The sequence below is a fragment of the Chiloscyllium plagiosum genome, unplaced genomic scaffold, assembly GCF_037043375.1.
Source record: "Chiloscyllium plagiosum isolate Xiang-an unplaced genomic scaffold, Cpla_swu_hap1 HiC_scaffold_35, whole genome shotgun sequence".
Lineage (NCBI taxonomy): Eukaryota > Metazoa > Chordata > Chondrichthyes > Orectolobiformes > Hemiscylliidae > Chiloscyllium > Chiloscyllium plagiosum.
The window spans coordinates 56,063,901-56,135,989 of NW_028270173.1; the positions used below are offsets into that span (position 1 = coordinate 56,063,901).

General features: G+C 47.8%; 2 pseudogenes across 2 annotated transcripts; both read right to left on the reverse strand.

Annotated features, from left to right (window-relative positions):
* Positions 1-2,600: 2,600 nt before the first annotated feature.
* Positions 2,601-52,166, reverse strand: LOC122546593 (class I histocompatibility antigen, F10 alpha chain-like; annotated as a pseudogene). The gene is made up of 9 exons (XR_015752989.1): positions 51,789-52,166; positions 50,490-50,507; positions 46,762-46,973; positions 38,701-38,743; positions 6,494-6,769; positions 6,099-6,377; positions 3,833-3,952; positions 3,314-3,388; positions 2,601-2,632 (listed from the first exon to the last, which is right to left on the reverse strand). The product of XR_015752989.1 is annotated as a class I histocompatibility antigen, F10 alpha chain-like (transcript).
* A 6,099-nt stretch (positions 52,167-58,265) lies between these two features.
* Positions 58,266-66,741, reverse strand: LOC148140955 (class I histocompatibility antigen, F10 alpha chain-like; annotated as a pseudogene). The gene is made up of 6 exons (XR_015753109.1): positions 65,999-66,741; positions 64,842-65,102; positions 64,088-64,362; positions 63,694-63,972; positions 59,177-59,290; positions 58,266-58,780 (listed from the first exon to the last, which is right to left on the reverse strand). The product of XR_015753109.1 is annotated as a class I histocompatibility antigen, F10 alpha chain-like (transcript).
* Between the last annotated feature and the right edge of the window lie 5,348 nt (positions 66,742-72,089).

The following is a 72,089-nucleotide window of genomic DNA, read 5'->3' on the forward strand; positions in this document are numbered from 1 at the left end:
TATGTTTTTCCCTCTTGTTTTCCCTCTTGTTGTTCCCCTCACCACCTGCTGCAGACCCAGTCTAGCAGCTATGTCCTTTAATACAAGTCTGATGTTGGTCATCAAACCCACCACACACATCCTCAGGGAATATCGATGGAATGGAAGCGATGTCCAGAATCTCCATCAGGTTCTGACACAATCTCCATTCCCTCACACTTGTGTGTTCCCACTCTCTGGGAATGGACTTTCCCTGATTGTGTTGATGGGTGTGGAGTTATCATCTGGGATTTGGATTTTACAATAGAGGCAGATGGATATGGTCTTAACTCCCCCAGTTCACATTGAATTGAAGCTCAGCATCTGCTGGTTCCAAGAGCCACAGGCTGCTGCTGTGTAAATGAATAGAATCATTCTTGTGAAATATTAATAAAAATATCAAAATTAGTAAGTCAATAAATAACTTTTAATGATTACAAATGACACATATTGGTGATTGTAGTTAAACAATGGTGATAAGTAGTGATAGATTTTAGTATTCAACAATAACTCAGATTTATAATATTTATATATTTATTTAAGAATTAGAATATGTAAAACTAATATTTATGTACAGAAATTTACATAACATTTGAAACTTGTTTACGTCAGATGCAAAATCAATTCCTTCAATATAAAAACTGTCTCCGAGTTCCCTCAGGACGTTGCTTCATTTCAGGTCAATCAGTGACCCACTGAAGACAGTGAGGATGAGAAAGTGTGAGGGAGGAACCATCTGTGAAGATCCCTCTGACGGTGACACTGCTCACATTTCTGAGACGGGATGGAAACACGACTTGAGAAGGTCTCACTTGAAGAATCAGGATCCAAACCTGAGGATCTGGGATCCACTGCTCAATCTGTGGAAACACATTCCCAGAAACATTGACCTCAGTCCTGAAGGAATTGAGTGTGAACAATGAGCTGTAATTCTCTGTGTCTGCTGTGACATGGAAGGATGGACAATGATGTCCACGTTCATACTGGAACAAGAGAATCCCGTTATTCCGCAATGAGGCTCTGGGAATGTCCTGTAGTGGGGCCCAGGAATCCCACAAGGTCAGGAATGGAGAGACACAAGGCAATCACTTCAGGGAGGGGAGGGGAGTTAGTCTGACAGGGTTTAACAGTGACTGGGAGGGTGGGACAGGGTCAGGAGGGGAGGGGAATTAGTCTGACAGGGTTTAACAGTGTCTGGGAGGGTGGGACAGTGTCAGGAGGGGAGGGGAATTAGTCTGACAGGGTTTAACAGTGTCTGGGAGGGTGGGACAGGGTCAGGAGGGGAGGGGAATTAGTCTGACAGGGTTTAACAGTGTCTGGGAGGGTGGGACAGGGTCAGGAGGGGAGGGGAATTTGTCTGACAGGGTTTAACAGTGTCTGGGATGGTGGGAGAGGGTCAGGACGGGAGGGGAATTAGTCTGACAGGGTTTAACAGTGACTGGGAGGGTGGGACAGGGTCAGGAGGGGAGAGGAATTTGTCTGACAGGGTTTAACAGTGTCTGGGAGGGTGGGACAGGGTCAGGACGGGAGGGGAATTAGTCTGACAGGGTTTAACAGTGACTGGGAGGGTGGGACAGGGTCAGGAAGGGAGGGGAATTAGTCTGACAGGGTCTAACAGTGACTGGGAAAGTGGGACAGGGTCAGGACGGGAGGGTAATTAGTCTGACAGGGTGTAACAGTTACTGGGAGGGTGGGACAGGGTCAGGAGGGGAGGGGAATTAGTCTGACAGGGTTTAACAGTGTCTGGGAGGGTGGGACAGGGTCAGGAGGGGAGGGGAATTAGTCTGACAGGGTTTAACAGTGACTGGGAGGGTGGGACAGGGTCAGGAGGGGAGGGGAATTAGTCTGACAGGGTTTAACAGTGTCTGGGAGGGTGGGACAGGGTCAGGAGGGGAGGGGAATGAGTCTGACAGGGTTTAACAGTGACTGGGAGGGTGGGACAGGGTCAGGAGGGGAGGGGAATTAGTCTGACAGGGTTTAACAGTGTCTGGGAGGGTGGGACAGGGTCAGGAGGGGAGGGGAATTTGTCTGACAGGGTTTAACAGTGCGAGGATGGGACAGGGTCAGGAGGGGAGGGGAATTAGTCTGACAGGGTTTAACAGTGACTGGGAGGGTGGGACAGGGTCAGGAGGGGAGGGGAATTAGTCTGACAGGGTTTAACAGTGACTCGGAGGGTGGGACAGGGTCAGGAGGGGAGGGGAATTAGTCTGACAGGGTTTAACAGTGTCTGGGAGGGTGGGACAGGGTCAGGAGGGGAGGGGAATTAGTCTGACAGGGTTTAACAGTGTCTGGGAGGGAGTGACAGGGTCAGGAGGGGAGGGGAATTAGTCTGACAGGGTTTAACAGTGACTGGGAGGGTGGGACAGGGTCAGGAGGGGAGGGGAACTCGTCTGACAGGGTTTAACAGTGTCTGGGAGAGTGGGATAGGGTCGGAGGGGAGGGGAATTAGTCTGACAGGGTTTAACCGTGTCTGGGAGGGTGGGACAGGGTCAGGAGCGATGTGAAAATGTTGCAAATAAATCTGGAGAATATAAATCTAAATAAATCTAAGTCAGAGAAAAGTTGACATGTCACTTACTGAATCATGAAGAAGCTGCACCAGAGATATCAGAAGCTGAGAAAATAAAAACAGAATGTGAGAAGTTATATCAAATATAAAATGACACAGTGTGAGATATTCTCTATCACTCACTGGACCCAGGATTTAATCGCCCTCAGCACTAACTAACCAGACTCTCCGAGCCCACCCCCCAGTGGGAATTAAGGGTGAGTGAGTGGAGGGAGGGGCAGTGGGGGAAGAGAATGGAGGGTGACAGTTCGAAGGAGAGACACTGGGGACATGGAGTAGAGAAACAGGACGATAAGAGAGTGTTGGCTGAGAAACAGCATTGTGAGGAGACGGACCCATCACCCTGAGCAACACCCTGGCAAATATAACTCTACACTCTCATAGGGGCAGCACGGTGGCTCAGTGGTTAGCACCGTTGCCTCACAGCACCAGGGACCCGGGTACAATTCCCTCCTCGGGTATTTGTCTGTGTGGAGTTTGCACATTCTCCCCGTGTCTGTGTGGGTTTTCTCCGGGTGCTCCGGTTTCATCCCACGATCCAAAGATGTGCAGGTTAGGTGAATTGGCCATGTTACATTGCCATAGTGTCAGTTGTGTTAGTCAGGGGTAAATATAGGGTTGCAGAATAGGTCTGGGTGGGTTACTCTTTGGAGGGACTGTGTGGACTTGATGTGCTGAAGGGCCTGTTTCCACACTGTCAGGAATCTACTCTACACCTCCCATTACCTTCTCCACCATTCCCAACAGTCTGTCCCCTCAGCCACTTACTGGGAGCTGTTGTGTAGGTCCCACTTGGGGAATCTGCAGAAACAAAATAAATGTCCATTAGGATGGGGAATAATCCATTCTCAGAGACTGTAAACAGCTGTTCAAAATTTATCAAGGTGATGGCACACAAACAAGGCAGTAAGGAAGGTTTTACAGGGATTGTGTCAGAAATCCTCATTCCCATATTCCCCTCCCCTGCATCCCCTCGAGATGCAAAAAATCCCTTCCATTCCATTAATATTCAGTCAGTGAGGATCTGATTGGGTGCAGTGGCTTTAATGATCAATATTAGACCTGGTCTGGGCTGATCACGTAAAGGAAGATCAGACAGGGAACGAGACGTGTTTATACGTGTGTATCTGTGTGTGGGAATTCAATCAGTTCCATTCCCCACAGTGCCCTGTACTCCCAGTACTGGAGATTCCCCACACTCACTCTGTCCCCTCAGTTCCACATTCCCCTCTCTCTGATTCTTACCTCTCCGTGACCATTTCCAGATGATTATTCCGACTATCCCGACAATAACAGCCAAAAGAATGACCATTGATGCAATGAGACTTCCAAGATGGGAATGCAGCCAATTGCTTTTCAGATTTTCTGAAACACATTGGAAATATATCAGGATTCTCTCTGTTCCTGGATTTATTTCTAGCTCCGTGTTGATTGGGAACAATTATAACTGCTCCGAGCTGTTGGGAATTGTTGGGATTGGTTGAAATGTGGGTTTCACCCTCTCCCGATTTCACTCTCCAGTGAAGTCACCAAGGATCCCATTGATAGGGGTATAAACATCGTGTTGTACCTGTCCTGGGGGTTACCTCCCCAGACAGTTCAGTTCCCATTCTCCCCAATATCTCTGTGTCCTGTGTATGTTCAGTCCAACTTGCCCACGCTGACCAGATATCCTCGTCAGTGTGTGAATGGAGGGATCAGCAGTACCTTTGGAGATGGTCGGTTTTCCAGCTCTCTGGTGTTAGGGACCACACCAGGCCCCCTCAAAATATCTGAAGAAGTGCTGGTGGGGTAGATCGGCCTTGGGTGAGGTGAAGGAGTGAGTGAATGGTTGGAGGGGTGTAGTTCAGTCTCCCAGAAAGGCACTTCCTCAGTGGTTGGGCAAGGGGCAGTTTGGGAACTCACTGATGAGTGTTGGGGATGTTGAGTACCAATGGAATGGGGTTTGGGTGCCACAGTGGGCTGGTGAGGGGGCCTTGTTAGGGATCCAGTTGTAGAGATCTGTGTTGTGTCCCAGTTGTCTGTCCAGGGTGATGCACTGCGAGTCTGACAGACGTCTGGAGACGGTGAGCTGGTGTTGGTGCTGGGGAGAGGTCAAGGGTTGATTGCAGAATATCAGGTCATGTGTTTGAGGGGATGGAGTCAAAGAGTTAAAGAGTCACACAACAAGTGTGTATGTTCAGTCCAACTTGCCCACGCTGACCAGATATCCTCGTCAGTGTGTGAATGGAGGGATCAGCAGTACCTTTGGAGATGGTCGGTTTTCCAGCTCTCTGGTGTTAGGGACCACACCAGGCCCCCTCAAAATATCTGAAGAAGGTAGTCTAAGATCTGAACTGATTCTTATTTTAAAGCTCGATGGGAAATGATGTGTTCCAGATACAACGCAGGTGGTCAAACAACTCAACATTAAGCAAAACACAATTTACTTAAACGCTGTAATTAAAATACAAACAAAAGAACAAGAAATTTAGAATAACTTAACAATTGAAAAATGCAACCAAACTCAGTACCTATTACTAATTAACTGCTGCAATATTGTAACATCCTATAAACACCTTGCTAAAAAGGTAAATTCAGACACAGATTCTTACATGCAGTTCTCCAACCCAGGAGGAAATAATATCAAGAAAAAAATGTAGACAGTAGTAGCCAGGTGACATTCACTGAAGCTGCCAACTCTTTTGAGACCGCAAAGGCTTCTGATGTAACTGAAAAAACCAAACTGAGAAATCTGGATCTGTGAGAGCTGGCCACGCCCATTCAGACTGCTTCTATTGTTCCAACTTAAAAAAAACACCTAGAGGCCTCACAACTTGTTTACCTCAGTCATCAGCAGCAGCGAGTTTATTGCCTCTGCCTTACAACCTCTCTTCAAAACAAAAACTAGGACACCAACAACCTTTTAAAGTGGCAGCATCATCACACTAGGAGTTAAAGAAGCTTCCAATCCCTAACCTCAGAACCTGAGGTCTTCCCAAAGGGTTTCAGATGCGAGGTAATTGTCCATCGGAAGTTGAAACTTCCTGGACAAATCCCATTCAGTGAGTCAGGAATTCTGAGGGGTCCAGACCCTCCTCTCTCAGGGAGTGTCCAGTCTCTGACTGTCTGGCTGCTGGACAATCTGGGCCCATGTCTGGTGCTGAAGCCTGGAATACAAGGGCATCTTCTTGTAATTCTGGTGAGATTATTCCAGAGGGAAATCAACGAGTACTTCACCAATAACAGGGCTGTGGGAATCTGGAATCCCCAAAAGGCTCTAGAAGCTTGGGATTCGGAGATCCTTTCAAACTTAGAATTGAAATCTTTAACGCAATTGAGACCAACATGACATATCAACACAGAGATCAAGGTGGGTAGTTGCAAACAAGGAAGTGAAAAAGTGTCCTGTAAATGGTTTCATCTGTCACATGTATATACACACACACACACACACACACACACACACACACACACACACACACACACACACACACACACACACACACACACATTGTGCCCAGTCCCTTACCCCACTGATAGAGCTGGGCCTCTGCCAGGCTGCTGTGTTCAATGTGACAGGAGTATTGATCCTCATCCCCAGCATTGATCTCAATCTCTTTCTGGATCTGATGGGTCCCATCGTGGTTCGGTCGTACCCCCGAGGAATGTGTCTCAGACATGACCTCTCCATTCCTTAGCCAGGTCACCTCAATGTCTGCAGGATCAAACCCAGTGACCAGGCAGGAGAGAGTGAGCGGCTTGTCCTGACCATTGGGCTCCCTCCTGGAGATGAACACTTCAGGCTGAACTGTGATGGGAAAGGGTGAAACCACAAACAATAGACAGACACTGAATGGAATGGGAGAGCGGCTTCATAGATCAGTGAGGTTAGATCGGAACATGGAACAAAACTGAAATACATACCTTTCTTTCTGAAATATTCCTTTCCAGCTTCCAGATATCTCTTTAAATATTCAACATATACCTCTTCCATGTGTCTTTTCCAGTAGTTGTTCCAGGAATCATCAGAATTCCATTTCTCTTTAGTCATCACTGCAATGGGATTGGATGCGATCCATCTCATTCTGTCTGGTTCCAAACTGATAAAGTCTTCTCCATCAAATCCAAATCTCATCGATGTCTTAATGCTGCCGTCATCACTGACCTCAACAGTAGTTATCCGTTGAAAAATGTGAATTCCTGTTGGTGATCAAACAGTCATAGATAATTAATCATTAATAACCAGAGGAACAATCTGATCAAAGGGGAAGGGGGATCCTGTATCAGGGCCAGGGAGAGGGGGGTTACACACGGTGCTAATCTCCAGGGCCCCAGACTCGGGCAGCACTGACCCTTTCTCCAGTGGTTGCTTCACACCTCAACCTGGAGCAGATAGGGAATGTGCTCTCCGATCCGGGTCAGAATTCCAGCGCTCACATTCCCACTGTCCTGGAACGACAGGCCCAGTCCTTCTGGTCATTTGTTTCAATCACAGGCTGCATTCTGGGGGATGTAGTCCATGTCTGTCCGTGACCACTCTGTCAGCCTCCCACAGGCACTGGCCCACGATCGGACTCTGTGTGTTATTTACAAGGACCCTCTCCCTACGTGGGGCTGTGCAATCTCTTCCCCTGAGCCTGGCGGAATGGAGATGAGGATCAATCTCTTTAAGTTACTCACTACCTGTGTCCACTGCTTTCTGTCATTTTAATAAATGATTTGGATGTGCATATAGGAGGGAATGGTTAGTAATGGTTCGTTTGCAGATGACACCAAAACAGGAAATGTAGTGGGCAGTGAGGAAGGTTATATCAGAGTATGATGGGATCTTGATCAGATGGGCTGAGGAGTGGCAGATTGAGATTAATTTCGATAAAAGTGAGGTGTTGCATTTTGCGTAAATCATAGCAGCATTTACACAGTTAATGGTAGGGTGCTGGGGAGTGTTGCCAAACAAACAGACCTTGGGGTGTAGAGTCATAGTTCCTGAAGGTGGAGTTACAGATTGACAGGATAGTGAAGAAGGTGTTTGGTCTCCTTGCCTTTATGGGTCAGTGGATTGAGTACAGGAGTTGGGGTATCATGTTGCAGCTGTACAGGACATTGATTCAGCCACTTTCCGAATGCTGTGTTAAATTCTGTACTTCCTGCAATAGGAAATGTGAAAGGGTTCAGAAAAGATTTACAAGGTTTGGAGCTATAGTGAGAGACTGAATAGGCTGGAGCTATTTTCCCTGAAGTTTATAAAAACATGAGGGGCATAGATAAGGTGAATAGCCAAGTTTTTTTGCCCAGGGTAGGGGAGTCCGAAACTAAAGGGCATAGGTTGAAGGTGAGAGGGAAAAGATTTAAAAGGGACCTAACAGGGAACTTTTTCATGCAGAGGATGGTGCCAGTATGGAATGTGCTGCCAGAGGAAGTGACAGAGGCTGGTACAATTACAGCATTTAAAAGGCATCAGGATGGGCTTACAATGGGAAGGGTTAAGAAGGATGTGGGCTAAAAGCTGGCAAATGGGACTTAGATCAGTTTAGGATTTCTGGTCTGCGTGGACGAGTTGGACTAAAGGGTCTGTTTCTGAGCTGTGCAACTCTATGTATCTACTTTCTATACAATTTCCTCTATTTATTGCAGTGTTTTTACATTTGTTCTTGTTGTTTAATCCATTCCTCACAAATTAAACAGAATGAGTTGGCCTATTTTGGGGCAGTTTCCCAGAATGCCCTGTTTCAAGTCCCCGCTGGTCCAAAGGGGTCACAATATATCTGCACAACCTGATTCAAATATATCTCCAGATCATGAATGGACCGTGACAGTCAAATATTCTCTTTACTGTCCCTCCTGTTCTCAATTCATTCGTTATCCCACTGTTTACTGATTTGCTAAGAACTAAACATGATTAATGTTAGTGATCCTTCTATCTATTTCTTCATTTTTTAATATTTCTTCATTTCTAGCTTTGTTTACTTTACAATTTTTTTTTCTGTTTTCATGACAACAAGTAATAGATTCCAGTGCTACACTTGATATGCTGCTTTCAAACACATTCCCAGTTAATCCTAGTAACATGGAAGTTCAGAGGGAGAGTGGGCAAGTCAGCCCTTTGAGTCCACTCCACCATTTAACATGATCATGGCTGATCTTATCCTGGTCTCACCGCCACCTTCCTGCCTGCTCCCATCCCCCGTTATCCTGCTTTCCATCAGAAACGTAGCCATTTCTGTCCTGAATTTGTTGATTGGTTCTGCCCCACTCTGGGTCAGTGAGTTCCACAGATTCACAACCCCCTGAAAGGGGTAGGTAATTCTCATCTCAGTTTTGAACCGACCTCCTCTCTCTATATCTATGACCTCTTGTTCAAGACTGTCCCACAAGGGGAATGTCTGCTAGACATCGACCTTATCAATCCCCTTGAGCATTTTATATTCCTCAATCAGATCCTCCTTCATTCCTCTGATCTCCAGTGAGTCCAGGCCCAAGCTATACAATTGCTTCTCGTACAATAACCCTTTCATCCCTGGAACAGCCTGGTGAACCTCGTCTGAACTGCCTGCAATGTCACCACATCCTCCCTTAGGTAAGGAGACCACAACTGGACACAATTCTCCAGGTGTGGTCTCACCAATGCCTTATATAATTGTAACCACACTTCTTTGCAATAAATGCCAGTATTCCATTTGCTTTTCTTGTTTTATGCTGCACCTGCGTATCCACTTTCTTCAATTCATGCCCAAAAACACCCAGATCCCTCTGCACTGACACACTGCAAATCTGCTTCCCAGTGCAATAACAATTTGCCTTCTTATTTTCCGGCCAAAATGAACAACCCCATTCTTACCCACATTAAACTCCACCTCTCAGAGTCTGGCCCATTCTCCTAGCCAATATCCATCTGGAAACTTATTATCTCCTCATCATAGCCTGGTTCCCCACCAATCTTAGTATCATCCATGAGTTTAACTACAATATAGTAGATTAGATTTCTTACAGCATGGAAACAGGCCCTTCAGCCCAACAAGACCACACTGACCCTCCCATCAGCAATCCACCCAGACCCATTCCCCTACCCCATATTTGCCCTTGACTAATGCACCTAACACTACAGGCATTTTAGCATGGCCAATTCACCTGACCTGCACATCTTTGGATTGTGGGAGGAAACCGGAGCACCTGGAGGAAACCCACACAGACAAGGGGAGAATGTGCAAACTCTGCATAGTCAGTCACCCGAGGCAGGAATCGAACCTGGGTCCCTGGTGCTGTGAGGCAGCAGTGCTAACCATTGAGCCACCGTGCCGCCCAACACTCTGTTCCTCCTTGCAGATCATTTATACAGATTGTAAATAGTTGAACTCTGACAACTCAACCAAGCAGCACAAGATAGTTCCACTTCACCACCCAGAAAAGGACCCATTTTTCCTGTTCCTCTGTTTTCTGTCAGTTATCCAATCCTTTATCCAGGCCAATACTCTACCTTAAACCCCCTAGGATCTAATCATCAGGATCAGTCTTTTATGTGGCATCTTGTCAAATGCCTTCTGGAAGTCTAGATATGCCACATCCACTGGATACCGGTGAATTGAGCTCCATTTATCTAAATGTTCAGTTATTTCCTCCCTTATGATTGGCTTCAGCAACGTCCCCATTACCTTTGAGTGCAGGCCATCAGGCCCCGGGGAATATCTGCCTTTCATCCCATCAGTTTATGTAATACCTTCTCCCCAGTTACAGCAATTGCACCAAGTTCCTTGGTAGTAACTGTAGTTTTTGGGAAGACAGTGCTACCTTACACTGTGACAACAGAGACATTTCTGCTATCCCGGAATACCCCATTATTACCTCACCGTTTCTGTCCTTTCACTATTCTCTTCCTTTTTAGAAAGTTTGTAGAAGTTTTTGGTATCGGTGCTTACGTTGTGCAAGGTTCACTCAAAATTATTTTGTTCCTTTGATCTATCCGGGTCCACACAGTGTGTCTCACACAGACAGACATGCAGGCACACACTCTGTCTCCCTCCCCCTCTCTCTTGTCCCCCACCTCATCCCATGCAATAACCAGTGGACACACTTGTCCTGGTGAGGAGGGAAAACCAGTCTGTAAGGAAATTCCCTCCTGGCCCCTCTTTTCTATGAATTCCATCAAGACCAGCTCATCGTCTGCACCACCAGAGGAGAATGGAAGCTCTCGGTGGGAGTTCAACCCCAACTCCCAAAGCCAGTGCAAACCCATCCCTTTCATGATGACCCAGACTGTGACCTCCTCTGTCTCTTCTAGCTCTGTTTCTGAAAAAAGCAAAACAGATTTTACTAATTAGCTTTCCAACTCACAATGTTTATTCATTATTTTTGTTATGTGTTGTTTAAAAAGTTATATATTTATTGCTTTGACAGTTTGGATTGCTGAGCAAGTTGCTCATGTTTATTCCGTGCATTAATTTGGTGTGAAATTAGTTTTTAATGTTGTGCCAAATTTGATCTCAAACAGCTGCCTCTAGGTTTCTTACTGCTTTCTTGTTGCGGGTTAGGGGGTGGGCTGGAATGTGCAGATCTTGAACCTGAAGCCTTGACTCTCTTTCCCATGGTTATAGGCACGTTCACTGAACTGGGAAGTTGATGTGCAGATGTTCTGTCCCCTGTCTCCATGACATCTTCACCCTCCTGTGAAGTGCTGCTGTACTGGGTGTACTGGGATTTATTTGGTTCCATTCCTGCTGCTTCCAGTTGCTGGTTCCAGTTGATCATTGTAATGGCCGGTATATTGGATCCAGTCAGGCCAAAGGTACAAAATAATTCTGAGTAAACCTTGCACAACATAAGCACCGATACCAAAAGCTTCTACAAACTGTATAAAAAGGAAGAGAATAGTGAAAGTAAATGTTGGTCCTTTACAGGACAGAAACGGTGAGGTAATAATGGGGTATTCAGGGATAGCAGAAATGTCTCTGTTTTCACAATGTATGGTAGCACTGTCTTCCCAAAAACTGGAGTTACTACCAAGGAACTTGGTGCAATTGCTGTAACCCAATTGGCCTGCACCCAAAGGTAGTGGGGACATTGCTGAAGCCAATCATAAGGGAGGAAATAACTGAACATTTAGATAAGTGAAGCTCAGTGGATGTGGTATATCTAGACTTCCAGAAGGCATTTGACAAGATTCCACATAAAAGACTGATCCTGATGATTAGATCCTAGGGGATTAAAGAAAGTGGATATACAGGTGCAGCATATAATAGGAAAGGCAAATAGAATATGGCACTTTTTGCAAAGAAGTGTTGTTACAATAATATAAGGCGTTGGTGAGACCACACCTGGAGAATTATATCCAGTTGTAGCCTCCTTACTTAAGGGAGGATGTATTTGTTGATGGAGTCAGTGGATGAGTGTCTTGCCTCTAGAAATTCTCTGTTTAGTTTGTCCTATGATGGTTGTGTTGACTCAGTTGAATTTGTGGTCCCTGTCATCGGTGTGTGTGGCTATCAGGGACAGCTGGTCATGGTGTTTAGTGGTTAGTTGGTGTTCATGGATGTGGATTGTTAGTTGTTCACCTGTTTGTCCTATATTGCGTTTCATGCAGCCTTTGCATGGAATCCTGTAAATTATATTAGTCTTGAACATGGTGGGTATAGGGACTTTTGTCCTGGTGAGTTGTTGCCTGAGTGTGCCTGTTGGTTTATGGACAGTCATGGATCCCAGTGGGTGGAGAAATCTGGCTGTCAGTTCCAAGACGTTTTTATATAAGGGTAGAGCGGTTTGTGTTTTGGGTTGTGGCATGTCTTGGTTGTATTGTTTGCCTGTTAGGCATCTGCAGATGAAGTTGCGAGAGTATCCCTTCTTGGTGAAGACTCTGTAGAGATCTTCTTCTTCTTCCCTTCCTAGGCCGGGAGAGCTGCAGTGTGTTGTAGCCCTTTTGAACAGGGTCCTCATGCAGCTTCTCTTGTGTGTGTTTGGGTGGTTGTTGTTGTAGTTCAGGATCTGGTCCATGTGTGTGGCTTTTCTGTACACTGTTGTGGTACATTCACCGCTCTGTGGTCTTTCTACCGTCACATCCAGAAATGGGAGTTGGCTGTTGGTTTCCTCCCCTCTCGTAAATCTGATCCCTGTGAGCATGGTGTGGATAATCCAGTGTGTGTTTTCTCTCTGTGTTCTCTTAATAATTACAAAATGTCGTCCACATATCTGATTTAGAGTGTGGGTTGGATTTATGGGAGGGCTGTTTGTTCCAGTTTCTGCATCACTGCTTGTGCTCTGAGCCCGGAGATGGGTGAGCCCATCGGTGTCCCATTGATCTGTTCATGTATTTGGTTGTTGAATGGGAAGTGTGTCCTCAAGCACAGGTCTGGTAGTGTGACTCTGCAGTCCTTGTTGGGAGGTTCCCTGTCGTATCGCCTGTTCTGTTTGTCCTGGAGGTTGGCTACTGTCTCTCTGGCTGGCGTTTTGTCAATTGAAGTGAACAGTGTTGTTCCATCAAATGAGACCGTTGCTTCCTCCTTATCTCTGTTTATGTTCTTGATGTTGTCTAGGAATCCCTGTGATGATTGTATGGAGTGTTTGGACCCACTGAGAAGATGGTTCAGTTTTTGTTGGAGTTCTTTTATGACATAAAGAAAGAGAACCACACTCCAAAACAAAATGACTAACCAACAGCAGAGAAGACAACATGACAGACCCTTGGGTAAGATTCCATGCAAAGACTGCATGAAACACTGTACAGGACAAACAGGTGAACAACTAGCAATCCACATCCACGAACACCAACCAACCACTAAACACCACGACCAGCTGTCCCTGATAGCCATACACACCGATGACAGGGACCACAAATTCAACTGGGACACCACAACGATCATAGGGCAAGCTAAACAGAGGACAGCCAGAGAATTTCTAGAGGCATGGCACTCATCCACGGACTCGATTAAGAAACACAGTGACCTGGACCCAATATACCGACCACTCCAACGAACAACCGGAAGCAGGAATGGAACCAAATAAATTCCAGAGGACACAGTACAGCAGCGTTTCACAGGAGGCTCCGAAACACTGAAGATGTCACCTAAGCAGGAGACAAAATGTCTGCAAATCAACTTCCCAGCTTGGCAAACATCCAAATCACCATGGCAACTGGCACCTGAGCAACAAACTTTTACACAAACCTTGATTGACTCTCTTTCTCTCTCTATGAATGCTGCCTGGCCAGCTTTGAAATTCCAGCATTTTCTGTTTAAATTTCAGATTTCCAGCATCAGCAATCCTTTCCTACCCTGTGATATGCTGCAGTGACATTTCTACTTTCGGGGTGCCTGTAAGGTGTTACTGCATAGGGCCAGGTTTGAAGAAACAGAGATACTCACATAACAGGAAGAACCACGTTGTGTGACATTGTCTGGTGTCAGGGCTCCCATGACTGAGCGGCACAAAATGGCTGCTGGCTGCCCATGGCTAATTTATTTTTTATTTCAAAAATATACTTTATTCATAAAATAATTTGATGGTCTGTACAATTGGTCATGCAATACATATGTAAACATGTACATACAGAGATCAAAACTTATCATTTTTATACAGGTCTGTACATTTTTTGATCATATGCCCATATAATTAGCTGAGGCGTCAGCAGAGCCCAAATGACTGCGTGGGTCCCCTGTTCTTCATTAGGCAGGCAGACTTTACACAGTGGTCTTTCCCCACCGCGCCTTGGCGGCAGCTGCCCCAAGCTTCAGCGCGTCCCTCAACACGTAGTCCTGGACCTTGGAATGTGCCAGTCTGCAACACTCAGTCGGGGTCAACTCCTTCAGCTGGAAGATCAGCAGGTTTCGGACCACCCAGAGAGCGTCCTTCACCGAGTTGATGATCCTCCAGGCACAGTTGATGTTCGTCTCGGTGTGCGTCCCGGGGAACAGACCGTAGAGCACGGAGTCCTGCGTCACGGCGCTGCTCGGGACGAACCTCGACAATTACCACTGCATTCCTCTCCAGACTTCCTCTGCATAGGCACATTCCAGAAGGAGGTGTGTGACAGTCTGGTCCCCCCCGCAGCCGCTTCGAGGGCAGCGTGTGGTGCGGCTGAGAGTCCGGGCGTGCATAAAGGATCTCACAGGCAGAGCCCTTCTCACCACCAGCCAAGCCATGTCTTGGGGCTTGTTGGAAAGTTCTGGCGATGAGGCATTCTGCCAAATGGCATAGACAGTCTGCTCAGGGAACCGCTTGATAGGATCCGCCCTCTCCTTTTCCCGAAGGGTCTCAAGGACACTACGTGCTGACCACTTCCTGATAGACTTGTGGTCAAAGGTGTTTTTCTTCATGAACCCTCCGAACCAAACACCCAGCACCTTCAGGTGGTCGGTCCTGACGGTGAAGGGGATCGAGGATTGGTCGGCCCAGTTCCCGAAGAGCATGGCCTCGCTCTTGCCTCGGTTTACCTTGGCCCCCGAGGCCCGTTCGAACTGGTCACACATGCACATGAGTCTGCGCACGGACAGCGGATCCGAGCAGAGAAAATGGTGATGTCATCCATGTACAGGGAGGCCTTAACCTGCAGGTCCCCGCTGCCAGGAATAGTTACCCCTCTCAGGCTCGCATCCTTCCTGATGGACTCGGCAAATGGCTCTATGCAGCACACAAACAAGGCAGGAGAGAGAGGGCAGCCCTGCCTGACTCCAGATCTGACTGGGAAGCTATCTGATTCCCACCCATTGATTGACAATGTTGGTGTAGAGCAGTCTGATCCAATTGCAGATTCCCTCCCCAAAGCCCATTTTGGAGAGAACATCTCTCATGTACCTGTGTGATATCCTGTCAAAGGCTTTCTCCTGGTCCAGTCTGATCAGGCAGGTGTCCAACCCTCTGTCCTGCACGTAGGCGATCGTATCCCTGAGGAGTGCGAGACTCTCAGCGATCTTCTTGCCCGGCACAGCACAGGTTTGGTCAGGGTGAATCACTGACCCCAGAGCAGACCTGACCCAGTTGGCGATTACCTTTGACAGTATTTTGTAATCTGCATTCAACAGTGAGATTGGTCTCCAATTTTTGAGTTCCTTCCTCTCCCCCTTCCGCTTGTAGATGAGGGTGATGATGCCTTTCCTCATGGATTCACTCATGGTACCTGCCCGAAGCATACTGACATACACCTCCAGCAGGTCCTGGCCAATCAAGTCCCACAGAGCGGAATAGAGCTCGACCGGTCAGCCATCGCTTCCGGGAGTTTTATTCTTTTCGAAGGACTTGGGTGCTTTGGTCAGCTCGTCCAGAGATAGCGGCTGGTCCAGCCTCTCCCGTGTTCTGTCGTCTAAGACCTCCGTGATAGAGGACAGGAATGACTGGGAGGCTGCGCTGTTGATCAGCTTCGCGTCATACAGACTGGCGTAGAAGGATTTACTGATCCTCATGACGTCAGCCTGAGATGATGTTAGCGAGCCATCTTCTTCCTTCAGGCTGCTGAGCACAGAGCTCTCTTTGTGCACCTTCTGGAAGAAGAAACGTGAGTCCCATCAAGAACCTCTTGACGTTCCCTTTTACTGTTTCCCACCAGTCCGCTGTGGACTCAAAGAGGGGCTTCACGGTTCTCCAACCTGGGTAGTCCCTCTTGAGCTCCTCAATGTTTCCCGGGGTCAACAGCTTGGTGTTCAGCTTCCATGTTCCCTTACCAGCCCACTGCTCGTCGTGTAGGTGACAGTCGGCCAGCAGGAGGCAGTGGTCAGAGAAGAACACCGGCTTGACATCGGTGGATCTGACCGAGAGCGTTCGGGACACAAACAGGTAATCTATCCTTGAGCGGATAGACCCGTCTGCCCGTGACCAGGTGTATCTACGCTGCGCTCTGTCTGCAGGGGTGCTGAAGACATCGTGCAGCTTGGCATCTTTTACCGTGTCCATCAGGGCTCTGGACGTGGTGTCCAGTTTACTGTCCCCCCCGCCGGATCGTCCATCTGCATCAATGATACAGTTGAAGTCTCCGGCCAGAATGACCGGCCTGGACGTAGCCAGCAACAGTGGAAGCTGCTGCAGGACGGCCAACCGTTCCCTCTTACCCACTGGGGCGTACACATTAATCAGTCTCAGGGGAGCATTCCTGTACATGACGTCGGCGACGAGGAGGCGCCCGCCCACCACCTCCTTAACCTCGGAGATGGTGAAGTTGCCTCCTCTCAACAGGATACCCAGGCCGGAGGCGCGGCTATCGTTGGCCCCCCGACCAAACTGACGGCCCATGGGCCCACAAGCTCGACCATCTCCTGTAGCTGCTGAGGTGCGGTATCCCACACTCCTGCAGGAACAGGACGTCGGCTTTAACATTGGCCAGGAAGGCCATCGTAGAAACACATCGCATAGCCGATTTGATGCTACGCAATTGATGCTGGCAATTCTTATCCCCATTTTAACAGTTTACGAGGTTAACAGTGTCCATTTGCTGCTGGTCTTGCCCCTCTGGGGTAGCTGTGTGCATCCCCGTGGTGACGGCAAACTGCTGGACCCTCCCAGGGCTGAGGTGGCACAGAAAACTGCTCAGGATGAGCAGCCCATCAGAGGTATATAAGTAGATCCTACTCTCACCCTCCTTCATGTCACACAGCATAAAAGAGTGACTCCAATGTTTCCCGTTTACTCTTCGTATATCCATACAATCTGAATTCTGTATCCTTTTCCCTTCTGTCCTGATCTATCTTGTAATTGTAAAGTGTCCTTCAGTACTTATTACACTCCCCAACCTGAGGGCTACATGTGGCTGAGGGGTGAATTTCTCCTGATTTCACTCACATCTCACAGCCGGGTCAGTGTTAATCTTAGAATCCCTGCAGTGTGGAAACAGTCCCTTCGGCCCAACAAGTCCACACCAACCTCCAAAGAGTAACCCACCCAGTCCCATTCCCCTGCCCTATTATCCTGTATTTACCTCCAACTAATGCACCTCACCTACACATTCCTGGAAGTGAGGCAACTTACTGTGGCCAATTCACCTAACCTGCGTGTCTTTGGATTGTGGGAGGAAACCGGAGTACCCAGAAGAAGCCCATGCAGACACGGGGAGAATGTGTAAACTCCACACAGACTGTCGCCCGAGGCTGGAATCGAACCCAATTCCGTGGTGCTGTGAGGCATCACTGAGCTACCGTGCCATGTTCTTGAAGAGCTCTCGGTTAATGACATCTGGAATCCTCGGTGTGCCAGACTGGAAAATTGTGCTCACAATGTCTTAATCATTCCACAACAAAAGACTAACTGTGAAGATCTGTAGCTCTTCATTGTTGGTCTGTTCACGATCCGATATCGTAAAGCGTATAAACATGAGAATTAGGAGCTGGAGTAATCCATTTGATTCCTTGAGCCTGCTGCACAATTTAATCAGATCCTGGCTGATCCAGTCATGTTTTAAGTGACACATTGTCATCTCATCCCAATAACCTTTGATCCCTTTGATGAACAGGAATCTATCTAGCCCTGCCTTAAAAAAACAATTCTTGTAGACCTATGGATTTATCATTGTATCTCGATCTGCGTGCCTGTTGGTTTAGGTGAGCCTGTCAGTTTGTGTGTGTCCAAGTGTGTGCATGTATGTACTGTCGCTATCTAACATTGCATCAATGTCTATTTCCCTTTCACTGTAATTCCTCCTTCTCCCTATCCACCCACTGGATCCCTCTGTCTGTCTGAAATGTGGGTCAAATACTCAGGCCACATTATGAAGTGGAATCACTTTCCCCTGAGCTACCTCACACTGTCAATGGAGATCAGGTGGTTAAACAAGATCCTGACACTGAAGTCCATCTAAAAGCTGAGCTGCCAGCTATCGATGCTCTGACCATGAATCACGGTGACAATGTTCAGCTCATGTGGTTCCAGTGTCTGAGGATCCAATCCTGAAGATGGTCATTTCTGTACATTTTGAGATAAGCAGGAAGATTATAAGGTTTGTTTTAAAGAGTCACTGGAGAGATTTTCACAGAGACAGAGCCCCTTGTTATTTGTGCAGCAATGACTGAGGACACTAACTGGGAGAAAACTCACCAAGATGAATAATAAAGACAACACAGCTAAAGCTGCAAAGACCTATGGGACATTTAATTTAAATGCTGCCTGTTTTCGGATGAGATGTTGAACCAAGATCATGTCTGTTCTCAGGAATTTGTGTAAAATATCAAGAGAAACTGTTTTGAAGAAGAGCTGGTGATTTCTCCCGAAATCATCGATAACACTTGTCCTTCAAATCCCACTGAAAACAGGGTGAGTGAGTGGATCTTGAAGACTATTGGTGAAGAAAGGATGAGAAAGTGGAGAGTGAAGGATTGAAGGAAGAGGGACTGGAGAGTATGACGATGCTGCCCCTTTGACAAGGTTATTTTGTCCTCGGCTTTTTTCAAGAGGGGTTGTAAAGGCAGAGGTGCCAATATGTCTGTAAATGGCTACTTTAAATAATGGCAGGGGAGTAGCCAGTTCTCCCAGCTCAGGTCATTTTCTAGTTTGGTTTGTTTTCAGCAGGCAGTCAGAACTTGCTGGTAGCAGAGAAGCTGCTACAGTTAAAAAAAAGGTTCCATGCTTCAACAGATATTTCTTGCCTGACTCTTCTCTCTGCAATATCTCCTGCCTGTAATACCTGGGTTTGAAATTCCTTTTTGCCAAGAGATATGTTTGTGGGGCATCACAGGGATTGCAACAGCTCCTTAGTTAAGTTGCTATATCGGGTCAGTTGTTATTCCGAATTCTGTTTTCTTTTGTTCATGTTTCAACTGTAGAGTGTAAATAAGTTGTGTTTTGCTTCAAGCTGAGTGGTTTGACCAGCTGCATCACTCCTGGAATATTCACTTCACATCTACCTTTAAAACAGGAAAATGTTCGGGTCTGGGTGACCTTCTTAAAGTGTTTTGTGGGGCCTGGCCTGGTCCAGAACACTGATTGAAAGATTGTGCCATGAATTGCTGCCTGGCAATTGTCCTTTGAATATTACTGACATGATCATTAACTCTAACTCCATTCACCATTGCAACCTTTGTTACAACAGGAAAATCTTCAGTGCCAGAAATTGCTGTGTCGATCACAATCAATGAGTTAGTGCTTGTAGAACAAAATTAAAGGAACAATTTGACAAACATTTACACACATTCCCATCAGACCACCATGAATTCACATCCCTACAGTGACAATCTCCAACAATCCACCACTTTATCACACTGTCTGAATCCTGTCTGATATTATAAACACAGCCAGATCCAGCTGGGTCAGAATTAGATAATGCAGCCTCTCAGAACAGAGCGCGAACACAGAATCAGAGTCATACAGACATTCAATAGAGTCAGTGTGGATACAAGAGAGAGTCTGGGACACAATACAGGAATTGGTGTGCTAAACAGAAGAGTACTAACCTGGAATAGTAACCAGGGAACACCCAGTCTATCAATAACCTGGGACACACTTGGTTTATCACTAACATGGAGTAATAACCTGGGACACACCCAATCTATCACTAACCTGGAGCTGTAACCTGGGACACACCCAATCTATCACTAACCTGGAGCTGTAACCTGGGACACACCCTGTCTATCACTAACCTGGAACAATAACCGGGGGCACCCGGTCTATCACTAACCTGGAACAGTAATCAGGGACACACCCGGTCGATCACTAACCTGGAACAGTAACCAGGAGGCACCCAGTCTATCACTAACCTGGAACAGTAACCCTGGACACACCCAGTCTATCACTAACCTGGAACAGTAATCAGGGACACACCCAGTCTATCACTAACCTGGAACAATAACCGGGGGCACCCAGTCTATCACTAACCTGGAACAGTAACCTGGGACACACCCAGTCTATCACTAACCTGGAACAGTAACCTGGGACACACCCTGTCTATCACTAACCTGGAACAATAACCGGGGGCACCCAGTCTATCACTAACCTGGAACAGTAACCTGGGACACACCCTGTCTATCACTAACCTGGAACAATAACCGGGGGCACCCAGTCTATCACTAACCTGGAACAGTAACCTGGGACACACCCAGTCTATCACTAACCTGGAGCTGTAACCTGGGACACACCCTGTCTATCACTAACCTGGAACAATAACCGGGGGCACCCAGTCTATCACTAACCTGGAACAGTAACCTGGGACACACCCAGTTTATCACTAACCTGGAACAGTAACCTGGGACACACCCAGTCTATCACTAACCTGGAGCTGTAACTTGGGACACACCCAGTCTATCACTAACCTGGAACAATAACCGGGGGCACCCAGTCTATCACTAACCTGGAACAGTAACCTGGTACACACCCAGTCTATCACTGACCTGGAACAGTAACCTGGGACATACCCAATCTATCACTAACCTGGAGCTGTAACCTGGGACACACCCTGTCTATCACTAACCTGGAACAATAACCGGGGGCACCCGGTCTATCACTAACCTGGAACAATAACCGGGGGCACCCGGTCTATCACTAACCTGGAACAGTAATCAGGGACACACCCGGTCGATCACTAACCTGGAACAGTAACCAGGAGGCACCCAGTCTATCACTAACCTGGAGCTGTAACTTGGGACACACCCAGTCTATCACTAACCTGGAACAATAACCGGGGGCACCCAGTCTATCACTAACCTGGAACAGTAACCTGGGACACACCCAGTCTAGCACTAACCTGGAGCTGTAACCAGGGACACACCCAATCTATCACTAACCTGGAGCTGTAACCTGGGACACACCCTGTCTATCACTAACATGGAGTAATAACCTGGGACACACCCCATCTATCACTAACCTGGAACAATAACTGGGGGCACCCGGTCTATCACTAACCTGGAACAGTAACCAGGGGGCACCCAGTCTATCACTAACCTGGAACAGTAACCTGGGACATACCTGGTCTATCTCTAACCTACATCGATCTCCCACAGAAGGCAGTTTAAGAAAAGCAGTTGATTTAACCCAATGCATTCAGGCTGCTTGGCTCAGACATGCCAGCAGAACAAACAGGACACAAACAGAGGAGAAAAGCTTCAAACAAATGGGCATGTCCCAGAGGCACAGAGAAAAATCAGACAGGACAGTGAGACACTAACACTCTCCTGGGAATGATGCTCAGCCCAGAGAAAATGACTCCTTTCCCATGGGAAACCCAGAACTGCCAGCCTAAGACCTTCCCCAGGGGCAGTAAAGAGATAGGATGTTCCAGTCCATGAGGTTAGATGTCCCATTAAAACAGGATTAAAGACAGAGGAGTTAGCCATCTGTTTACCTTTCCCCCAGCCCAGCCTATCCCACTTCCTGGACAGTACCCTGGTGTTAAGATTCAAACATCACAGATGGAACCTGACCGGGACTGTATGAATGGATTAATGTATGAATTCATTGATGTATTCGAATAACGTAAGGTCTGTGTGAAAAGTGGCATATTGTCCCTGATTGGTAACAGCTCGAGGAGATCTATTTTTCCCAACAGGAAAGGGAATCGCATTTGCATATGCATGAATAAACACCGGCCAAGGTTCCAAATTGCTCCGTCTAGTTTTCTTAGGCTGTGGAAATTGAAGAGAAAACCATCCTTTTCAAGGGCATCATCACAGCTGAGCCTGGGCAGTGGTTACAAGACTTTAGACCAGGAATGATGAAGCTGTTTGGCTTCTTCCAATCGATGTGAAAATTAAAATTGTCCATTGGAACCATTTCCCATTTGCTCGGAGCTTCTCTGATCTCGGGGTTTCTACATCCTGGAGAATGGGGTTAATCCGCTGTCCCTGTTCCAATCAGAGACTGGGAGGAAGGGGAGTTGGCAACAACTGGTGGTGAGAGTCTGGAAGAACAAACCACTTTCTCCCCCGCCACTCCATGTCAATGCTGAGCTGCAGATCATTTCCTGAGCTTCAAGCTGCAGAAGCAGGGAGTCATTGATTGGTCCCAATCTCAGTAAAATACCCAATAAACAGATTTCTGTCACCAATTACCAGATAGATCAGACACAGACAGGTTGAGTTACTCACTTTAGTGCATGGATAAGCCGAGAGGGAAAGGGAGATAGAGAGAGATTTTGAACTTCAGAAGTTGGGACTGAAAAGTGAAAGACAATTTGAAATGGTGGGTGGAGAGGTGAAAGGTAGGAATAGTGATGGGAATAGTGATGGTCAGTAAACCCAGTGTAGCCAAACCCTGATGGGATCTGTTTATCTCTGTCCAAGCCTTGGCTACGTTCGGCAAGAACTATGTGAAAGCCCTTTTTATTGCATTTGTGAAAGTGGCTAAACAAATGGAATGGCTAGTGATCATCGGGGGTATTGTTAATGCAAACAGAGGTGGTGAGGTGATTGAATCACTATCAGAGGAGGTACCTGAGGAGTATGGGAAGGTGAACAAAACCAAATATGCAGATGAACTAGTGCCAGAGGCCTACAGCTAATGTTTTGAAATCTAAAGAAGGTACCTCATCAGGCTACTTTGAGTTTGAAAGAATCAAACAAAGTAACTTTGAGAGGTGAATAGGGGCATTAAAAATAAATCAGACATATGACGCTTTTAGGGGGAACAGTTATTTTGGAGGATTTGAAAATTCATTCCCTGACTTAGTGTGAACTCATATGGAAGAGCTCAGAGTTAAAAATGCAAGATTAGCAGCAGAATTGGCTGATGATTATTTCAATCTGTGAGGGACAGAATTTGGGCAAAGAGATATCCTCAGGTGGTAAAGGAAAGGGTTGAAGACAATAAAGACAGTTTATCCTTGGAAAGGAGACATCTGGATCACGGGTGGGAGTGATACCTACTGTGGGATACCGCACCTCAGCAGCTACAGGAGATGGTCGAACTTGTGGGCCCATGGGCCGTCAGTTTGGTCGGGGGGCCAACGATAGCCGCGCCTCCGGCCTGGGTATCCTGTTGAGAGGAGGCAACTTCACCATCTCCGAGGTTAAGGAGGTGGTGGGCGGGCGCCTCCTCGTCGCCGACGTCATGTACAGGAATGCTCCCCTGAGACTGATTAATGTGTAGCCCCAGTGGGTAAGAGGGAACGGTTGGCCGTCCTGCAGCAGCTTCCACTGTTGCTGGCTACGTCCAGGACAGTCATTCTGGCCGGAGACTTCAACTGGATCATTGATGCAGATGGACGATCCGGCGAGGGGGTGGGGTGGATGGAGACGGTAAAGATGCCAAGCTGCACGACGTCTTCAGCGCCCCTGCAGACGGAGGGCAGCGTAGATACACCTGGTCATGGGCAGACGGGTCTCTCCGCTCAAGGATAGATTACCTGTTTGTGTCCCGAACGCTCTCGGTCAGATCCACCGACGTCAAGCCGGTGTTCTTCTCTGACCACTGCCTCCTGCTGGCCGACTGTCACCTACAAGATGAGCAGCGGGCTGGTAAGGGAACGTGGAAGATGAACACAAAGCTGTTGACCCCGGGAAACATTGAGGAGCTCAAGAGGGACGACGCAGGTTGGAGAACCGTGAAGCCCCTCTTTGAGTCCCCAGCGGACTGGTGGGAAACAGTAAAAGGGAACATCAAGAGGTTCTTCATCCTCAAAGGTGTTCAGGAGGCGAGAGAGAGGTGGGGAAAACTGTCCCAGCTCCAGGAAAGTATGCAGAACCTGCTCCTGCTGCAGACGATGGGGGTGAATGTCACGGAGGACTTCAAGGAGGTGAAGGGCCAGCAAGCCTCGCTCTTTGCCTCGGAGGCCTCCAAGATAATCTTCCGGTCCAGGGTCCGCTCGGTGGAGCAGGACGAGATGTGCTCACGTTTCTTCTTCCAGAAGGTGCACAAAGATAGCTCTGTGCTCAGCAGCCTGAAGGAAGAAGATGGCTCGATAACATCATCTCAGGCTGACATCATGAGGATCAGTAAATCCTTCAACGCCAGTCTGTATGACGCGAAGCCGACCGACAGCGCGGCCTCCCAGTCGTTCCTGTCCTCTATCACGGAGGTCTTAGGCGACAGAACACGGGAGAGGCTGGACCAGCCACTATCTCTGGACGAGCTGACCAAGGCCCTCGAGTCCTTCGAAAAGAATAAAACTCCCGGAAGCGACGGCTTACCGGTCGAGCTCTATTCCGCTCTGTGGGACTTGATTGGCCAGGACCTGCTGGAGGTGTATGTCAGTATGCTTCGGGCAGGTACCATGAGTGAATCCATGAGGAAAGGCATCATCACCCTCATCTACAAGCGGAAGGGGGAGAGGGAGGAACTCAAAAATTGGAGACCAATCTCACTGTTGAATGCAGATTACAAAATTCTGTCAAAGGTAATCGCCAACCGGGTCAGGTCTGCTCTAGGGTCGGTGATTCACCCTGACCAAACCTGTGCTGTGCCGGGCAGGAAGATCGCTGAGAGTCTCCCACTCCTCAGGGATACGATCGCCTACGTGCAGGACAGAGGGTTGGACACCTGTCTGATCAGCCTGGACCAGGAGAAAGCCTTTGACAGGATATCACACAGGTATATGAGAGATGTTCTCTCCAAAATGGGCTTTGGGGAGGGAATCTGCAATTGGATCAGACTGCTCTACACCAACATTGTCAGTGCAGTCTCAATCAATGGGTGGGAATCAGATAGATTCCCAGTCAGATCTGGAGTCAGGCAGGGCTGCCCTCTCTCTCCTGCCTTGTTTGTGTGCTGCATAGAGCCATTTGCCGAGTCCATCAGGAAGGATGCGAGCCTGAGAGGGGTGACTATTCCTGGCAGCGGGAGCCTGCAGGTTAAGGCCTCCCTGTACATGGATGACGTCGCCGTTTTCTGCTCGGATCCGCTGTCCGTGCACAGACTCATGTGCATATGTGACCAGTTCGAACGGGCCTCGGGGGCCAAGGTAAACCGAGGCAAGAGTGAGGCCATGCTCTTCGGGAACTGGGCCGACCAAACCTTGATCCCCTTCACCGTCAGGACCGACCACCTGAAGGTGCTGGGAATTTGGTTCTGGGGGCGGCTGGGGCGTGCGCCAAGTCTTGGGAGGAGCGTATCAGCAAAGTGAGGCAGAAACTGGGCAGATGGAAGCTACGGTCGCTCTCCATCACGGGAAAAAACCTGGTCATCAGGTGTGAGGCACTGTCATTGCTGTTATACGTGGCACAGGTCTGGCCTATTCCCAGAACCTGTGCCGCTGAAGTCACCCGGGCCATCTTCCAGTTTATATGGAGGTCAAAGATGGACCGGATCCGAAGGGACTCGTTGTATAAAGATCTGGGCAACGGGGGAAAAAATACACCCAATGGCACCCTCACCCTGATGGCCACCTTTGTGTGTGGCTGCATCAAGCTGTGCGTGGATCCCCGGTACGCAAACACCAAGTGTCACTACGTACTGAGGTTCTACCTGTCCCCGGTGTTGCGAAGGATGGGCCTGGCCTCGCTGCCGCGGAACGCTCCGAGTAGTTGGACCGTTCCGTATCACCTGTTCTTCGTGGAGAAGTTTATGAAGAAAAACACCTTTGACCACAAGTCCATTAGGAAGTGGTCAGCACGTAGTGTCCTTGAGACCCTTCGGGAAAAGGAGAGGGCGGATCCTATCGAGCGGTTCCCTGAGCAGACTGTCAAAGCCATTTGGCAGAATGCCTCATTGCCAGAACTTTCCAACAAGCACCAAGACATGGCTTGGCTGGTGGTGAGAAGGGCTCTGCCTGTGAGATCCTTTATGCACGCCCAGACTCTCAGCCGCACCGCACGCTGCCCTCGAAGTGGCTGCAGGGGGGACGAGACTGTCACACACCTCCTTCTGGAATGTGCCTATGCAGAGGAAGTCTGGAGAGGAATGCAGTGGTGTTTGTCGAGGTTCGTCCCGAGCAACGCCGTGACGCGGGACTCCATACTCTATGGCCTGTTCCCCGGGACACACACCGAGACGAACATCAACTGTGCCTGGAGGATCATCAACTCGGTGAAGGACGCTCTCTGGGTGGTCCAAAACCTGCTGATCTTCGAGCTGAAGGAGTTGACCCCGACTGAGTGTTGCAGACTTGCACATTCCAAGGTCCAGGACTTCGTGTTGAGGGACGCGCTGAAGCTTGGGGCAGCTGCCGCCAAGGCGCGGTGGGGAAAGACCACTGTGTAATATCTGCCTGCCTAACGAAGAACAGGGGGCCCACACAGTCATTGGGCTCTGCTGATGCCTCAGCCGAAGAGTTGGATAGTAAATGTACAGACTTGTATATAGGAAAAATAAATTTCGATGGCTTTATGTAAAGCAATGTAAGGTGTGCACAAGAATGGAATGACCAATTGCATAGAGATTCAAATAATTTTATGAATAAAGTATATTTTTGAAATAAAAAAAAAATCAAGACATGGGCGTATTGAAGAAGGACGCTGCTGCAAGTCACTTGAAGGGTTCTGAGTACCCGCTGCACTGCCCAGGCAGATACAGTGGGGCTGTTTGTGTACCCTTAGGGAATCTCTGTCCACATGTACTGGAAGGAAAGGTGAAAAGGCACTGCTTTCGGGGACAATTTATTCGAGCAAAAGGCGGACCAAGGTCAATCACTAAAAAAAAAAGTCACCAAAGCAGGAATACTCGAGAGGATGGCATTGGTGCCCGGTACCACCGGGGAATGGGGGGCAGCAATGGCAGTAACGGGCTCTCAGGTCCTGCACAAACCTCTAATGGCCTGATCTGCCCCGTTTGGGAGTCAGGAGGATGAGTGTATTGCAGGGAGCGCTGTGTGGGCACTAGGATCCCCTGGTGCAGCAGAGAAGCAAGAACTGGGTGTATTCCTTCCATGGCAGCAGCTAGTAAAGTGTACTGTGGCACCGAAGGTAACTGGGCATTAACCTTCAGGGTGATAGTATGTGGAGGGGCTGAAAGGACCAAGCGGGCATGGTTCGAGTGCCACCCCCATAGTGCAGGTGGTACCTCCTCAAGGAGTCAGGGAGGTGCTCCGAGGAGGGCACAGCTTGAGGTTCCTGGGCAGGACAGTGGATTGGATCAGTAACGCAGCACCAACTGTAGTTGGCAGAAGTGAGCTGTGCTGGCTGGCTGCTCAGTGCAGACTGGAACATGACATTAACACAACTGGGCAATCTCGAAGGTGGGACCCTGTGGGGAACAAGAAATAAGAACCAATTAATTTGCAGAGAGTTTCCCGACTGAACAGGGTACCCTGACAGGAGGTGTCAGGAACTGTGCCAGGTTCCCCAAAGTCAGAGAGAGGTTCAACCCTGGGGATGGCAGTGACACCCACAGTGTGGTCAGTCTCAGAGCTAAGGCGGAGATCTGCTGAGGGAGGCACAGAAGGATGAGTGGCCGTAGAATCCCCCAAAACCGGAACAGCACCACTTCCCCCAACCCCGGCAGGATCTTCAATTTCCCAGGATGTTCCCTCAGAGTCTGCAAGGACAGGGATTCCACAGGGTCCTGATGCACCACAGCCATTAACACAGCAGAAAGAACTAACGGCACATCAAAAGGACCCAATATGACTTACACAGACTCCATTCCCTCACACTTGTTGTGTTCTCACTCTCTGAGAATGGATCATTCCTCATTCTAATGGACATTTATTTTGTTTCTGCAGATTCCCCAAGTGGGACCTACAGTAAGTGATAGAGGGGACAGACTGTTGGGAATGATGGGAGAGGGATTGGAAGGTGTAGAGTTACATTCTCCTGGATGGGACACTCATCAGTTTCCTCATGGTTCAGTTCTTCATGACTCTCTCATCCGTCTCTTCCTCAACTCCCTCCCCCCCCCCCCCCCCCACCCCACAACCTCTCCTTCCAATCCTCACCCCCTATTTTCTCATCCCCTACTCCCTCTCCCTCCACCCCTTCACCCTTGACTCGCTCTGCACTGTGCTATGTGAATCTGGTTCGTTAGTGCTGAGGGGGATTGAATCCTGGGTCCAGTGAGTGAGAGAGAATATTTCAGAGTGCGAAATCGTATATTTCATTCCACTTTGAACTTTTTTTTATTTTCTCAGCTTTGGACATCTCTATTCCAACTTAATAAATGATATATCAATTTCTCTCTGTAGACTTAATTGGAACTTCTTCACTCCCCTCCTGACCCTGTCCCACCCTCCCAGAGACTGTTAAACCCTGTTGGACTAATTCCCCTCCCCTCCTGACCCTTTCCCACCCTCCCAGGCACTGTTAAACCCTGTCAGACTAATTCCCCTCCCCTCCTGACCCTGTCCCACCCACCCAGACACTGTTAAACCCTGTCAGACTAATTCCCCTCCCCTCCTGACCCTGTCCCACCCTCCCAGAGACTGTTAAACCCTGTCAGACTAATTCCCCTCCCCTCCTGACCCTGTCCCACCCTCCCAGACACTGTTAAACCCTGTCAGACTAATTCCCCTCCCCTCCTGACCCTGTCCCACCCACCCAGACACTGTTAAACCCTGTCAGACTAATTCTCCACCCCTCCTGACCCTGTCCCACCCTCCCAGTCACTGTTAAACCCTGTCAGACTAATTCCCCTCCCCTCCCCACCCTGAAGTGATTGCCTTGTGTCTCTCCATTCCTGACCTTGTGGGTTTCTGGGCCCCATTGCAGGGCATTCCTGGAGCCTCATTGTGGAATAACGGGATTCTCCTGTTCCAGTGTGAACATGGACATCATTGTCTATCCTTCCATATCACAGCAGACACACAGAACTGCAGCTTATTGCTCACACCCAGCTCTTTCAGGATTGAGATTGACTTCTCCAGGGAATGTGTTTCCACAGATTGAGCAGTGGATCCCAGATCTCCAGGTTTGGATCCTGATTCTTCAAGTGAGACCTTCTCAAGTCGTGTTTCCATCCCGTCTCAGAAATGTGAGCAGTGTCACCGTCAGAGGGATCTTCACGGATGGTTCCTCCCTCACACTTTCTCAAATCTGTCACTTTTTAACATCAACAATTAACTGCAGAGACTGATCATTGCAGTTGCTAATCAATAAATTATTGTTGATCATTGATTTGTCTGAATTCTTCATTAATGATTTCACAGGAAAGGGTTAATTCATTCACTCTGCAGATTGTGGATGTTGGAATCAGCAGTGTTTGAGCTTCAGTTCAGTGTGAACTGGGAGGGGGTTATGACCATGTAACTCCCCAGGAAGCCTTCCCCAAACCAAGCAGGATGTACACAGTGTACACCGACAGAACTGTACATGCTGTAAATCAGAGCTGAAAATGTGTTGCTGGCAAAGCGCAGCAGGTCAGGCAGCATCCAAGGAGCAGGAGAATCGACGTTTCGGGCATGAGCCCTTCCTCCATGATGTAAATCAGAAACAACAATGGAAATGGCTGGAAAAGCTCAGCAAGTCTGGCAGCATCTGTGCAGAGAAATCAGAGTTACCGTTTCAGGTCTGGTGACCCTACCTCAGAACTGGTCTGATTTCTTTGATTTCTTTTCACAGATGCAGCCAGACCTGCTGAGCTTTTCCAGCAATCTCTGTTTTTGTTCAGAAAGCACAAAGTGATGTTTATATAATATGTGTGTTTCAGAGTTGGTTGGTCGATAATGACTGGGAGTGTTCATTCCCGGTGGGGGGGGAGTGTCCTTTTGGAAGGATCTGAATGAGTGTGAAGAGAGGGCCAGGCAGCTGCTGGGAGTCAGGAATACTTCACTGACTGGTGACTCAGCAGCTATTGGAGGGAGGAGAGGGCAGGCTCACCAGCTGAATGTTTCACCCAGGGCTGAGCACACAAGCTTCTGGGCTGGGACAGATGGAGAGGAACCTTCATTGTCAATGTTTCCTTCTGACAAGTGCTGCCTTTGGACACACCGGCTGGATGGGGAGGGGGGAGTCAGTGTCAGCAGCCGAGGGGGGTGAAAGGGGACCTGGAGAAGGCACTGAGCCCTGGGACACAGAGGGAAGTGAGACAGTAACTGAGCTGGAGGGGGAAGGGGAGTGACATCCAGATGAACAGGAGGGGGAGCACCCTGGGCTGGGAGGGCAGGTGAAGTGGCACTCTCACTCCTGTCCCCATGTTGCACCTTCGGGTGTTAATGTTGGGAGTGTCCCGAGACTGGGATGATAATCTAATCCCCAACTCTCCATCTCCGTGCCCCTCTTGGTCTGAGGGAGGCATTAGGGCAGCCATGAAGCTAATGGGGTGGGGTTACTGGGAGGGTGGGTGATAAACCGGTCTGATCTATCAGGGCCTGAGGGACCTCCAACAGTTCAAGGACTTGCTCCATGGTCTTCAGTGACACAGGGACCACATCAGGCCCATGTTGACACTCTGCTGGAAGAGGTGTTCATTACTGACCTGAGCAATGGACTGGTGGCTCAACATGACAAGCACCTTGACTCTCTGCACTTGAGCAGCAGGAGATGGGGGAGGTTCAGACAAGGGCTTCTCAGCAGCTGGGCCTTTGGAGAAAATGCATTCCTGAGGCATTGCCTGGTCCAAAGCAGACCCATCTCAATCCTTCTGGCCACATGGAGGATGCTGCAAGGCCCCCTAACCAGAGGCCAATACAAACCCAGCAGTTGGAGACAGCTGCTCGGGCAGGAATACAAAGCAGCCCAATAGAAGGCCTCCTGGCAGCTCCGAGTATAGAAACAGGGCAGGCCCAAGGGAGAGCAGCTGGAGCTCTCATGGATGCAGCTTCTGGCCAGCAGCTCCCCAGGGAGGAGTTCTCAGCTGCTGGGCATGTCTCTGGGACAAGAGGGGGGGCAGGATACGGGCACAGGGGGAGATACAGGTGGCATGAGGGTGGCAGCTCCTACAGGGGAATATCTTTATCTGCTCCCCACCCCACTGCATCCTGTGAGAGTGATTCTCAGGCATTGATGAGAGGGTCAGTTTTTAATGTTTCATTTTGAGGAAATGTTTTATTTAAGGAAATTATTTCTAAATAATAAATTGTTTCTGTTCTATTGGTGTCCATCATTTTATTTATAGTTTGGCCTGGTGTCAGTTCAAATTGTACAAAATAATTTTTATTGACATAATATCTCGACATCACAAACATTTACAAAGTAGAGAAACTGCTCATTAATATAAATGATCTGAAAGGTTTTGACCCGACCAGATGAAGTTGACGTTGTTCAGCAATATCCCCCACAAACATCCTGCAAAGTCGATTTGCTGCTGAACTAAAATGTCCCTTGTTTCCCTCTCCATCTCCACTGCTCTTCTCTCTGATTTCCTGGGGGAGGGAGAGGGATTTTCTCCTTCTCAATGTCCACATCCATCAGCCCCCAGCTGCTCTCGAGCTGCCCTGGCAGCTGCAGGCCGGGTTTCCTCAGCTGCTCCATGAGGCCTGGCTCCAGTCACATCCATGTTGGGAGCCTCCATTTCATTGATTTCTGGCCCCATATGGTCTGTGGGCTGAAGGCTCAGTGCTTCCTGTACAATGTGCACCAGACCCACACAATCCTCGAGACATTCACAGGAAAGAATTGTAAAGGGACCCCTGACTTGTTCACACTCCGGGAGATGAGATATCTGCTTCGATGTTATCCTCGCCACTTGGATATGTCATAGAATCAATTACATTAAGTTAGATAACTCTTAATAAAATATCAATCTTGTTATGATCTTTTAAACTTTATCAGAAAACTGTTGGCAAAGTCTCATACGCAGTTGATGATTGATCTGGTTTTTAAATCATCTGAATGCCAAAAATGTGAATCAAATTCAAATGGATTTCATTCCCAATGATCCACTCCCTCAGTCACTTCCTGTGAGCTGCTGTCTCCATCCCATTTGGTGAATCTGCAGAAACAGTATCAATATCAGATGGAATGATCCCAGTTGATTCACACTTGGCAAGTGAACCCAGAATCAAACTGGCTCACAGATCATAAGTTTAATATTTGCAATTGGTTACCATGCGGATTCCTCACTGAAATATATTCATATAAAGCTACTGATATTCTTCAGAAAGAGAGAAGAAGTTTATTATAGAAAAGGAAATGGAACAACCACAGGCACATGTACATACAAGACAGATCGATCTGAAGGTATACAATAAATCGAAGATCCAGTCTATCCCACAGCACTACACTTTTACAGATACTCAACTGCAGGGAAATTTCACTCCACACTCAACGTTTTAAGAGTTTTTCTTACTGACTCTCTCCAGTGTCTGACTGTCAGAATGCTGCGACAGGTTTATGATTCCTTTCCAAAGCCAATGGCTTGAACCTTTCAGAATTCTGATGGTCTGCACATGTCTAGTTCCAGCAACTTGAAGACTTCAATCCAAACTCTCCTGGCTTAGAAACTCCACAAATGCCAACACTTCAGGGTGGGCGACGGGTTCCCCTGAACGGAACAACGATGCTCTTTTGACAGAAAGAAAACTGTTCTCACCAATGAACTAAAATCTTTACCCTTCTATTCTGAAGTCAAAACTTAGCTAAACTAATGATCTTTATTATTTTTCCTTGTTTGACATAAACTCAGCATGAACATTTAAACAATAAACACTGCAAGGAGCCTGCCTGCCATTTGAGGGCAGTAACATGCCTTCTTGGAATTGACGCACTGAAGTCACTGCTTGAAATGAGTTTCTAACCTTTTTAAAGGGGTCACCTTTACAAAACTGACCATCTTCCATCTGCCTCTATTTTAAAATCCAAATCCCAAACAGTGATAATAATTATACACCTTTCAACACAATCTGGAATAACCCATTCTCAGAGATCAGGAACACAACTAATGTGAGGGAATTGTGGAAGAAATCCTCATTCCCACACTCCCCTCCATCCTTACACTTTATGGAGATTCTGGAGATCTCTCCTGCTCTATTGATATTCAGTCAGTCAGCGAGGATGTGAGTGTGTGCGTGTAGGTTTAATGATCAATATTAGACGGAATCTGGGCGGATCACATAAAGGAAGATCAGGCAGGGAATGTATTCAGCTGAAAATGTGTTGCTGGAACAGTGCAGCAGGTCAGGCAGCATCCAGGGAACAGGAGAATCGACGTTTCGGGCATAAGCCCTTCTTCAGGAATAAGCCCTTCCTGAAGAAGGGCTTATGCCCAAAACATCGATTCTCCTGTTCCCTGGATGCTGCCTGACCTGCTGCGCTGTTCCAGCAACACATTTTCAGCTCTGATCTCCAGCATCTGCAGACCTCACTTTCTCCCCAGGGAATGTGTTTATACATGTTAATGTGTGTGTGGGTATACAGTCAGATCCATTCAACATAGTCCCCTGTACTCCCAGTACTGGAGATTCCCCCACACTCACTCTGTCCCCTCGGTTCCACATTCCCCTCTGATTCTTACTGCTCCATGGTCTTTTTCAGATGAATATCCTGATTATCCCCACAATAACAGCTGGTGGAATGATCATTGATGCAATGAAAGTTCCAAGATGGGAGCATCTCCAATTGTTTTGCAAAATTCCTGAACAAATTTGAATAATCAGAATTTTCTCTGTTCCTGGATCCATTCCCAGTTCTGTGTTGATTGGGAACAATGTTAACTAAACCCAACCATTGGGAATTGATGGGATCGGTTGAAATGCTGGTTTGACCTTCGCCCAGTTTCACTCTCCAGTGAAGTCACTAAAGATCCCATTGATGGGGTGTAAAGACTGTGTTGTCCCAATCCCAGGGACTACTTTCCCAGACAGTTCAGTTCCCATTCTCCCCTATGTCTCTGTGTCCTTTCCTTGTTCAATCCCCAGGGCTATATTGAACATCAAACCTCAAAGGGAGGAGGAATAAACTGACCATGGAAAACTGGGCAGAGCTGGTATTGAAGAAAACAACAGAGAAACAGCAAACTCTTTAAAATAAGCATTTGGTCCAATTCAACCCCAGAACTTAGTCCTAATCTACTGCAGTGAACCCATTGTGATCAAAACGTGAAATAAATGAGAGAATCCAGCTCAAAGAAAAGGCTCCCACAGATGTCCAGAGATTGAGGGACAGATACTTAGATAAGGATCAGCTGATTAAACAGATGGATTGGTGAAGGGGAGCTCATGTCTGACAAACCTCACTGAATTTGCAGAGGAGCTGACTAACATGGTGTTTGACATAAAGTTTTTGGATCTGACCCATATGGACTTCATGGAGGTCATTGATAAGGTTCCAAACAAGAGAATTATTGACAATAATAAGACTGTATGAATTTGGAGGGAATCAGAGCTCAGTGTGTATCAGGGAACGTTTGTGGACCTAGTCTTTACAAACCTCCAGAATTGAGGAAGGAGATGGAGAATGGGAATAACTGGGATGCTTTCACATTGGCAAGATGTGACAAGTTTTCATCCTCAGGAGTCTGTACTGGGTCCTCAGCTTTTCACCATCGCTATGAATGCGTTTGATAAAGGAACAGAGTTGTCGGAATGAGGATGATGCTTGCTCGTTGGAAGATCACATCCTTGATATCATTGAATATGAGACAGTTGTGCTGCACTAACCAGGAAGTCCTGAACGACCAGAAAACTTTCCAATTTCACTATGGGCCATTGTCACACCAGGACAGTTTCCAAACCTTCAGTGGCCATGAAGTCCTCTAGTGGGACACGAGCCATTGGCTTCTCCTCCAGAGGTATGGACACTACCACTGTGTCACAGGAGTTCCCTGGCAGAGAATGATACATCCAAGTTTAGAGATGGTCATGAGGCCAAGTGTAAGGTATTGACAGGTGGAATACTGAATTCCATTCGCTATAGTTTAACCAAATAGGGTTGGGGATGGGGGGGGTGGGGGGGTGGAATTGAGAGATTATCCAGGTTAAATCAGAGCATGATCAATCAGAATAGTTTTGTAATTATGAAAAGTTTGGGAATGTAAAAATAGATATGTAGAGCTATGCAAAGTTATTATTAAAAGCCACTGCGATGTTGCATAACCACAATTTATTTCCAGTCTCCAGGGGCTGGAGGGTAAACTCCTTCTCCAGCATTAAAAACGTGCACAGATGCATTAAAAACTTTTTCTTTTACTCATTCATGGGCTGCTGCCATATTGGTGGGCAAACATTTATTGATCATTTCAAATTGCCCTGCAGAAAGTTGATATGTGTTGCCTCTTGAAATTCAGCAGCCCTTTGCATTTGAGCCACCCACAATGCTGTTCATAAGGGAGGTCCAGCACTTGGACCCAGTGACAGTAAAGGAGCCAGGATACTATACATAGTCAGGATAGCGAGTAACTGGAAGGGGAACCTGCAGATAGTAGTGTTCCCAAGTATCTTCTGCGCCTGACCTTTTAGTTAGTGGAAGCTATGTGGTGAAACATGTTGTTAGTGGAGTGTGCACCCTGGAGATGATGCACACAGCTGCCACTGTGCATTGGTGCAGGAGGGAATAAATGTTGGAAATAATACATACATGGGCTGCATTTAAGCAGGCTGTTTTGTCCTGGATGGTGACATGCTTCATTTGTGCGGTTGGAGCTGAATTCATCCAGTTTGTGATAGATTTATATAAACCACAAAGATGAGGCTGTGGGAAGGACGAGAAATAAGCTTGCGGATGACACAAACATTTGCCAGGTGGGTGACAAGTGACAAAGAAGGTCTTGGTTCCAGGAGAAGGTAAATGGATTGGGCCAGATGAACAATCAATGGCAGATGGAATTTAACCCTGATCAATGGGAGGTGAGGCAGAAGGAACAAGTGTCTCTGCAATTAACAACAAATGATTAGGAAGGAAATGTGGTAATCAGCAAGAGGGCTCCTTGCCCATATTTGCCCTGATGCCATAGACTTCATGGGGTTCAGAGTTCATGTTGAGGACTCCCAGGGCAATTCCTTTCTGCTTGCTTATCACTGTGCCACTATCTTTGTGAATATGATAAGTAATATTCCCAGGCATCTGCTCTGCAGCTTCAGCTTTTCACCATTTACAGTAATAACTTAAATAAAGGAACGGGGAGTTGGACATCCAAGTTTACAGATGGCACTACATTAGGAGGCATAATGAAGGCATATAGACAGATTAAATGAGCAAATCCCGTTTGACATAGCTTTATTCAATGTGGGGGGAGTGTAAGATCATCCAGCCGAAAGATGTTAAGGACAAGATGAAATATGTAACAAGGAACAGTTAAAATCTGGAAATCGATTTCCCACAAGGCTATCAAACCTTAATTGCAACAATTCAGCCTTTCTTAAAAGAAAAAGAGATGACATGTAGCCAAAGGTTGACCGCATAAATAAATTCAGTTGCTGCCTGGCGAGAGAGTGAGAGTGCAAGAGAGACAGGAATTCACACCAGATGAGCTGTCAAGGGAAAAAGGCTGCTGCAAAATCAACCTGTAATCTCCAATGAGTATCTCACACTTAGCAAGGTAGTAAAAAAAAAGGAGAGAAACATTTCCGTCTTCCATCTTTCAAGAACACACAAGGGCAGAGAGAGGTTACAAGAGTTTGAATGTTAGTCTGGGTTTGTGACTGATCACATGACCGAGTGTGTGGATTAGTTCCAGCTGGAAGAACAGCTACTTAAACACCCTTGCGCTGCAGGTTGTACAAAGGGAAATCTTAACTTATGTTCTGCCAGTTAGGCAATACTGAAATAAATGAGGACAAAAGGGTTCCATTCAAATTATGTAGCTAATAATCTCAAAATTGACTGTCAACTAATGCTACTGGCAACATACACTACAATGGCCACAACTTTCAAATATTTATTAATCGTGAACAATTCAGAGATTGATCAACTTTTTTTTAAATTTTCATCTTATTTCTAAACTCTTTACATGTGTGTTGCTTCCCTACTTCCTCTTGTAGTTAATATTAAATATACTCACTTTTTAAAATCAGGATACTCTAATGAAATTGAAAAAATATCAGTTCATTCAGGTGATTAACCAGGGCTGAGTGCAGCCACACACAGACACGGACACAAGGGGAGACGCAGACACACAAACATTGTGCCCAGTCCCTTACCCCACTGATAGAGCTGGGCCTCTGCCAGGCTGCTGTGTTCAATGTGACAGGAGTATTGATCCTCATCACCAGCATTGATCTCAATCTCTTTCTGGATCTGATGGGTCCCATCGTGGTTCGGTCGTATCCCCGAGGATTGGGTCTCAGACATGACCTCTCCATTCCTTAGCCAGGTCACCTCGATGTCTGCAGGATCAAACCCAGTGACCAGGCAGGAGAGAGTGAGCGGCTTGTCCTGACCATTGGGCTCCCTCCTGGAGGTAAACACTGCAGCACGGGAGAATGGACTGAGTGGAGTGACCCAGAGGTCAGTGCTGGGGAATGGACTAAGTGGAGTGACCCAGGGGTCAGTGCTGGGGGATGGACTGAGTGGAGTGACCCAGGGGTCAGTGCTGGGTGATGGAATGAGTGGAGTGACCCAGAGGTCAATGCTGGGGAATGGACTAAGTGGAGTGACCCAGGGGTCAGTGCTGGGGGATGGACTGAGTGGAGTGACCCAGGGGTCAGTGCTGGGTGATGGAATGAGTGGAGTGACCCAGAGGTCAATGCTGGGGATGGACTGAGTGGAGTTACCCAGGGGTCAGTGCAGGACGATGGACTGAGTGGAGTGACCCAGAGGTCAATGCTGGGGGATGGACTGAGTGGAGTGACCCAGAGGTCAATGCTGGGGGATGGACTGAGTGGAGTGACCCAGAGGTCAATGCTGGGGGATGGACTGAGTGGAGTTACCCAGAGGTCAATGCTGGGGGGTGGAGTGACCCAGGGATCAATGCTGGGAGATGGACTGAGTGGAATGTTCATGATAGAACAGTTTGAACAGTACAGCGCAGTTATAGAATTAATTATCTTGATTGATTCCTGATAGTTTGAACAGGAACAGGGACCCATATCTACATGCAAACACTCAGTCACATTAATTTCTGCTGATTGATTCTCCTCACATTCTCTATCCATGAGGGACTGACTCTATCCTTGATCATCTCCCCTTCGTTATCTCTCAGAAGCATTTACTACAGAGATTTCTATTTCCCTGTTCACACTGCCTCCTAAATCCACACTGCCCATTCCGTAATCCTGGAGAAGATAGATTTCCCATCCCCACCTTTATATATGAATAGACATTGAGACTCAGTGAGATGATAGGAATTCTCCAACAAACTGCCCATTCCTGGAGAATCTTAACCATCCAACCAGGTTCCCACCTGCAAATCAAATCCCTGACCTTCCTCAATGCATCACAACTTTATCAATACCTTCTTCAGAAAAGGAAGAGTTAGAACAGAAGAATGTGCCCTATGTCCATAACTCATGGCATTGGGAACACGGGACAGACCAGGGGGAGTTTCTGAATCAATTCTCTTACCATGTGTCTGGTTCATGCTCTTCATTAATGTACACAGATATTTCTTTGCGAAGTTTGAATGTTTGTTTCTAAATGCTGTGTTGTACTTCTAGTCTGACTGAAAGATTCTGCCATGAATTGCTGCCTGGCAATTGTCTGTTGATTATTACTGTCACGATAATGAACTATAACTTCATTCATCATTGCAACTTTTGTTACAACAGAAAAGTCTTCAGGACCAGAATCATACAGGACAGTGAGACCCCATCATCCTGGGAATGATGCTTGGCTCAGAGAAAATGACTCCTTTCCCATGGGAAACCCAGAACTGCCAGCCTAAGACCTTCCCCAGGGGCAGTAAAGAGATAGGATGTTCCAGTCCATGAGGTTAGATGTCCCATTAAAACAGGACTCAAGACAGAGGAGTTAGCCATCTGTTTACCTTTCCCCCAGCCCAGCCTATCCCACTTCCTGGACAGTACCCTGGTGTTAAGATTCAAACATCACAGATGGAACCTGACCGGGACTGTATGAATGGATTAAAATTCATTGATGTATTCGAATAACGTAAGGTCCATGTGAGAAGTGAAAGACTGTCCCCAGTTGGGAATAGCTTGGGGAGATCCATTTTTCCCAATGGGAGAGTGTATCTTATTTGCATATGCATGAATAAACACCGGCCAAGCTTCCAAATTGTTCTGTCTAGTTTTCTTAGGCTGTGGAAATTGAAGAGAAAACCATCCTTTTCAAGGGCATCATCACAGCTGAGCCTGGGCTGGGTTAAACATGGAGTATCCTTCTCCTCCCCGCAGGGTTTACAAGACTTTAGACCAGGAATGATGAAGCTGTTTGGCTTCTCCCAATCGATATGAAAATTAAACTTCTCCATTGGAACCATTTCCCATTTGCTCGGAGCTTCTCTGATCTCGGGGTTTCTACATCCTGCTGTCAGGAGACCTGGACACAAATCCCATCAGAGTCTTCCAGACTGTGCAATGGAGTTTATTTGCTCAAAAACTGCATGAAACCATTCAAATTTCTGTAAATCCCTTTTTTAGAAATAGAATCAGTCTGAACATTGGGGCACAGACAGCCTCACACTTTCAATGTATTATTTGAAACGACATGGTACCTATTGTTAAAGTTCACTTGGAATGTAACTTTTTTACAAAGTTCTGGGATTTACATATGAAAGAACTGAAACCAACATGGTCATTCTAAAAGATGAGAGACTTAACAAACAATCAAGGTCTTTTTCAATTTATAATTTCAGCTGCATCACACCGTAAACTTTTGCTATAAATTCTGTGTCTTACGATCTTATACTCCACAGCCACCTGATGAAGGAGCAGCGCTTCGAAAGCTAGTGCTTCCAAATAAACCTGTTGAACTATAACCTGGTATTGTGTGGTTTTTAACTTTGATAATTTCCTGAACTTCAAGCTGCAGAACCAGAGAGTCAATGATTGGTCAGTCTCAGTAAAATGAAGAGATGAACAAAATCTATCATCAGTCACCAGGAAGATCAGACACAGACAGTTTCAGTTCCACACAGTGAAACAAATACTGTCCGAACCGGACTTCCTCCTGTTGGCAATAGACTGCAAATAGACTGCAGGTAGTTTTATTTTCCGGGGGGGGGGATTCTCCTCAGGTTGACACTGAATGGACTCCCACACCCCACCATCCAGAGCAATTTAGTGGGTGGGCTCTATCAGCAATCTCCAGCAGCAAGGGTATCCTGGAAGAGTGGTTTGTTTGTCTCCAGCTATGGGGTGCATTGCTGGTTCAGTGGTCAAACTCTCAATTCCCACGTACCTCGATTCGATTCCCGGCCAACTCGTGGCAGTCAGTTCTTGTATATTGGAAAGAGATTGCGTTTAGCAGCATGATGTAAAGACATCAATCTCTCCATCAATGTCAGGAAAATTAAAGAGCTGTTCATTGACTTCAGGAAGTGGAGTGGAGGGCAGGTCCCTGTCTGCATCAATGATGCTGAGGTGGCGATGATCAAAAGCATCAAATTCCTCGGAGTGACGATCACCAACAATCTGGCTTGGCCCACCCACATCGACGTCATGGTCGAAAAAGCACAACAACACCTCTACTTCCTCAGGAGGCTAAGGAAATTCAGCATGTCCACAAAGCTGCTGTCCAATTTTTATCGATGCACCGTAGAAAGCATCCTATCTGGATACAATACAGTTGGAATGGCAACTGCTCTGTCGGTTACTGCGGTTTTGGACAGAGTGTCATGAACACAGTCCCTGCCTACACTTTCAGCTGCCTCAGGAAAGCAACCAACACAATTAAACACTTTTCTTACCCTGGCTATACCTTCTTCCAAATCTTCCGTCAGGTAGAAGATACAAAAATGTGAACACAATTACCAACAGATTTAAGAACAGCTTCTTCCCTGAATTATCAGACGTTAGAACAAATCTGTCAAATTTTAACGTCGATCAGTTTGCATCTTCTCTGCAACAGTAACACTATTATTTTACTACCCTGATGCACTTTGTATGAAACAATCTATCTGCTTAGTACATGTGACAAAGCAAATCAAACCAAGGGTGTTCAGGTGAGACAGGAGACCCAGGCAAACTGGGGAGAACCCCTGAGTCCTCATTATTTCCCAATGGACTCTGGAAGTATGGTCATGAAGTGGATCAAGGAGGATCTGGATCAGCACAAATGTCACTCCCTTATAGTCAGGAGCCACTTGACTTCATTTAATCTGAATCAGCTGCTCAGCAAGATGGTCATTTTATGACCATGTAGTGCAGTGATAGTGCCCCTACCTCTGAGCCCAGGGACCTGGGTTCAAGTCCTACCTGTGCGAAAAGTGTATAATAACATCTCTAAAGATTAATAAGCCAGGAAAGGAGCAATGATAATTTAAATTCATAAGAATCTAAGAAGTCTACAAAGCCCGTTGATTATGTTCAATTTCTTTCCACGTTGTTCCATGTCAATGGGACAGTGCTGTTAGCAGTCGCAGTCTCTGTGACTTACTTAAACACCCAGACACTAACATTAAAAGGTGACTTGCACTGAGAAACTGGTGATATATCACTTCTACTTCATTGGGAAATGGATTCAAGATTGACTCACCAAAGTTATGAAATCTGTTCCTCACATCTGCTGTCATCCTCTGCAGTGTACAGAAGTGAATAAATGTTGATGGAAAGCATAAGTCCATAAGACATAGGAGTGGAAGTAAGGCCATTCGGCCCATCGAGTCCACTCTGCCATTTATTCGTGGCTGATGGGCATTTCAACTCCACTTACCCACACTCTCCCTGTAGCCCTTAATTTCTTGCGAGATCAAGAATTTATCAATCTCTGCCTTGAAGACATTTAATGACCCGGCCTCTACTGCGCTCCCTGGCATTGAATTCCACAGGCCTACCACTCTTGGGTTGAAAAAATGTCTCCTCATTTCTGTTTTAAATTGACCCCCTCTAATTCTAAGGCTGTGCCCACAGTTCCTAGTCTCCCTGCCTAATGGAAACAAATTCCCAGCATCCACCCTTTCTAAGCCATGTATTATCTTCTAAGTTTCTATTCGATCTCCCCAAAACTTTCTAAACTCTAATGAATACAGTCCCAGGATCCTCAGCCGTTCCTCGTATGTTAGGCCTACCATTCCAGGGATCATCCGTGTGAATCTCCGCTGGGCATGCACCAGTGCCAGTATGTCCTTCCTGAGGTGTGGGACCCAAACATGGACACAGTACTCCAAATGGGGCCTAACTAGAGCTTTATAAAGTCTCAGTAGCACATTGCTGGTTTTATATCCCAACCCTCTTGAGATAAATTACAAAATTACATTTGCTTTCTTAACCACAGACTCAACCTGAAAGTCAACCTTTGGAGAATCCTGGACTAGCACTCCCAGATCCCTTTGTACTTTGGCTTTATGAATTTTCTCACCGTTTAGAAAATAGTCCATGCCTGCATTCTCTTTTCCAAAATGCAAGACCTCACATTTGCTCAAAGCAGGGTAAGATGTTGATGTTTGACATTAAACTCCCCCTGTTTACACACTGAATTGAAGCTCACAACTACTGATTTCAAGTTTCAGATTAAATGAATTGAACCCTTCTTGTGAAATCATTAATGAGGAATTTGGATAACATGAATCACGAAAAATTATTAATTTATTACAAACCACAATTATCAGCATTTGTAGCTACACATTGATAGTAAATAGATAAAGATGCTTTCTCTATAGATAGATTATAATTATTCAATTTATAACTGTACGTTTATATTTGGTGAATTAAAGTGCAAAATCGATTGGTATCCTACAATATAAAAAGTGCTTCTGAGATGCCTCAGGACATTGCATTATTTCAGGTAAATCACTGACCCACTGAAGATAGTGAAGATGAGAAAGCATGAGGGAGAAACCATCCATAAAAATCCCTCGGATGGTGACACTGCTCACATTTCTGAGATGAGATGGAAACACTACTTGAGAAGGTCTCACTTGGTGACTCAGGATCGTAACATGCAGATCTGGGATCTACTGTTCAATCTGTGGAAACACATTCCCAGGGAAATTTAATTACAATCCAGAAAGAACTGGGTATGAACAATGAGCTGTAATTCTGTGTCTGCTGTGATATGGAAGGATGAGCGATGATGTCCACGTTCACACTGGAATAGGAGAATCCCACATGAGGTTCTGGGAATCACAGAATCCTTACAGTGTGGAAGCAGGCTATTTGGTCCATCAAGTCCACCAACAGTCCAAAAAGCATCTCACCTATACCTAGGCGAAAGTGAGGACTGCAGATGCTGGAGTCAAGATTAGAGTGATGCAGGAAAAGCACAGCAGCTCACACAGCATCCGAGGAGCAGGAAAATCGACATTTCAGGCAGAAGCCCTTCGTCAGGAAGGGTTCTGCCCAAAACATTGATCTTCCTGTTCCTCAGATGCTTTTCCAGCACCACTCTAATCTTGACTCTCATCTACACCTACCTATCTATACTATCCTGTAACTCTACATTTCCCATGGCCAATCCACCTAATCTGTGTGTGCAAATAATGGCAAGCTTACGGAGTTTGACGAAAGGCCAGCTCCCTGGGTCTTACATGATAACAGAGGGCGTTTTCTGCAGATCTTTCTTGCCTAGGGCAGCACGGTGGCTCAGTGGTTAGCACTGCTGCCTGACAACACCAGGGACCTGGGTTCGATTCCTGCCTCGGGTGACTGTCTGTGTGGAGTTTGTACATTCTCCCCGTGTCTGCAAGGGTTTCCTCCGGGTGCTCCAGCTTCCTCCCACAATCACAAAGATGTGCAGGTCAAGTGAACTGGCCGTGCTAAATTGTCCAAAGTATTAGGTGCATTAGACAGTGGTAAACGTGAGGGAATAGGTGGGTTACTCTTCGGAGGGTCAGTGTGGACTTGTTGGGCCAAATGGCCTGTTTCCATACTGTAGGAAATCTAATCTGCACCTCTGAGGACTGTGGGAGGAAACTGGAGCAGCCAAGGAAACCCACTTGGAAGACATGCAACTCCAACCACCTAGCGGGAAACAAACCACTGTGAGGCAGTGGTGCTAATCACTGAGCCACTGTGTCACTGCCTTGTGTTAAGGAAGGAATGCCCTGCAGTGGAGCCCAGGAAACCCACAAGGTAAGGAAATACTTCAGGGAGAGGGGAGGAGTGAGGAATTAATCTGACAGGGTTGAGCAGAGACTGGGTGGGTGAGACAGGGTCATGGAAGGAGTAGTATGGTTACAAATACATCAATGCAGAGAGAATTAAAGATCACTTACTAAATCATAACTGAGCTGGAACAGAGACATCAAACTGAGAAAATAAACAAAATGTGAGAAATTAAATAAAATATCAAATAAGACAGTGTGAGGTATCCCCATTAATTTATGGATCCAGGATTCAATGATCCTTAGCATTAACTTACCAGACTCGCACGGCACAGTGCAGTGGGAAATGAGGGGAAGGGAGTATGGATGAAGAACTGAAAAGAGGAATTGGGGTACAAGGGATTCAAGGAGTGGAGAATTGGGAGGAATGGGTCTTGGGTTATGGAGATAAGGAAAGGGGAGGGGATAGGAGAATGGAGGTTGAGGGACGCCAGAGTGAGGAGGAGGGCACATGTGTCGCCTTGAGTCACACTCAGAATAATATAACTACAAATTTCTCCATCATTCCCAATCCTCTGTTCCCTCAGTCACTTACTGCGAGTTGGTGTGCACGTCGCACTTAATGTATCTACAGAAACAAAATAAACATCCATTAGAATAACCCATTCACAGAGAGAGAGAACACAAGTTATCTTGTTAACATTCAGTCTGATATTCTCTCACCCTTCACTCCCAGTGTCCTCTCCTCCCAGTATAGATTCCCCACACTCCCTCTCCATGCAGTTCCAAATCTCTTCCTCACCAAACCTTACCTCTCTGTGACCTGATCCAAATGATCATTACGATTATCCCGAACACGGCAACAAAGAGATCCAAGCGTAATTCAAAGATAGATGCTTTACCCACTGTTTCCTACGATTTCTTAAACACATTCGAATAACATCAGAATTATTTCTGTTCCCAGTTCTGTATTGATGTGGGCAATTTTAACTGATCCTGTCCATTGGGCAGTGACGGAATTGGTTGAAATTTTGGTTTGACCCTCACTCAATTTAACTCTCCAGTGACTTTCCACCTAAACCTCACCCCTTGCCTGAGGCATGTTGACCAGTTTTGGAAACTCATTCCCAGTTTTCTCTGTCTCTCTCTCTCTTCAGTGAAAAAGTGGTACTCTGGGAGATTGGTAACTTTGCCCTTTTACTAATCCAGAGGTTCAAGTGAATCACCCGTGGACACACGCACAAATTACACAGCCAGTGGAATTTAAATTCAATTGTTAATATCTTGACTATGAAACTAATGTTCCTGATGAAGAACACAAATCTGATTTTGCGCGTAATAATACCACATTTATTTCATGATTCTTTTTTAAAGAAGAAAATCTGGCCTGGCACACAGGTAACTCTGGGCCCACAGCAATGTAGCCTATTCTTAACTACCTTCTGAAAAGGCTGAGCAAGTAACTCACTTCAGAGGCAATTGGGATTGAGAAATAAATGCTGGTCATGCCAGTGAGGCCCAAATCACCTTAACTAACTCAAAAAAAAAGTTACTGCCCCTGTCCTTAATCGTCTCCACTTCCTTATTTCTCAATGAGAGAATGGAGAATCTCTGTACTTACTACATTCTCGTTTCACACTGCCTCCTGGATCCACACTGTCTCTTCTGTAACACTGGCGAAGGTCAATCTCTTATATTTGAATAGAAACTGCAATGAGAGGACAGGAAATGCCCAATCCTGGAGGATCATAACCATCCCATAGGATTCTCACTCGCTCACTCACAAACCATCGCTTGATCTTCATCAATGTGACATGATTTTATAAATATTTCATTCAAAATAGGGAGAAGAAACAAACATTCTGCATGTCTTCCACTCATATTGTGCCACAAGGTACACACACACGAGTCACAGGATAAAGTATAACTTGGGCTAAGAATCGGCCTGACACTCACCGAAAAGAAAAAGAATGACATAAGACTTGTATTTAAAAAGCAAGTTTCTTGATCTCAGGACATGCTGAAATGTAATACAGCTCGTTAATTTCAGTAATCATTTTAAAGGAGGAAATCAGGGAGCTTTTGCATCTAGAAAGGTTCTCACAAACCGGAACCGATTAATGATCAAATAATCTGGCTTGATAACACTAACTGAAGTTTAACATTGACCAGGATGTTGGGGATAACTTCTCTTCTCTTCTCCAAAAGATTTTCTACATACAGCTGACAGAGACTCGATTCAGCATCTTGTATGAAAGACAGCAACTTAGCACCACAGCACTCTGAAGACTGAACTGGCATGTTCAGTTTAATTGCTGTTAATGCCCTGGGGTAGGCTTTGTACCTACAACCTTCTAATGCAGAACTCAGAGGGGCACCACCTACATCACAGTCAACAATACCCTTCAGAAATTCCATATCACTGATCTTACCAGACGTCTGCTTTGTACTTTTCATCATACGTTCAGATTCTCCTACGTCATGTCTGATCGTTTATTCTCAACATCTGTGTAATAGTTCCAGTATTTTGTATCAAAATAGTCTTCTATGAACTGCTGCCTGGGGATCATCCGATGAATATTAGCATCATAATAATTGAGTTGAACTCCACTGACTATCAAAATATTAGTCACGTCAGGAAAATTCTTAATGCCAGAGACTGCCGTGTAGATCAGTGAATGAGTGAGTGTAATAAACATTTACACAAACCACCACCTGATCAAAGTGAGCCCCATTCTCACAATGACAATCTCCAATAATCGATCACTTTAACACATTGTCAGAATTCTGCCTGAATCAAATAAATTATGAGTCTGAATTAGATGTTGCAGCCTCTCTTCTCTGTCTTGCACATGACAGACAGCATCTTGACAAATTTAAACCAAGTCATAGCTGCATATGAACTATTTTCAATTCTGCCCCAACTTCCTGAGACCACATTCAAAACCATAAAAAAAAAGAGAAATACAGCACAGGAACAGGCCATTTGGCCCTCCAAGCCTGTGCCCATCATCACATCCTAACTAAACAAACAAAAAGCCTTCTGCTCTTATTCAGTTCGCATTCCTCTATTTCCTCCCTCATCATGTGACCATCCAGATACCTCTTAAAGGACGCCAGTGTGCCTGCTTCCACCATCTCCTTCGGGAGTGTGTTTCAGGCTCTTATCACTCTCTGCATGAAAACTTGCCTTGCACATCCCCCTTAAATTTTCCCCCTCACCTTCAGCCTGTGCCCCCTTGCAATTGAAACTTCAATCTTGGGACAAAGCCTCTGACTATCCACCCTATCTATGCCTCTCATAATTTTGTAGATCTTCACTGGGTCTCCTCTCAGCTGCTGTCTTTCCAGTGAAAACAACCCTAGTCTTCTGCACCTTTCCTTATTGCCAATGCCCTCAAGACTGGGCAACATCCTGGTGACCTTCTCTGCACATTCTCCAAAGCTTCCACATTCTCCTGGTACTGTGGTGACCAAAACTGCACAAAGACTTCAAATGTGGCCTATCAAGGGTTTTATGTAGTATTTTTTATTTCAAAAATATACTTTATTCATAAAATAATTTGATGGTCTGTACAATTGGTCATGCCATACAAACGTAAACATTTACATACAGAGATCAGAATTTATCATTATTATATACAGGTGTGTACATTTATCAATCATCTGTCCATAAGGGTTTTATTTAGTTGTAACATTGTTTGCCAACACTTGTACTCCATGTCCCAGCAGGTGAAGGCAAGCATGCCACATGCCTTATTAATCACCTTGGCCACCTTGTTACCACTTTTAGGGAACTGTGGACCTGCACTCCCAGATGTTGTCTGTATGTTTATGATTCTAAGGGCTCTGGCATTTACAGGATAATTCACACCTAATTTTGATGCTCCAGAATGCATCACCTTATATTTGTCTGCATTAAACTCCATCTGCCATTTCTGTGCCCAAGTTGCTAATCAGTATCCTTTGTATTCTTTCACAATCATCGGCACCATCAGTAATCTTCATGCCATCTGCAAACTTACTAATCAAACCACCCACATTCTCCTCCAGATCGTATATATATACTACAAACGACAGAGGACCTAAGACTGACTCTGTGGAACACCAATAGATACCAGTCTCCATTCTGAAAAACATCCTTCCTCTGCTACCCTATATCTTCCATGACCAAGCTATTTTTGTATCCATCTAGCCAGCCCACCCAGAATCCCATGTGATTTTAGTTTTTTTTAAACCAATCTGCCATGTGGGATTTTATCACATACCTTACTAAAGTCCATATAAATTACATCCACAGTCCTTCCCTCAACTATCTTTGTCACCTCTTCAAAAAATTCAATCAGGTTGATGAGACATGACTTTCTCCAAACAAGACCACACTGCCTATGACTCACTAGTCCATTTTCTTCCAATGAGCATATACCTTGTCCCTCAGTATCTTCTTCAAGAGCTTTCCCACCAGGGACGTCAGGCTCATTGGCCTAGGATTTCCTGGATTATCCTGTTTCCTTTCTTAAACAAGGAAACGATATTGCTTTGTCTCCAATCTTCCTTGTCTGTAGTCAAAGAGAATGTGAAGTTATCTGCTAATGCCCCTACTGTTTCTTCCCTGGCCTCTCGCAGTAACCTGCGATAGTTCCCATCTGATCCTGAGGACTTGTTTATCTTAACGCCATTTAGGATACCTAATACTTCTTACTTCCATATATTGACATTCTCTGGAGTACTCACACATTCATCCGTGACCTCAACATCATTTAAGTCCTTCTCCTTGGTGAATACTGGAGTTGATTCGGCGATAACACTGTAGTTATATTGAGCAATTGCACGTTCTAGGAAGATTGCGCAACAGCAGAGCCATTTAAACTAATGAGACTTGAATCATGTTATAACCAATACACAGTTTAAACGTTTGCACTTTAGAAACACAGTATCCCCAATTTGGAAATCGCTTTACAGCAAACTTGAATTAATGAAATGTGCGTTATAGCAGAACGACCTGCACTAAGGATTTCTCCCACTTCCTGTGGCTCCCCACATAACTTCCTTCCTTTGTTCTTGAGTGGGCCTACTCTTTCCCTTGCTACCCTCTTTCTTCTGACATATGCATTCATGTGGAATATGAACAACAACTCGATTTAGGTGATCACAATCTCACATCGGGCTGTGATTGAATCTCCATTTGTGGAGGAAATTGATGTCCTTTGTAATGAAGATGTGAGTGTACATTTAAGAGTATCAAGGATGCGGCAAGTACACAGAGTGCTGGAGAATTTACAAAGTAACATTTTGATTAAGAACAAACAGCACTCGCTGAGTTGGTATGAGACAAAAACGCAAAGTTGAATTCGGCCAATCAGTTTAAACTATATCCCAAAAAAGTCAAACTCCAATCTAATTTCAGTTGAGTATATTGACAATCTTAGAAGCCAATGACACAATCCGATGTTCTGAATTATAAGACTGGGGAAAACTGAACAGCTGAGAGGAGAACTGCCAAGGCCTAGCATGCAACAGACTGCTTGGAAAAAATCTCTCTTAAAATTACCTTTTCAATCAGTAACTTGTGACGCAGAAATTCCTAATAAGGAGAAAAGACGACACAGGAAGACCCGAAGACAAAAACCTCCAACTGCCTGGTTTTGAGATGAGAAGTGTTGTTTTGTAAATCTTAATTGGGAGTTTTATCCAACGAGTATTAAAGAAGGGAAGGTAAAAGGCAGGTGTCATGTACTGGCCAAGTGAATTAGGTTAGAATGCGACTATCTCCTTTTGATCTTCAATGGTGTTACCATTAATGAAAACCTCAAGATCAACTTCTTTGAGGTTACCATTGTCCACAACCTGAAGTGGATAAGCCACATGTACGCTGTGGCTACAGAAGTAGATCAGATGTTGGGAATTCTGCAGTGAGTAACTCACCTCCTGACTCCCCATAAAATTCTTACCACATCCGATGATTACAACATGCACTCTTTACACTACTGATGCACAGTTGCAGTGTGCACCATCTACAAGATGCACTACAGCAACTCAACAGGACTCCTCTGACAGAACTTTTCAAACCTGTGACATCTATCGTCAAGAACAATGGCAACAAATGCATGGGAACACGCTGAAAATTCACCTCCAGACCAGACACCATCATTTGGAAATATATCGCTATTCCTGCATTTTTGGTTAATATATAGCACTGTGGATGTATCTAAATGCCACAGGTCTTTTCAGTTCAGGAAGGCACCTCTCAAGGTCAAGTGCTGCCTTCTGAAGTGTCAATAACAATGAGGCAAAACTTTAAAGAGAGAGGCAGGATTTGGAAAAAAAGCCTTTCTCACCGAGAGGGAGAGGAATCTGGAGTGTACTGCCTAGGATGGAAGTTGAGATGAGAAACTTAATATCCTCTAACAAGCATTTGGATGAGTACTTAATGAGCTCATTTGTGGTTATGGGTCTATCACTGTGGAGTGGGACTAATGTAAATTTGGCAATACAGACTTGATGTGCTAAAGAGCCTCTTCTGCATTGTATGATTCTAACTTGGGATGAGCAATAAATGCGAGCCCAGCCAGCAACACCCAGCACAACTTGACCTATCACTTAAATTTAATAGCAATTGCGCAAATGTGGTCCATCACAAACCCGGGGTCGATCACTGACCTGGAACAGTATCCTTGGAAACACCCGGTCTATCACTAATCTTGAAAAAGGGAACATCTGGAGTGAGATACTGAGGAGCCCGTCCTGACCAATGAACATCTGGAGTGATTTTTGAGTTTATTATTGTCACTTGTACTGATGCAGAGTGAAAAAGTTAGTTGAACCAAAGGTAGGTCTGCAGATTATCACCAAAACCACAAAAGAAGTGGTGAGAGTGAATCTGGATTGAAATGTTAAGAAACAGGAATATTTGGGAGCATGAAGTGTGAGACCACGGGGGATAGTCACTGTGTGAACAGTCTCTCTGTCAACAGAGGTATGGATAATCCAGAGCAGGATCCCCACTGTCCTTCACTGAGCTTTTTAATCAGCCCCTTATACACAGCCAGTAGGATGTTGGTGTCTGAGATAACCCGGCCTATTCAACCATGAGGGCATCACAGCTGAGCCTGGGCTGGGTTAAACATGGAGTATCCTCTCCTCCCCGCAGTGGTTACAAGACTTTAGACCAGGAATGATTAAGCTGTTTGGCTTCTCCCAATCGATGTGAAAATTAAACTTGTCCATTGGAACCATTTCCCATTTGCTCGGAGCTTCTCTGATCTCGGGGTTTCTACACCCTGCTGTCAGGAGACCTGGACACAAATCCCATCAGAGTCTTCCAGACTGTGCTGCCTTCAATGTGTAAAAGATCAGGCTGGCTGTATAACAGGCGGCTGGTCAAACATCCCCCATTTCAAACTCTCCCCAAGAGATTCACATTCACCCCAGACACAGAGAGAGAGAGAGAGAGAGAGAGAGAGAATGGAAATCTGAATTCTGTACTTACCGGGAGAGACCCGGGAAAAACACAGGGAGATGGAGAGAAGGATCAGCAACATTCTGAAAATCCACTCTCCCTATTCCCATCAGGGATTGGGAATAAAATACGGGATAGAGGGGGGGGATAATCGTGGTTTATGGACTGGACGGGGGAACAAAACAGAATTGTCAAGATTTGACTTTAACTGTTTGACAGAAATTTGCTCCTTTTCCTAAACACAAGGCGAGGGAGTGACTGACTGATTCCTCCCAGACAAATAAAAACAAAAGGACAAAGGGTTGACCGTCCCCAGTTCCCGTGGGATTGAGATTGAACCGGAGATAGAAAAAGGGATCTGAATCTTTACCCTGGAGACAGCAAACAGACACCAAGTGGGACATTGTTTACAACATGGCGGAGTGGGAAGCGTTCTCACTCCTGAGACCCCCCTCCCCCTCCTCCTCCCGCTCCCGCTCCCCCTCCCGCTCACATATCACCAGGTTATAGTGGGAATCTCCCCTTCCATTCACTCCAAGTGATTTAACATTGATTGAAAGGCTAGCTGTTCAGTATTAGCACAGGTATCCCAGACCCTATTCCACACGTGTCACTTATCCTTGGTTGGGAGTCAAAATGTTCCTGAATTGAGAGATTTATGATATTGACAACATCCTCAAGTCCTTCAGACCTTGATCCACAGCTGGCCACCTTTGCGATGCAGCCTGGGAACCTCTCCATTCAGCATCCTCTCCCTCCACTTCCATTTCTTCCTCCTTCTCACCTCCTGCTTCTCCCTCAACGAACTGTCTTCTTCCAAGCCTTACCATCCTCACGATCCACACCTCACAGGAGGATTATAGGATCATAGACATGTACAGCATGGAAACAAAGCCATCCGTTAAACAGGTCCATGCCGACCAAATATCCTAACCTAATCCAGTCCCATTTGCCAGCACCCGACCCATATCCCTCTGAACCCTTCCTATTCATATACCCATACAAATGCCTTTTAAATGTTGCAATTGTACCAGCCTCCACCACTTCCTCTGGCAACTCATTCCATACACGCACGAATCTCCACATGAAAAAGTTGCCCCTTAAGTCCCTTTGAAATCTTTCTTCTTTTCCCCTCAACCTACGCCCTCTACTTCTGGATTTTTCAACACCAGGGAAAAGACCTTATCTGTTTATCCTATCCATGCCCTTCATTATTCTATAAGGTCACCCTCACCCTCTGATGCTCCAGGGAAAACAGCGCCAGCCTATTCAGCCTCTCCCTATAGCTCAAATCCTCCAACCCTGGCAACATCCTTGTAAATCTTTGCTGAACCCTTGCAAGTTTCACAACATCCTTCCGACAGATATTGCATGCAATATTTCAAAAGTGGCCTAACCACAGACCAAGTCCGAAACTACAAAAGCAACCACCCCAACACACACAAAAGAAGTTGCATCAAGACACTGTTCAAAAGGCCCACAACACACTGCAGTACACCAGAACTGCAAAAAGAGGAAGAACAACACCTATGCAATGTATTCGCCAAAAAAGGATACACCCGCAATTTCATCAACAGATGCCTAAGGGAAAGACAACGGAATGAGGACATGCCGCAACCCAAAGGACTAGCCACACTACCATACATCAGGAGCATTTCAGAACTGACAGCCAGACTACTGCGACCACTAGGACTCATAACAGCACACAAACCAACAGCCACTCTCAGACAACAACTCAACAGAACGAAGGACCCGATACCCAGCATGAGCAAAACCAATGTAGTGTACAAATTCGCATGCAAGGACTGCACAAAACACTACATAGGACAAACAGGAAGACAGCTAACGATCCGCATCCATGAACACCAATGAGCCACGAAACGACATGACCAGCTATCCTTAGTAGCCACACACGCAGATGACAAGCAACATGAATTTGATTGGGACAACACTACTATTATAGGACAAGCCAAACAGAGAACAGCCAGGGAATTCCTAGAGGCATGGCACTCATCCACAGATTCAATCAATAAGCACATCGACCTGGACCCAATATACCGGCCACTGCAGCAGACAGCTGGAACTGACAACCGGAAGCAGCAGATACAAATCACTATAAATGCTGGAGGAAACATCACAGAAGCGCTTCACAGGAGGCTCCCAAGCACTGAGGATGTCACCTAGACAGGGGACGAAACGTCTGCAACACAAATTCCCAGCTCGGCGAACAGAACCACAACAATTGCTATCATATCCCAGTTCCATGCTCCTAACCATGTGCTGAGTTCATCTGCCTTCCTGTTAGGCTTCTTACGTCGAAATAAATGCAGTTTATCAGTCCTACCTTGTTCTCTGCTTTGTCCCTGCCTGCCCTGGCTGTTTGACTCACTTCTGTTGTCAACTGTACCAGTCTCAGATTGATTAGAGTGGTGCTGGAAAAGCACAGCAGGTCAGGCAGCATCTGAGGAGCAGGAAAATCAACATTTCAGGCAAAAGCCCTTTATCAGGACATTCAGAGCATTGCTGACGAAGTACTTTTGCCTGAAACGTCGATTTTCCTGCTCCTGGGATGCTGCCTGACCTGCTGTGCTTTTCCGGCACCACTCTAATCTTGACTCTAATCTCCAACATCTGCAGTACCCATCTCTGCCCACTCTCAAATTGATCTCTTTCCTCACTATCTCCCTGGGTCCCAACTCCCCGGGTCCCAACTCCCCACTCCCCCCTTACCAGTTTAAATCCTCCCGAGCAGCTCCAGCAAATTTCCCTGCCAGTATATTAGTTCCCTTCCAATTTAGGTGTATTCCTACACTTACTAGTTCATAGCACTGGGAGTAGTCCAAATATTATTACCCTCGAGGACCTCCTTTTAAAATTCCTGCCTAACTTTCTATATTCTCCCTTCAGAATCTCATCCTTTTCCCTCTCTGTGTCATTTGTTCCCATGTATACAATTACCTCCTACTGGCCCCTCTCCACTTTAAGAACATTCTGCACCCTCTCTGAGACATCCTTGATTCTGACACCAGGGAAGCAACACACCATTTTGATTTTTCACTGCTTACCACAGAAATGTCTGTCTGTACCTCAAACTAGAGAGTATCCTACCACAATCGATTGCTTGGAATCTGATGTACCCTTTATTACATTAGAGCCTGTCTTGAAACCAGAAACTGGCTGTTCATGCTACATTCCCCTGTGAGAATCCATGACACTCTATATTTTCCAAAATGGCATACTTGTTTGAAATGGGCACAGACACAGAAGACTGCTGCACTACCTGCCTACCTCTCTTACCTTTCCTGGAACTAACCCATGTATGTGACTGTATCTGTGACTTTTCTCCCTTCCTATAACTGCCATCCATCATACTCCCTTGCTCTTATAAATTCTTCATTGCCTCTGACTGTCACTCCAACCGATCCAGTCTATCTGAAGGATTCACAACCAACGGCATTTATTGCAGATATAATCCTCAGTAACATATAAACTCCCTCTAGACTCCCACATCCGACAAGAAGAGCATATCACTCTACTGAAGGCCAATTTTTCTTCTTCCAATCTACAGACCCAAAAAAACCCCATCTTGTTCCTCTACAAAACACTGCTCCAGGCTAACCTCATACTTATGACTTCAGGGACATATCTCAGTAAAATACATAATCAATAAGAACCCATTCTAAACGCTGTTATAGATATACAGCAAGGCTCTACTTAAAACTATTCTCTTATCTGTTCCTGTGCTGTGACCTCTCCCAAACAGGTTCCTCCAAGATCAGTTGTGAATTTCCCTATTTGTTAAGTTTTCCAATACACACTCCAATGTCCAGCGATGCATAAATTCAAACAGCAAAACGCAGTAACTGTGCAGGTTCACTGCTGTGTCAGTTAGCGATCTGGTTTCTTTCTCTCTCTCCTGGATTGATCACGTGCTGCCTTTATCTGTCCTTCTTCCTTTAAAAGTGCCATTATTTTGACTCTTTTTCCCCTCTAAAATTTCAAAACAATGCAATAACATATAAAACAGTAATTGCTAGTTCTGGAATTCAAGGAAAGCACCTCCAACAACTAAAAAACATCATAAAAGGAACAGCCTTTTATAGCCAGAAATTTTTCATGTCCTCCATCTTTGATACCCAGAATCCCTCATGCTCTGGACAGTAGGTAAACTAACACAATTACCAAGTTGGGGATCACTAGTGAATGGGTCTTATCACCAGAATTTCTGAATGCAGGACTTATCCCCGAAATGTTGACTATACTGCTCCTCGAATGCTGCCTAACATGCTGTGCTTTTCCAGTGCCACACTTTTCAATTCTGATCTGCAGGTTGTACAATCTTCACTTTCTCCTACCAGAATCACATACACAGATGCCTGATGGCTTGCTCAAAGGTGACATTTCCTTGGGAGACATTGGGCTTCTGTCTGGGGGGGTCAAGTGAAGTGGTGAGCAACCATCTCTTCAAGGGATATTCTTCCTCCTCCTTCTCCTCTTGGATCCATCCACACAATTGATAAAGTTGTAGTGAAGATCTGAGACAGCCCAGACTGGAGGAGAAGGAGGATGTCATGGCACCTGCCAGGAGAGTGGCTACACACATGGGGGAAGCTCTTGTTGTAGTCACATTCTGGTTTGGGAAAGGAGTGGAAGCCCTTTCTGTGACAAATCTCATTGACTGGTCACAGAGTCTCTTGAAGGTCACACAGGGAATAGGAGGATGCCCTGCAGCTGAGGAGATCCAGTGAATATAAGAAATCTCCTTGTGCCTGTGGCCCCATGACTGCAGTGACATTAATGATCTGTCCATCACCGACCATAAGGCTCTGGGGCTTGGTCCCCTCCAGCTATGCTCACCACTGACAGTTAATGCTTGATTAAGGACATCATCACAGTGTTTTTCCTGCCTCTCTCTCTCTTAGGGATCTGTCCTTCCTATGGAAGGTCAGTCACCTCAACCTCTGCAACCTAACAGACGTTACCAGCTGCAGTCTTCCATTTGTACATGACCTGTTTGCCAGCTTTGCCATCTTCTCCTCTTGCCCAGAGATATTGGTTCAGATGGCACTGCAATGTTAGAGATGACCCCCCCCCCCACTTGAGTCATAGCATCCCACCTTTCTCCCATTGGTGAAAAAGATCTGTTCAAAGATGGGACTGTAGTCCTGTATAAAGATCTCATCTGGTATTGGAAGACAATTGAACAATGAGAATATTCACAACATCAATGAGAAAAATAGCTCTGACGAAAAATGAGGGAAATTAGTTTGACAGGTTTTAATAGTGTCTGGGAGGGCGAGACATGGTCAGGAGGGGAGTGAAATTAATCTGACAGGGTTTAACAGTTAAAGATAAAAAAACTGCAGATGCTGGAATCCAAGGTAGACAAGCAGGAGGCTGGAAGAACACAGCAAGCCAGGCAGCATCAGGAGGTGGAACCCTTCTTCAGGATTGGGGGTGAGTGTAATGGGAGATGCAGAAAAAGGGGGAGGTCGGGGGAGGGTGCAAAGCAGTGAGGCAGTGTTCGGTGAACACAGGGAGAGGTAACGACCTGGTTGGTCGATGGGAGGACTGAATCCAGTTGGTAGCTGGAAGGAAGGGTTGGTAGGTGGAATGGAAGGGAGGGGGAAGGGCTGGAAAGGGAGTCGTGAAATGGGAAGTAAGGTTATTTGAAATTGGAGAACTCAATGTTGAGTCCTCCGGACTGTAGGCTATCCAAGCAGAAGATGAGGTGTTGTTCCTCCAATTTGCAGTCTGATTCATTGAGGCAATGAAGGAGGCCAAGGATGGTCATGCCAGAAAGGGAGTGGGAAGGGGAATGAAATTGGGTGGTGACTGGGAGGTCGGGTTGACCCCTGTGGGCCTGGCTGAGATGCTCAGTGAAAAACACCCTTAGTTTACATTTCTATGGTATCCCCATTGCACAGAAGACCACATCAGGAGCATGGGATATAGTAAACTAGGTTGGAAGAGAGGCAGGTGAACATCTGTCTCACCTTGAAGGACTGTTTGGGGCCCTGGATGGAGATGAGCGAGGGTGGCGAGCCAGTGGGTTTTGCATCTTTTACGGTTGCAGGGGAGATACCGGGAGTTTGGTGGGTTTGGTGGAGAGAGTGGTTCAAATCAAGGATGATGAAGTGGAATGGTTCTTGTGGAAGGCAGAGGGGGTTGGGGAGGGACGATGTCCTTGGTGGTGGGGTCTGGTTGCAGTTGGTGTAAGTGTTTAAGAGTGATGCGTTGGATGTGGAGACTGGTGTGCTGTAAGATGAGGACAAGGGGAACTCAGTCTTTATTGCATTGAGGGGAAGTTTTATAGCAGTGGAGAGGGGAATGGAGGTGGTGTGGTGGAGAGCTGTCTGGATAACAGAGCGCAAAGAAGCATTTTGTGTCTGGGAGTTGAGACAGGGTCAGAAGCGGAGTCAAATTAGTCTGACAGACTTTAACAATGAGGGGAGGGTGAAGTAGGAGCAGGAGGGGAGTGAAAACATCAGACATACATTGATGATATAAGTTAAAAAATGTCATTTATTGAACATAAGAGCATAAGAACAAGATCATCTGGCCCGTCTTGTCTGCTCCGCCATTTAATAAGATCTTGGCTGATCTTTTCATGGCCTCAGCTCCACTTACCCACCCTCTCACCATATCCCTTAATTCCTTTACTGTTCAAGTAAGTATCTATGTTTTAGCTTTAAAAACGTTTACTAAAGTAGCGTCAACTACTTCACTGGGCAAGGAATTCCATAGATTAACAACCCTCTGGGTGAAGATGTTCCTTCTCAGTTCAGTCATGAAGGATTTGGACAGTGTAGCCCAGTGCAGGGGAGGAAGAGGGTGAGGGGTGGAGAATGAGGGAGAGGAAGGTGATGACAAATTGATGTGTGAGGGATTGGAAGGAGAGGGAGTGGGAAGTGTGGAGATGAGGAAAAGGAGAAGAGACTGGGGTTTGAGGGACTGGAGACTGAGTGAGGGGTGTTATATCTTCCAATGCCTTCTATATCATTCACTGTCTCTTGGTAACTCTGCAGAAACAAAATAAATGTCCATTAGAATGGGGAATAATTCATTCTCAGAGAGTGAGAACATAACCGTGTAAGGGAATGGAAATTGTTTCGGTAATTCTCAAGCCCACACTCCCCTCCATCTTTACACTTTATGGAGATCTCTCCCATTCCATCAGTATTCAGTCAGTGAGGATGTGAGTGTGTGTGGTGGGTTTAATGATCAATATTAGACCTGGTCTGGGCTGATCATAAAGGAAGATCAGACAGGGAACGAGACGTGTTTATACGAGTGTATCTGTGTGTGGGAATTCAATCAGTTCCATTCCCCACAGTGCCCTGTACTCCCAGTACTGGAGACTCCCCCACACTCACTCTGTCCCCTCAGTTCCACATTCCCCTCTCTCTGATTCTTACCTCTCCATGGCCTTTTCCACATGATTATTCCGAATATTCCAATAACAACCACAGCAGTGAACACGAGTCCAAATATTGTACCAATGAAGACTCCTCCATTCCTTTCTCGGATTTCTGAAACACATTTGCATAATATCTGGATTGTCTCTGTTCCTGGATCCATTCCCATTGGGATTGATGGGATTGGTTGAAATGCTGATTTGACCCTCTCCCAATTTCACTCTCCAGTGAAGTCACTAAAGATTCCGTTGATGGACATGTAAACACAGTGTTGTCCCTACCCCGGGGGTTACCTTTCTGGACAGTTCAGTTCCCATTCTCCCTGATGCCTCTGTGTCCTGTCCTTACTCAATCCCCAGGGTTACATTAGACAGCCTAGGAGGCAGCACCACTGACAGCTTTCACATCAGACTTCAAAGGGAGGAGGAATAAACAGACCTTGGGAAACTGGGCAGAGAGGATAATGAGGAAAATAACATAGAAACAGAGCAAATACTTCAAAAGAAGTGCTTGATCAAATCTATCCCCAATACTTAGTCCTAATCCACTGCAGTGAACCCACAATGGTGAAGACATAAAAAAGTGAGGGAATCCAGCTCAAAGAAAAGGATCCCACAAATGTTCAGAGACAGTGGGACAGACACCTAGGAGAAAGTGAGGTTTGCAGATGCTGGAGATCAAAGTTGAAATTTTATTGCTGGAACAGCACAGCAGGTCAGGCAGCATCCAGGGAACAGGAGATTCGACGTTTCGGGCACAGGCCGAAACCTGAAGAAGGGCCTGTACCCGAAACGTCGAATCTCCTGTTCCCTGGATGCTGCCTGACCTGCTGTGCTGTTCCAGCAATAAAGGGACAGACACCTAGACAAGGATCAGCTGATCAAACAGAGTGTGGGTGGATTTGTGAAGGGAAGCTCATGTCTGACTGATCCCATTGAATTTGGTGAGAAGCTCAATAAGCTAGTGGATAAGAGAGTGTATATGAATCTGGTCCATAAGGACTATGAAGGTCATTGATAAGGTTCCACACAAGGGATTATTGACAATAATAGTTTGGAATTGGAGTGAATCTTTGACACAGATTGAGAAATTGGTGGGAGTTAGGAGACTGAGATTGGGACCAACAGAAATAAACTCCCATTAGTTGAATCTGATGAATTGCTTTTCTCAAGGATGTACCTATGCTGAAAGGAGGCAAGATTAGCAGCTCACCGTTCCTAGATTTAGAGGTTTCAGGCCTGATAGAGAGGAATGTAAAAGGGATGGGTGTGTTGCATTACTGATTAAGAGGAAGCTGCAATAAGTGAGGATGTCTTGGAAGGCTGATCCAACAAGGCCATATGGATAGAGTTCAGAACTAAACAAGGTGAAGTCTTGATGATGAGGTTACAATTAGAGGCTCCCCAATAACCAGGCATTGGAGGAACAGATATGTCGGCAGATCTTGGAAAGATGTAAATACTTCAGTGCTGATGTAGTGTGTAATTTTATCTTCTCCAATATTTACGGGAACTCTCAGTGCCAGGGATTTAGACTGAGAAGAATTTGTTTGGCACATCCAGAAGGGTTTCTTGAAACAAAATGTCAATAGCCCAATGAGGAAGGGGCTGTACTGGATCTTTTATAGGGGAATGAGTCTGGCCAGGTGATCGAAGTTTCAGTGGTGAACTGAGGAACAGTGATCATGATTCCATAAATTTTAAGATAGTTATGGATAAGAATAGCTCTGGTACTTGATTGAAAGTGCTAAACTGGGGGAAGGCTAATTACAATAGTATTAGGTGGAAACTGGAAAAAATAGAATGGGGGCAGCTGTCTGAGGGTAAATCCACATCTGAAATGTGGGAATTGATCAGAATTCAGGATCAGTCTGCTCCCATGAGGATGAAAGACAAGGATGGCAAAAACAGGAAACCTGGGTGACAAGAGGTATTGAAATTTAAGTCAAAAAGAAAAAGGAAGCATATGTAAGGGCCAGGAAACAAATCAAACAAGGTCCTTGAAGAATATGAAGGAAGGGAAAGAACTAAAGCAAGGAATTAGGAAGGCTAAAAGGGACCATGACATATCCTTGACAACTAAGATTAAGAAAAATCCCAGGCATGTTTATTGGGAGCAAGAGGGTTGCTGGACAAAGGATAGGTCCACTCATGGCCAAAGGAGGGAATTTATGCCTGGAGTCAGAGGAAGTGGGTGAGGTCCTTAATGAATACTTTGTATCGGTATTCACCAAAGAAAGAACATGGATGATGTAAGATTAGGGAGAGGTATGTTGGTATTTTAGGGCATATAAATATTAAGGAGGAGGCGGTATTGGATATCTTGAAAGACATTAACAGTTATGTCCCCAGGGCCCAATGGGATTTATCCCAGGTTACTGAGAAAGGCAAAGGAGAGAATTGCTGTGGCCTTTACAAAAATCTTTGTCTCCTCTTTAGCCACAGGCAAGGTCCCAGAAGACTGGGCAATAGGTATAATCCCAATAATTACAGTCCAGTGATGCTAACATCAGTGGTAGGAATATTATTGGAGAAGGTTTTTAAGGACAGAATTTATTTGCATTTGGAAAAGAATGGACTTATTAAGGATACTCAGCATGTCTTTGTATTGGAGGGGGAAGGTCTTGCGTCTCAAATTTGAGGAATTTGAGTTTTTTGAGGAAGTGATGAAGATAATTGATGAGGGCAGGGCATTGGATAGTGTCTATGTTGACCATACTAAATTGACAATGTTGCTCATAATAGGTTGGTATAAAAGATTAAGTCACATGGGATCTGTGGTGGATTGGTAAATTGGTTTGTTCATATAGGATAGACAGTAGTTGTGCGGGGTGATTTTCTGACTTGATGGCTGTGACCAGTGTTGTTCTGCAAATGGCAGCACAAGTGGATAAGGTTGGAAAGAAAATATATGATACTTGCCTATATCAGTTGGATGCATTGAGTATAAAAGTTGGCAAATCATGCTGCAGCTGTATAAAACTTTAGTTCGGCCATGTTTTGAGCATTGTGTGCAGTTCTGGATGACACACAATAGGAACTATGTGGAGACTATGGAGAGGGCACAAAAGTGGTTTACCAGAATGTTGTCTTAATTGGAGTGTACCAGCTACAGAAAGAGGTTGGACAAACTTGGATTGTTTTCACTAGAACATTGGAGGCTGAGGGTGACCTGACAGAGGTATATAAAATTATGAGAGGCATGGATAGGGCGGATAATCAGAGTCTTTAGTAACTCAAATACTCTGAGGCATTGGTTCAAGAGGAGATGGGAAGAGTTGAAAGGAGACGTGCAAGGCAAGATTTTTCAAATGCGTGTTAGAAGCTGGAATGTGCTGCCATAGGAGATGGCAGAAGCAGACACAACAGCAATGTTGAGAGGCATTTACTCAGACATATGTATAGGTAGGGAAGAGAGGGATACAGAACTTGTGTAGGCAGAGAGGATTATTTTAGAATGGTATCGTGGTCAGTGCTTACATGATGGGCTGAACAGCCTGTTCCTGTACTGTACTATTTTATGTTCAATGTACCTGCTGCTGTGTGCCATTCAGGATGTTTTTATATATATGACTGATGGGGAAATGATCATAAAATCTGCCAGCTAAACGGGCACAGTCAAAAGCACCCTAGATTTTTTTGAGGTGACAGGTTGACCATCCTATAGTTGGTGATAGACTAATAAGAAGCCTTCCTGCGCTTAGAACACACTGCGCAGGTTTGATTGGTATAGAGCGGCCGACAGCTCTAATAGTCCTGTCTGTGCCAAGAACTTGCTCATGGGTCCTGCTGAGAAGGGAAACAGACGGTGTCCCGATTGAATCCTGGACGCAGTCAATCAAAGCATCGGATAGAGTATGTCTATGCTTCTTCAGAAGGGAGGGCAGAGAGGAGAGAAATGCAGGGTGTTAAATCCAGGGAAGGAGGGAGGGAGGAAGAAAGGAAGGGAACTATATTCCATGTCCCATTGTGTAATAAGCACACGCAGAAAATGGTATATTAATTCTTTTGCTCTTTGAAAATCCTTAAATTAAATTGTGATTCCTGCACTTTCCTTTGCGTCTATGCAATGTATTATGGAATGGGCAATGTCTCCTTCAGACCCATTAACCCCTAATTATATATCTAAATGTTGTAGAGGGCTGTAATGCCTCAGCTTTTCAACATAATTGTTTCTTCTTTCATTCATGTGAATTGGATGTTGATGACTAGTGCCAGAATTTATTGCACAAATAATTTGGTGGTCTGGCCGGAGACATAGAGATTCAAAGTTGCATGTTTCTAGATGGCTTGAGATTTGGAGGCAGAGTGAAGGAACATTGATAGATGAAATTAGGGAATTTCTTCCATCATACTTCCCAATGGTTGAGACCATCTACATTAAATCAGATGAAAATTAATTTGAATATTTTCATACTGTTGAGATACTCAGCTGAAAAGCAGCAGTGGGAATTTGATGCCCATGTATGCAAATCTCAAAAACAGGTGCACTGCATGTTAAACATTTATTTTCCTTACCCCACTGATAGAGCTGGGCCTCTGCCAGGCTGCTGTGTTCAATTTGACAGGAGTATTGATCCTCATCCCCAGCATTGATCTCAATCTCTTTCTGGATCTGATGGGTCCCATCGTGGTTCGGTCGTACCCCCGAGGATTGGGTCTCAGACATGACCTCTCCATTCCTTAGCCAGGTCATCTCGATGTCTACAGGATAAAACCCAGTGACCAGGCAGGAGAGAGTGAGCGGCTTGTCCTGACCATTGGGCTCCCTCCTGGAGATGAACACTTCAGGCTGAACTGTGATGGGAAAGGGTGAAAACACAAACAATAGACAGACACTGAATGGAATGGGAGAGGTTTCATAGATCAGTGAGGTTAGATCAGAACATGGCATCAAAACAGAAATACATACCTTTCCTTTTGAAATAATCCTTCCCAGCTTCCAGATATCTATTTAAATAGAGAACACATGTTTCTTCAAGATGCGTTTTCCAAAATTTGTTCCAGGATTGATCCGAATCCCATTTCTCTTTAGTCATCACTGCAAAGTGATTTGCTGCGATCCATCTCATTTGTCTGACTCTAAACTAATGTAGTCCTTTCCATCAAATCCAAATATCATCGATCTCTTCACAGAGCCATCTTCACTGACCTCAACAGAACGTATCCATTGGAGAGTGTGAATTCCTGTCAGTGATTAAATAGGGATCAATCATCAATAATTAATCACACACTGTTTGATCAGAGGGGGAGAGGGATCTAATATCAGATGGAACTAGGGGATCGGAGTCATTGTCTGATCAGAGGGGCAAGGGGATCTAGTATTCAATATAACTGAGTGGAGTGACCCAGGGGTCAGTGCTGGAAGATGGACTGAATGGAGTGACCCAGGGGTCAGTGCTGGAAGATGGACTGAATGGAGTGACCCAGGGGTCAGTGCTATGAATGACCATGCCCCATTAGGTTAAGGCCATTTAAGTGCACTGACCAATCTGCTTGTTTCCATCCACTCCTTTCAGAATTCTGAGAAGGAATATGTGTGTTCCTGAAATATTGTATCTCAGTCTCTAATTCCCAGTGTCACTATTTATAGCAGAATGTGACTGGTATTTGTCACACTCCCTTTCCAGAGCAGTGACTGGGAGATTTGTTATTACCAACCTTACCCGATGTCTGGTTTGTGCTCTTCATTATCAGATTCAGATGTTCCTTTGCTACATCTGCTCGTGCCTTCTCAAGATTTGTGATATCTTCCCAGTAATCCTCACCGAAAGTATCAGCCATGAACTGCATCTTCGGTATAGTCCGACCAAGATTAGTGTCAAAGTAACCAATTAACACACCATTGACCAGAGCAACACCTATAACCTTTGGGATATCACTAATTCCAGAGGTTGCCATGTATAGAACTACAAATCTGTCAGTTTCTGTAAAATATCAATTGAAAGAATTGATTAATAAACATTAACACAACTACCTGCTCCAAGCGAGCACCAATCTACACAGTGACAATTTCCAGTAATCCACCGCGATATGAGATTCACAGAATCCTGGCTGATACTAGAAACCAAATCACATTCAATTGGGTCAGAAATGGATGCAGCAGCCTCTCAGAACAGGGAAGAAACCCAGAATCAGAGTCACTCAGATGCTCAATGCAGTCAGTGAGGACACAGGGGAGGATCTGAGACATCATCCAGAGATTTGAGTATTAAACAGAAGATCACTAACCTATTCAGGAGGAACAGTAACCTGGAATGCACTTGGTCTATCACTAATCTGGGGCAGTAACCAGGGACACACCCAGTCTATCACAAAACTGGAAAGGTGACCAGGGACACATGAGGTTTATCACTAACCTGGAACAGTAGTACGGGAGACACCCAGTCTATCAGGATCCAAACGTGGAGCTGTGATTTATCGCTGTAACTCGGCCTATTCAACCATGAGGGCATGGGCTTGGTTAAACATGGAGTATCCTCTCCTCCCCGCAGTGGTTACAAGACTTTAGACCAGGAATGATGAAGCTGTTTGGCTTCTCCCAATCGATGTGAAAATTAAAATTATCCATTGGAACCATTTCCCATTTGCTCGGGGCTTCTCTGATCTCGGGGTTTCTACATCCTGCTGTCAGGAGACCTGGACACAAATCCCATCAGAGTCTCCCAGACTGTGCTGCCTTCAATGTGTAAAAGATCAGGCTGGCTGTATAACAGGCGGCTGGTCAAACATCCCCCATTTCAAACTCTCACCAAGAGATTCACATTCACCCCAGACACAGAGAGAGAGAGAGAGAGAATGGAAAGCTGAATTCTGCACTTACCAGGAGACACCCAGGAAAAACACAGGGAGATGGAGAGAAGGATCAGCAACATTCTGGGAATCCACTCTCCCTATTCCCATCAGGGATTGGGAATAAAACATTCTTGGGCGGAGGAACAAAACATTTATTTTAGAACAACAGTCTATAAACTTGAAAACACAATAAGTGTCGAAATGACTTGCTAACTTGACAAAATTTAATTCCCTGAAGTCAAACAGCAGAGATACCGAGTGGATGATTGGTCGTATCAGAAAAACAAAACCAAAATTAAATAGGGACTCCGTTGTTTGCCACCAGTTCCCAGGAGGCTCAAAGCCAGTCAGGGTGAGTTCAGACTGTGAAACAGGAACTGGGAGTTACACTTTTAGACTCTGGCACTACCCGTTTTCTTACAGGCAGTGAGAGAGCGTCAGAGTTCAGACTAATCCAGGTCTGAAAGCAGGTCCTGGACTGCACCATTCGGTCCTAAGGCCGGTCTAACTGTGTGTTCAGAACGGTCTGATCCCCGCTCTGATGTTATCGCCTCATGTCTCCAACCTGTCACACCAGAAAGACATGCTCCTTCGAGCGGGCAGCTTTGAAATCAAGGTCCGCCACTACGTTCACGTAGTCCGGGGGAAGTTTGTGAAGCTCCTGAGCAGCCGAAATGGTCTTTAATCGCCCACCCGGCCCAGGGCTCGGGCCTCTGTGCAGTTGTGTTGTCCCAGGGCGTGGAAAGCGCCAGTTTTACTGGTTGCTGCCTATCACTGGGGGCTGGGAAAAGGATGCACTCAGTTACATTTTCGCTTCCCAGAAGATGAGCCATGGCTTGGGGTTGGATTCATTCCCAGTGGAAGTGTGGGGGCTCACTGGAGGAGGGGGGGGGGGATCACTGGGTGGGCGCTCAGTGGGAAACAAATAAATGTGGGGCAGGACAAGCTGCAGTGACCACTTGGAGACATAGGGGAGGGAGGAAGAGGGAAGGGGGAGGGAGGAAGAGGGAAAGGGGACGGGGGAGGGGGGGAAAGGGGACGGGGGTGGGGGGGAAAGGGGACGGGGAGGGAGGGGAAAGGGGACGGGGAGGGAGGGAAAGGGGACGGAGGAGGAAGAGGGAAAGGGGACGGGGGAGGGGGGGAAAGTGGACGGGGGAGGGGGGTAAAGGGGACGGGGGAGGGGGGTAAAGGGGACGGGGGAGGGGGGGAGGGGGGTAAAGGGGACGGGGGAGGGGGGGGAAGGGGACGGGGGAGGGGGGGAAAGGGGACGGGGAGGGAGGGAAAGGGGACGGGGGAGAAAGCGGGAAAGGGGACGGGGGGGGGGGGGGGGGGTGAGGGAAACGGGACAGGTGGGGTGGGGGGGAGAGGGAAAGGGGACGGGGGTGTGGGAAGAGGGAAACGGGACGGGGGGGCGGAAGAGGGAAACGGGACGGGGGGGGGGAAGAGGGAAACGGGACGGGGGGGGAAGAAGGAAACGGGACGGGGGGGAAGAGGGAAAGGGGACGGGGGGGAGAGGGAAAGGGGACGGGGGAGGGGAGAGGGAAAGGGGATGGGGGGGGGGGGGAGAGGGAAAGGGGACGGGGGGGGGGAGAGGGAAAGGGGACGGGGGGGAGGAAGAGGGAAAGGGGACGGGGGGGGGGGAAGAGGGAAAGGGGACGGGTGGGGAAGAGAGAAAGGGGACGGGGGGGGGAAGAGGGAAAGGGGACGGGGGGGGAAGAGGGAAAGGGGACGGGGGGGGGAAGAGGGAAAGGGGACGGGGTGGAAGAGGGAAAGGGGACGGGGGGGGAAGAGGGAAAGGGGATGGGGACGGGGGGGGGGGAAGAGGGAAAGGGGATGGGTGGGGGGGGGAGAAGAGGGAAAGGGGGAGGAAGAGGGAAAGGGGACGGGGGGGGGAAGAGGGAAAGGGGACGGGGTGGAAGAGGGAAAGGGGACGGGGGGGAAGAGGGAAAGGGGATGGGTGGGGGGGGGAGAAGAGGGAAAGGGGGAGGAAGAGGGAAAGGGGACGGGGGGGGGAAGAGGGAAAGGGGACGGGGTGGAAGAGGGAAAGGGGACGGGGGGGGAAGAGGGAAAGGGGATGGGGACGGGGGGGGGGAAGAGGGAAAGGGGATGGGTGGGGGGGGGGAGAAGAGGGAAAGGGGACGGGGGAGGGGGGGAAAGGGGACGGGGAGGGTGGGAAAGGGGACGGGGGAGGAAGAGGGAAAGGGGACGGGGGGGGTGACGGAAGCAGGACGGGTGGGGGGGGGAAGAGGGAAAGGGGACGGGGGGGAGGAAGAGGGAAAGGGGACGGGTGGTGGGGGAGAGGGAAAGGGGACGGGGGGGGGAGAGGGAAAGGGGACGGGGGGGGGGAGAGGGAAAGGGGACGGGGGGGGAGAGGAAAAGGGGACGGGGGGGGAAGAGGGAAAGGGGACGGGGGGGGGGAAGAGGGAAAGGGGACGGGGGGAGGACGAGGGAAAGGGGACGGGTGGGGGGGGAGAGGGAAAGGGGACGGGGGGGGGGAAGAGGGAAAGGGGACGGGTGGGGGGAAGAGGGAAAGGGGACGGGGGGGGGAAAAGGGAAAGGGGACGGGTGGGGGGGAGAGGGAAAGGGGACGGGTGGGGGGGGAGAGGGAAAGGGGACGGGTGGGTGGGAAGAGGGAAACGGGACGGGGGGGGAAGAGGGAAAGGGGACGGGGGAGGGGGGGATAGTGGACGGGGGAGGGGGGGGAAAGTGGACGGGGGAGGGGGGTAAAGGGGACGGGGGAGGGGGTGAAAGGGGACGGGGGAGGGGGGGAAAGGGGACGGGGGAGGGGGGCAAAGGGGACGGGGGAGAGGGAAGAAAGGGGACGGGGAGGGAGGGATAGGGGACGGGGGAGAAAGAGGGAAAGGGGACGGGGGGGGGTGAGGGAAACGGGACGGGTGGGGGGTGGGGGGAGAGGGAAAGGGGACGGGGGGGAGGGAAGAGGGAAACGGGACGGGGGGGCGGAAGAGGGAAACGGGACGGGGGGGGAAGAGGGAAACGGGACGGGGGGGAAGAGGGAAACGGGACGGGGGGGGGAAGAGGGAAAGGGGACGGGGGGGAGAGGGAAAGGGGACGGGGGAGAGGAGAGGGAAAGGGGACGGGGGGGATGAGGGAAAGGGGACGGGGGGAGGAAGAGGGAAAGGGGACGGGGGGGGAAGAGGGAAAGGGGACGGGGGGGAAGAGGGAAAGGGGACGGGGGGGGAAGAGGGAAAGGGGACGGGGTGGGAAGAGGGAAAGGGGACGGGGTGGAAGAGGGAAAGGGGACGGGGGGGGGCGGAAGAGGGAAAGGGGATGGGTGGGGGGGGGGGGGAAGAGGGAAAGGGGACGGGGGAGGGGGGGAAAGGGGACGGGGGAGGGGGGGAAGGGGACGGGGAGGGAGGGAAAGGGGACGGGGGAGGAAGAGGGAAAGGGGACGGGGGGGTGAGGGAAGCAGGACGGGTGGGGGGGAGGAAGAGGGAAAGGGGTTGGGGGGAGGAAGAGGGAAAGGGGACGGGTGGTGGGGGAGAGGGAAAGGGGACGGGGGGGCGGAAGAGGGAAACGGGACGGGGGGGGGAAGAGGGAAAGGGGACGGGGGGCGGAAGAGGGAAACGGGACGGGGGGGGGAAGAGGGAAAGGGGACGGGGGGGAGAGGGAAAGGGGACGGGGGGGGGGGGAGAGGGAAAGGGGACGGGGGGGGGGAGAGGGAAAGGGGACGGGGGGGGGAGAGGAAAAGGGGACGGGGGGGGAAGAGGGAAAGGGGACGGGGGGGGGGAAGAGGGAAAGGGGACGGGGGGGAGGACGAGGGAAAGGGGACGGGTGGGAGGGAGTGGGAAAGGGGACGGGGGGGGGAAGAGGGAAAGGGGACGGGGGGGGGAGAGGGAAAGGAGACGGGTGGGGGGGGAGAGGGAAAGGGGACGGGTGGGGGGGGAGAGGGAAAGGGGACGGGGGGGAAGAGTGAAAGGGGACGGGTGGGGGGGGAGAGGGAAAGGGGACGGGTGGGGGGGGAAGAGGGAAAGGGGACGGGGGGGGGAAGAGGGAAAGGGGACGGGGGGGCGAAGAGGGAAAGGGGACGGGGGGGGAAGAGGGAAAGGGGACGGGGGGGAGAGGGAAAGGGGACGGGGGGGGGGGAAGAGGGGACGGGGGGGGGAAGAGGGGACGGGGGGGGAGGGGACGGGGGGGGACGGGGGACGGGGGGGGAACGGGACGGGGGGGACGGGGAATGGGTGACGGGGGGGAGTGGGGAGGAAGAGGGAAAGGAGACGGGGGGGAGGAAGAGGGAAAGGAGACGGGGGGGGGAGAGGGAAAGGGGACGGGGGGGGGGGAGAGGGAAAGGGGACGGGGGGGGGGAAGAGGGAAAGGGGACGGGGGGAAGAGGGAAAGGGGACGGGGGGGAGGAAGAGGGAAAGGGGACGGGGGGGGAAGAGCGAAAGGGGACGGGTGGGGAAGAGAGAAAGGGGACGGGGGGGGAAGAGGGAAAGGGGACGGGGGGGGAAGAGGGAAAGGGGACGGGGTGGAAGAGGGAAAGGGGACGGGGGTGGGGAAGAGGGAAAGGGGATGGGGACGGGGGGGGGAAGAGGGACAGGGGATGGGTGGGGGGGGGAGAAGAGGGAAAGGGGACGGGGGAGGGGGGGAAAGGGGACGGGGAGGGTGGGAAAGGGGACGGGGGAGGAAGAGGGAAAGGGGACGGGGGGGGTGAGGGAAGCAGGACGGGTGGGGGGGGGAAGAGGGAAAGGGGACGGGGGGGAGGAAGAGGGAAAGGGGACGGGTGGTGGGGGAGAGGGAAAGGGGACGGGGGGGGCGGAAGAGGGAAACGGGACGGGGGGGGAAGAGGGAAAGGGGACGGGGGGGTGAAGAGGGAAAGAGGACGGGGGGGAGGGAGAGGGAAAGGGGACGGGGGGGAGAGGGAAAGGGGACGGGGGGGGGGGAGAGGGAAAGGGGACGGGGGGGGGGAGAGGGAAAGGGGACGGGGGGGGGAGAGCGAAAGGGGACGGGGGGGGGAGAGGGAAAGGGGACGGGGGGGGAAGAGGGAAAGGGGACGGGGGGGGGAAGAGGGAAAGGGGACGGGGGGAGGACGAGGGAAAGGGGACGGGTGGTGGGGGAGAGGGAAAGGGGACGGGGGGGGCGGAAGAGGGAAACGGGACGGGGGGGGAAGAGGGAAAGGGGACGGGGGGGTGAAGAGGGAAAGAGGACGGGGGGGAGGGAGAGGGAAAGGGGACGGGGGGGAGAGGGAAAGGGGACGGGGGGGGGGAGAGGGAAAGGGGACGGGGGGGGGGAGAGGGAAAGGGGACGGGGGGGGGAGAGCGAAAGGGGACGGGGGGGGGAGAGGGAAAGGGGACGGGGGGGGAAGAGGGAAAGGGGACGGGGGGGGGGAAGAGGGAAAGGGGACGGGGGGAGGACGAGGGAAAGGGGACGGGTGGGGGGGGAGAGGGAAAGGGGACGGTGGGGGGAAGAGGGAAAGGGGACGGGGGGGAGAGGGAAAGGGGACGGGTGGGGGGGGAGAGGGAAAGGGGACGGGTGGGGGGGGGAGAGGGAAAGGGGACGGGTGGGTGGGAAGAGGGAAAGGGGACGGGGGAGGGGGGAAAGTGGACGGGGGAGGGGGGGGGAAAGTGGACGGGGGAGGGGGGTAAAGGGGACGGGGGAGGGGGTGAAAGGGGACGGGGGAGGGGGGGAAAGGGGACGGGGGAGGGGGGCAAAGGGGACGGGGGAGGGGGGAGAAAGGGGACGGGGAGGGAGGGATAGGGGACGGGGGAGAAAGAGGGAAAGGGGACGGGGGGGGCGTGAGGGAAACGGGACGGGTGGGGGGTGGGGGGAGAGGGAAAGGGGACGGGGGGGGAGGAAGAGGGAAAGGAAGAGGGAAAGGGGGGGGGGGAGAGGGAAACGGGACGGGGGGGAAGAGGGAAACGGGACGGGGGGGGAAGAGGGAAAGGGGACGGGGGGAGAGGGAAAGGGGACGGGGGAGGGGGGGAAAGGGGACGGGGAGGGAGGGAAAGGGGACGGGGGAGGAAGAGGGAAAGGGGACGGGGGGGGTGAGGGAAGCAGGACGGGTGGGGAGGGGGAAGAGGGAAAGGGGACGGGTGGTGGGGGAGAGGGAAAGGGGACGGGGGGGCGGAAGAGGGAAACGGGACGGGGGGGGAAGAGGGAAA